General features: G+C 35.3%; 2 protein-coding genes and 1 pseudogene across 2 annotated transcripts; 1 reads left to right on the forward strand and 2 right to left on the reverse strand.

Annotated features, from left to right (window-relative positions):
- Positions 1-12,575: 12,575 nt before the first annotated feature.
- On the reverse strand, positions 12,576-52,106 carry LOC123670425 (kinesin-related protein 4-like). Its single transcript, XM_045603920.1, has 17 exons — positions 51,956-52,106; positions 51,599-51,833; positions 51,368-51,524; positions 49,609-49,814; positions 48,662-48,787; positions 40,463-40,598; positions 39,704-39,906; positions 36,692-36,834; positions 24,376-24,435; positions 23,492-23,604; positions 23,046-23,213; positions 22,144-22,297; positions 16,731-19,651; positions 14,149-16,655; positions 13,855-14,029; positions 13,123-13,252; positions 12,576-12,691 (listed from the first exon to the last, which is right to left on the reverse strand). The coding sequence occupies exons 1-17, from the start codon at positions 52,104-52,106 to the stop codon at positions 12,576-12,578; spliced, it is 7,701 nt and encodes a 2,566-aa protein (XP_045459876.1).
- Positions 52,107-53,667: 1,561 nt separating this feature from the next.
- LOC123669944 (protein MAK16 homolog) lies at positions 53,668-58,028 on the forward strand. Its single transcript, XM_045603455.1, has 8 exons — positions 53,668-53,779; positions 53,852-53,898; positions 53,982-54,125; positions 54,747-54,929; positions 55,270-55,399; positions 55,862-56,062; positions 56,610-56,681; positions 57,918-58,028. Exons 1-8 carry the CDS (start codon positions 53,765-53,767, stop codon positions 58,017-58,019), a joined length of 894 nt encoding a protein of 297 aa, XP_045459411.1. The 5' UTR covers positions 53,668-53,764; the 3' UTR covers positions 58,020-58,028.
- A 12,703-nt stretch (positions 58,029-70,731) lies between these two features.
- On the reverse strand, positions 70,732-70,851 carry LOC123653355 (annotated as a pseudogene).
- Between the last annotated feature and the right edge of the window lie 1,238 nt (positions 70,852-72,089).

The following is a 72,089-nucleotide window of genomic DNA, read 5'->3' on the forward strand; positions in this document are numbered from 1 at the left end:
TGATTTAACACAAATCAAAAAACCAATAAAGCCTGTTTTTCTTTGCGAGGTTATCACAGTTTGGCCTTGTGGAAACTTGAGTGATTTTATGTATTTTTCAAAATCTCTTAATTTTGAGTCTATAATAGAAAAATTTTGCATTGATATTGGTTTTTTAAAGCCACAGGCGCTCAATCTGCGACTGTTCAAAATATCAAATACATCGTTAAAATACTTAATAAATTCGATGGTTGCACCAGACTCCGAAAATTCGTCTATATGAAGATCGTCTTTGCAATATTCTAGCGCCACAGCGACTGATCTGCTAAGCGTTTGTGCTGCGAGACGGACGTTCATGATCTGTTTTTTGAAATGTATATGTCCACTTGTTATTTTATTGGCCAAACGCAATCCTTCATAATCTTGGTAATGATTTAATTTTTCAAGAAAGTTCCAGGAGATTAATTTATTATCGGCATTGATAATTTCTTTTTTGTCGGCAAGTGTATTTCTTACTAGCTTGAGCATATGGCACGCATCTGGACATATCACGATATTGTGGCCATTAACGTTGATTTTAGGTTCGATGTGGTCAACTTTGTCAAACTTCGCACCTAAATTTTTCACCATAGCGAAGTTAGAGGGGCAGCCATCGAATGTAACCGATACTATTTTTAATCCACATTCATTTAATAAATGCACGCAATTCTGCAATAGACCGCTACGCTGCTCACCACTGACACTATTTGTAAGAAAATAACCTACAGGTATTTTCCAACTGCCGTTTAAGCATGTCACCATAAATACTAAAGCGTCTTTCGCTACTGGTATATTATCCGAGTCTAAATTTTGCCCAATATTTACATATCCAACGGTTTCTTTGCCATTCCACTGAAGATGTTGGCGGATAGACATTTCATCTAGACTAATACAGCAAAATATTTTTTCAGTAGATTTACCAACTAATAGTTTTAGCGCATCAAAAGACTCGCTTGTAAACCCTGGTTCGCAGTCAATGCAAGTGTACCATTTGTACAATGTCTTAGGGTGGGGCAAGCAAGTGTCAAATTGTTTGCGTACAAACACATAAGCCTTAGGACTTATAAAGTGCAGACAAATCGCAAATTTTCTTAAAGATGGCGAATATTTTCTTGGGCGGTTTTCTTTATCTAAATATCTTCTAAGAAAATCCGCATTTTCGGTATCTATATTTGATAAAAAGTCAAGTTCCTCATAGCTTGCTAGCATCTTGCACTTTAATGCCGCTACAATATTTTCCAAACGAGCTGTTTTCTTTTGTAGCCTTCTTTTACTTTCACGCACAGCACGTAGTTTTTTGAGCCGACCAGCTGACTTTTTTTTTTCTTTTTCCAACATTTGTTCCAAATGTATTTCATTATTGGGAGTTGGTACTTGTTGCAGAGGACAGTTATAAACGTTATCTTGTTTATTAGACTCCTGAAAATAATTTGAAGAATGAGCATGTTTCTTAATTTGAATGTTTTGCACTTGTTGCAAAACATTATTTCTCCGTTTGGTTCCAGATTTTTGCAGATGATCTTGATTGGCACTAGTAGACAGCTGTACAAGAAAAAATATCCATGTTTAATAATAATACCTTAAGACAATGTATTAAATTTATAAAACGATAACTTACATGTACGTGTTGTACTGGCACTGAATTTGGTTTTAAAAAGACATTCCTCTTTTTATAATCAAATGCATTCACTTCAAAGTGAATTGAGCAAATTTTAGAATACGTCGTTGGTAGCCAGTTTTGGCGTCCAGTAGCGTTCACCCATTGCGTCTTCATTTCATTGTTAGAAGGAAACCTAGAATGTGAATAATTTAATTTATAATGTAAAATGTAGTTTCATATAATTTTTATATTATTACGCTAATTAAATAACTGCATCTGAATTTAGGGTCAATAAAATTCTTATCATGGCAACACTACACCTCGAACAATTTAAGGTTATGTTTTAAATAATTGCAAAAATTCTAGATTTAATCGATATTTAATGAGTTACAACGAGTTGAATTTACATAAGGACACGATATTATAATCAATATATAACTACATAATTATATTTTAACATCATTAAACAACTTACGAGTGAAATGTTAATCCATCAATTTTTTGTTCACTGCGGCTTTTACATCCTAAAATACTGCAACCAACCATTGCACAATCACTCAAGTCAAATAAATCACAATAAATCACTGTTTAAAGGTGTGTAAAACTTTTAGAATCTCCGAAAAACTGAAATACAAGTATTTGTTTGTCAAGATCAACAGTTTGCCAAACAAACTATATCAGCCATTGTGACAGAGACAAAAAAAAAGTCTCCTGTCTCTGTTTCTTACACTAAAATTATAACTTGTAGTCTCACTCTAACTCGTGTCACCTAAAATATGACTACGTCTATAGGTTTCTTTGTCTAAGCTTGGGTGTATTCAGATAATGTCAGTTGTCAATTATTAGCTGTTAGAGTAGTGGGGTGATCGACGCGCCGCCTTTAAAATAGCGAGAACGAGCGATGAGACACATTTCTCGTTTGCGTGGCATACAGAAAGGTTGTGCTGACATATCATCTGACTTCACCACGTTGCAAGTATGGAGGAAGACCTACCGAGTCAGGACTGCCCACACACCTCTTCGACATATATATATATATACTATACTTTTTGATTAAATATCAATAACCCGGAGAGGACATTTGCTCAATTTCATTATAATTATGTTAATTTCTGTCAGTGACGTAAAAACTCGATTCGATTCGAACGATATTCGCACACCCACGGACAACTACAGAAGTATCGGACTGACCCGAGCGCGCCGCGCCGCCGCGCCGCAGGTCGTGCGCGCCCTGGCGCCGCCGCCGCGCCTCCGAGCTCTGCGACAGAACATGAGGAACTACAGCTAGGGCGGCGGTAAACAATTTGATAGCTATGAATTTATGTGGGTATCCTGAAGAATAAGTCCGGGGGGGGGGGGGGAATACATTTTTCGGTACCTAAAATTTTCTAGATTATTTAAGTTCTAAATTCTTGATGTGAAACATCTATAGACGAAGGTAATCCTGATTGTTGGCGTGGCGATACAGGCCGAGGCGACGCATCGCCACGCAATATAATGGAATATATGTATTATACCATACTATATAATAATTGAGTTGTCACGATTTAAAAAAAATTGAATTAAAATTTATATAAAATATATAAAGAAAATGAATGTTTATTAAATGTTTCACATCACGGCTCACGGTCACGTGATGGCTGGCAGATGTGTGTGTTTTTTTAATAGAATAGTACTGGGACTGCAAACAAGTTTACGACACCCATCGGTAAACTGTTACCGTGGCCTATAGACGCCTGCAATACCAGAAGCATCGTTGTGTTTCCGATCCCCACCCCCGAACTTTTCAAGAGCTCCTTACTCACCACAGGAACACGACTCTGCTTGACAGCAGTGTTATTTAGTTGTGTTCTTCTGTAAGGTCGAGGGTCTTCCTCAGTCATATAATACAGCAAATAAAAATATAATATAAAAAAATTTTAGCAAGTTTCATCCTATACGAAATCTTTGTATTATAGCACTTAACAATACTTCATAAGATTAGACTGTACTTACAAATGAGCGCTTGAGATATTTTGAATATCAGGTACACAGGTATCTAATATTTACTTCGTTAATGGAAAAGAATGCTCTAAGAAAGCACTGTTAAATTTTAAATATAAAACAATTAATAATTTTCCAGTACGATTGCCATTGTTGACATTTATGGCTACAGTAACTGTATTAAGAGTGTACACTACCTCAAATTGCTTATTTTCCACTCGGCAGGATGTCCATATCTTCGAAACTACTGAATATTTAAGTTTGAAATTTATGTATGGTAAAGTTCAGGACATAAACTATTTTTCATGTGTTTCGAAAACACGATTCCATAAAATTTTCTCGATACAAAAAAATCGCAAAGTTACCTCTATTTTTGTATTAAAAACCTTAATATCTCAGTAAATATAGAAGTTATGGAGTTGAGATTAAGCATGGTAATTGAAATAAGTATGTAGAACATTTTATATGTTGCATTTTTTTAAAAATAACTATTGATAATGTTTGTGGGGAGAAAATACATATAATTCGCGCGATGAACAACCAAGCGCTCTCAATTCTCATGTGTGTCAGTACCGCTTCGGCTTTTGTGGGGGATACCTGTGTCGCTTGCGCTCGAATTGAACGGAGAACGGTACTACTCTATTTACGTGTGTATACTTTCGTGAACATGCTAAATAATAATAAGAAGAACAAAAAGAAAAATATGACGTGGCGTAAGAAAAATGCCCAACATATGAACCGCATGAAAGCTTTGATAAAGTAAGTAAGAATTAGCGAGTGAGTATTTTCCTACCTTTCTACGATCTACCTACCTACCTACCTAGTAAGTAATATCATTATGATTTCGTCATAAATCTGCTTATTTCTTTATGAATAACCTTTCGATATTTTTTTTTTTCTGTATCTAGTCTATTAGAAAATGCAATTATTTACCTAGGTAACTGTCTGCATTTTTAGAAGCCGTCGATTACAAACTGGTCGAAACACAGACGATACTTGTTAGTGTTGCCCAAATGCAAGAACAAGACGAGACTTAGCCAGTCTTGGTCTTGGTCTTGCGCCAATACACCTGGTCTTGGTCTTGGTCTTGGTCTTGCGCTCCCAGTCTTGGTCTTGGTCTTGGTCTTGCAGCAAGAGTCTTGCAAGTCTTGCAAGACTCTTGGTAAGTAATACAAAACTCTTATCGCAGGCTTTTTATTTTATTAGTAGGTAAGTACTTACGCTTTTTATATTATTTTATTAGTTTTGTAGAATTTTTTTACACGTTTCAAGTATATTTAAAAGTGGCTACAATATTTATTAAACGGGTGATATTTGAACACTTTTTGCTATTTTTTCTTGTAAAAACTTAAGAAATATAATGACTAAATGTACAATAATAGTACCTAAGTAATTAGTTTAAAACCATATAAGTAATCAATATTATAATATATACTTACTAGAATGAATTAATATGACATCTACTACCTATCCTTACCATTTTATCCTAATCATAATACTACTTGCGTGATCAGTATAATGTATTCATTTTCATTCTAAGCACTCTGAAACTTATTTATTCTTTGGAACACCTGTAGGTACTCTTAAAATTCGAAATTATTTTGCATGAGTATACCTACGCCCTATGGCGGCAATCAAATAGTGTCAAATGTTATGATTTCGGCGTGGCGGCAACGATTGTTTTAGATTAGATAAAGAAGCCGCCGGCGCGTGTATCATAACCATGTACTTCCGAAAAGCGGCAAATTTCTTTGAGAAGTAAGTACAAAACCTTTGATGCCGCATTATCAAAGTGCCGATGGTTAAAACATAACTATGCATGCACACAGTTTGATTTTAATAGATATTTTTTTATTCGCTATGTTTATGGTATTAGTCGTAATGCGCATAGGTCCAGTTTTTCATATTCTTTGATACAGTTTTTTGCGTCTCATAGAATTCCTAAGCGTACCTACCTATACACCGAACTGTTACACCTAACTACTCAGTGAAATAGCGCTAAGTCCTAGCTGCAAGACGCAAGAGTCTTGCAGGCTATGTCTTGTTCTTGCTCAAGTCTTGCACGGTCAGTCTTGGTCTTGGTCTTGCTAAAAATACGCGGTCTTGTTCTTGGTCTTGGTCTTGCAAAAACGCAAGAACAAGACCAAGACTGCAAGACCAAGACTGAATTTGGGCAACACTAATACTTGTGGCGAAAATGAGATAACCACAGAGACCACAATTACTCCTGAGTCTAGGTAAGATCCTACCTACTAAAATAAAATATAGAAGTGCATATTTGTAGTATTTCTGTGGAAAGTTTTATCTACCTACCACATTAGAGGTGTTTTAGGGTTCCTTATCGTTAGAATATAATAGTGCCGATAAAAACTATTTTTAGTGAAAAAATTCAGCCACAACATCACGTGTTTTTAGGGTTCCTTAGATGAAATATTTTCGGATTTTTTTTTATCAACAGCATTACAGGTTTAGGGTTCCTTATTGTTAGAATATAAAAGTGCCGATGAAAAATATTTTAGAGAAAAATGTTATATACAGCATTATTACAAGTGTTTTTACGATCCCTTGAATGAAATATTTTTGTGAATTTTTTTATCAATAGGATTATTACAGGTGTTTTAGAATTCCTTATCGTTAGAATATATGTGCCGATGAAAAATATTTTTCTGAAATTTTTATACATAGCATTACAAGTGCTTTTAGGGTTCCTTAGGTGAAATATTTTTGAGAAAATTTTGCAAAATGTTACTGTTACAGAACGATAATACCGTCAACTGCTGATCTTGTGACTTCTGAAGCAAATTCAACAAGTTTTCATATTTTACAAAATGTGAATTTGTAAGTACCTTTTTTTAACGCTGCGAAATGCATTAACGCATCCCGCTGCGGAGAAGCAGCGTGTATGTGGGACTCGCTGGCACGCAAAACGTGCCAGAATAGCCGCTAAAACCCAGCCGTACCCTCATCGTCGTAATAGGGCGCCACGGGATCGCTTGCACATGCAATCGTGATGCCCCGACGGTGTGCCCGCCTATGCGAGCCCCCCTTCGCCTATAGAGCGCTCGCGGGCACCGGAAGCGCTCTATTGCCCTGATGGCGAGTGGCAGGATTATAGGTGCCCCTCCCACTTTAATGCGGAGGGTGAAAGAGCGCGTAGCGTCGTCTCCTTCTCACCGGTCGTCTCCTGCGGAGCGGGTCAGCGTTGAAGTCTGCTTCACGATCCCGCTCCGTGGCCTCCTTCAAAGCCATAACCTCCTCGCAAAAGGAGACCATGGCCGACCAGCATCTCTCGCTGCCGAGCATGCAGTAAATCACGCTCGACAACGAGAGGTCTCCGCCTATCACAGCCACCAGGGCATGGCGCTGGGGCCCCCAAGTGGCGCACTCCTCGAGAGTGTGATGCACCGTTTCTATCGGCGCACATCACTGGTGGCAGGCAGGGGTGCTCCAATGCGGTTTGGCAGATATATTCCCTACTATGAGTAACGATCGCTATCAGGTGTACATGATAACAACCGGGACCGACGGCTTAACGTGCTCTCCGAGGCACGGTGGGGAGACCCACTAGGACTGCACTACCTACTCGTGATAGCATTATTTCAAAATTTATGGAGTTCTGTATATTTCTTGAAAGACTTTCTTTTTCAGATTCCAACTAGATGAAGACACAAATTGTTCAAAATCATCAGATTCAGAAAGCCAGACTCCTCAGTTGAACACATCAAATGAAATGCTAAACATATGTGATGATGCGAATGGGTACTTTTTAAACTGATTATTATTGATAAGTAATGTGAATACGAATTTCGAGATTAATTTTTTTTGTTACGCTATTTCAGGTTTGTAGTAAGTAATGCTATAGAAGAAACAAATACAAATTATTCAATAGAAGGGCGACGAATAATTGATTTAAAACATTTTTATACAAAGCTTCAAGAAATTTGCGATCACAATAAGGCATTCGGATGTACATTAAGTAATGTTCACATTGTATCAGAAAATAGAAAAGGGCTTATTTCCAAATACAAATTGAGGTGCGATATGTGTAACCTAACATTTTATCTTGATTCTGAGCCTGAATCAATGTTAGACTTGAATAAGGCTGCAACATCTGGCATTATATCTACAGGAATTGGCTATTCCCAATTTAGCGAATTATGTGCATCTATTGACTGTCCATCTCTCTCAGAAAAAACATACGCTAAAGTCCAAAATGATGTGTACAATGATTGGCAAAAAACAGCTATAAGCGTGATGGAGGCAGCTGCAGCGCGGGAGCGAGATGCTGCAATTGCAGAAGGGAGATTAAGAAACGGTATTCCTTGTATCGATGTAATTGCAGATGGTGCTTGGTCTAAACGATCGTTTAATACAAATTTTTCGGCCCTATCTGGAACTGCTGCTATAATTGGAAAACGATTCGGAGAAGTTTTGTTCATCGGCGTGAAGAACAAGTACTGCTGCTTATGTGCACGATCTGATAACAAAGGTACTCAATCAAGGGAACATGCGTGCTATAAAAACTATAGTGGTTCTTCTACTGGTATGGAGTCAGAAATATTGTTAGAAGGTTTCAAGCAGTCCATCCCTTTGTACAACCTCATCTACGAACGGATGGTCGCTGATGGTGACTCCAGCACCTACAAAAAAATTTTGGAAGGGCGGCCATATCCTGATTGCACAGTAGAAAAAGTGGAATGTAAAAATCACATTTTCAGAAATATGTGTAAAAAGCTGAAAAATATAACCACAGAAACAAAATATCCTTCTAATTTACGAAAAAAAATAACAACACAAAGAATTCTTGCCATCCGAAAAGTCATTTGCTTATCTATAACTGAACACAATGCTAAAGATACAACCTTCGACACAAAAGTAAGTAACTTACACACAGATATATCAAATTTTTACAATCATGCATTCGGAAACCATGAAAACTGCAAACCTTACTACTGCACAAGTGCAAAAAATAGCGAAGATCTGACCTTGACCTTGAAGACGTGTTCTATATGGCACAGAATTAGATTTATAGTGAGCGCTGTTGCAGCTAAATCTAGAAGCCTAATGCACAATAGCGATAGTAATAGAGTAGAGTCCTTCAACAGCATCATTGCTAAATTTGTCGGCGGGAAACGTCTTAACTTTACCTTACGCCGGGGTTATGAATCTCGCTGCAAAGCTGCTGTAGTATCATTCAATACCAAGCGCCCACTTACCACTCTACACAGGGCTATTTTAGGAAAAAGTCCCAGGTCACTTGTTAAAAAGCTCGAAGAGAAAAGGTCAAAACAACGAGAACGGAGAGCTAATTATTCGAGAAAAGGGAAAAAAATACTTTTCAACACCAAAGACAGCGAAAAGGACTATGGTGCAAATTGTCAAAAGCCCGATATGACCACTTCAGAATACAACAGAGTCAAAACAGATTTTTTAAAAGGCTTACCATCTTCAGAAGAAGAAAGAAAAACAATTCAAAGAGCAACCGTTTTGCAGCGAGATTCTAGTGAATGGTTAGAACTAAGAAGAAAACTTCTAACTGCTTCAAATTTTGCAAAAGTTATCAATAGACGTCAGAATACAAAAGTGCAAAATTTTGTAAAAAATATAATTTACCCCAGGAATTTAAGCCATGTACCATCACTGAAACATGGAATAGAAAATGAAGCAGCAGCTACAGACCAACTGGCATCCCAACTCAATTTAAAAATAGAGCCATGCGGTCTTTTTATCGATAGGGAGTTTCCATTTCTTGGTGCGACTCCCGATGGAGTTGTAGGAGAAGACACTATAGTTGAAATTAAGTGCCCCATAACGGCCTTTAAAACAAGTTTGGAAGAAGCTATAGATAAAAAAAAAGATAAAATTTTGGAAAAAAACGGCAAATGGTTGTATTATTAATAAAAAACATCCTTGGTACATCCAAGTCCAAGGACAATTACGGATAGCTGATCGGGAGCAATGCATTTTTGGCGTTTGGTCTGGGTGCAATAATCCTATAAGAGTTGAAATCATAAAAAAAGATCACCAATATTGGAAGGAAATCGAAAATAAATTAATATTATTCTATGAAAAATTCATGTTGCCAGAGATTTGTGATCCTAGACATGCACGAAATATGCCACTTAGAGATATAACAGAATGTCACTAAATATAGTTTAGTTTTTACTTTTATGCCCACCTTCAATTGCGAGCGAAACGGGTTCCGTACAGAGTCCGTTTAACTCGCACGAAGTATCGGCTGCTAGCTTTATCTTTTTTTTTTTTTTTTTTTTTTATGTCACTAGGTCGGCAAACAAGCGTACGGCTCACCTGACGGTAAGCGATTACCGTAGCTTATAGGCCTCTGCAACACCAGAAGCATTGCAAGCACGTTGCTGACCCCATCCCCAATCCCCCCAGGAGCTCTGGTCACCTTACTCACCAACAGGAACACAATACTGCTTGAAAACAGTATTATTTTGCTGTGATCTTCTGTAAGGTCGAGGTACTACCCCAGTCGGGCTGCTCCATATTTTGAGCAGGAAATTCCTGCTGTGCCCTACCTCAGTTATCTTCATCATACCTATTGCCATGGTTTTTTGAATGTTTTTTGAAATGGAAACTCCCTATCGATGAAAAGACCGCATGTTTTAAATAGTGTTTATTCTTTTTAGGGTTCCGTACCCAAAGGGTAAAAACGGGTAAATAGTAGTAAAGTATAGTGTACTAAGACTCCGATGTCCATCCGTCTGTCTGTCTGTCTCCAGGCTGTATCTCATGAACCGTGATTGTTAGACAGTTAATATTTTCACAGATAATGTTGCCACTATAACAAATACTAAAAATAGAATAAAATAAATAATAAAGGGGACCCCCATTTAAGAAACGTGATGTTTTTTTGTTCTTTTTACGGTACGGAACCCTTCGTGCGTGAGTACGACTCGCACTTGGCCAGGTTTATTTTAAGACTTGTATATCTATGAGACGAAGAATATATTTGATGATTGTAAAATCCTTTACGAATTGTTTTCAAAAGTTATGATTTTAATTTTTTTGTTCGCTTTAAAAAAATGTCATCCTTTTTGTTTCACCCTATATTATGTATATTCATCATCCCCACAAGATAAAATAATAATATTATTTATGAAATGCTAGTGTGGGCACAACAAATATAATGTAAAATATTGTGCGGAACCCCCAGCGCAATGATGACTTGTAATTGACTAGTATTTATTCTTATAGCTGTACTGTGTAGCTGTAGTAGTAAATTTTATAAACGAGAATTTCACCTAATTTGTAAATTATTTTTGTTCTATTCATTTTCAGGATAAGGTTAGTATCAAATAGGTACATTTTAGAAAAATCCACATAGGAAATACATAAAGATTCCCAAAGATATTTATTATCGGGCATCAACAGCAATGTTTATTTTATTTTTATCAAATATTTACTATACCACAATTTTACTGCTGTTTGATAATTTTAGGTACTTACCTAAAGATAAATACAGTATAATAATATATAATAATAACCTATACCTAGTACCTACCCGTCCGGCAACGATCGGCATAGTAGTTTATGTGTGTAGTAGGTACAAGCGAGCGAGCGCGCGAGTACTACTACTTCTCTGTGGCATCTAGCCGGCATAATAGCAATGTGTGTACCTACTCGTAGTAAGAGCGAGAGAGCGCGCCGAAAAGCCGCGCGCGCTCCCCGCGAGCGCGTTGCGGTTGAGACGAAGCGGGGGTGAAATCTGAATTCGAGCTGAGGTAGTGTACACCCTTAAGTATCTGTGAGTTATATTTTCAGTAGCCAATAGGCCATAGACCTACTAGTTAAATATTTATCACACACTGTAACACGTGTATAAGTACAAAAATGTAAATTTAAAGTATTAGAAATGGTCCTTACCTGATCATGTTTCGATGGCAGACTGTCCCGTCTGAAATTAAGAAAAAAGTATTTATAATAAGCTTAATTATGAAATAAAAAATAAAATAAAATAGTATGCCGAGACCTTTAATTAGTTTAGAAATATACATATAACATAGCAGAGTCTATTACTATAGCAGATGAAGGTAGAAAAAGTAATATAATAAATAAGACTGATAGTATGACTTAACGTGACAAGAGGGGTCGAGAATGCCGACACTTTAAAATTCCGCTGTGCCGTATCCACACATATACAAACTTTTTAATAATAAAACCTCACTCTCATTTTTTATGTTTTTATATTTACTAAAAAAATATGTTTTGATGGATGTCAAGAATTTGTATGTTGAATTCTTATTTATAATTTGTTTTACAATTATAATATAATAATAATATTTATTTATTTCAAATATTTGGTACATAACAAAAACAATTTGTAACGATAATAACTACATTAGTATAAAACTGTGTCGCAGTCATTAACGCCCTCCTCACAAAGCGTCGTATCACAAAGATGACCAAATGTGACAAAATATAAACGCAAACACAATGATCACCAGGAAAAAAGAAAAGATCAAACAATAATAAAATAACTATGATAAAATAAAGATAGTAAAAAAGGGATGCATGATGTGAAATTTAAAGACGTATGTTGTGTGTAAGTAGGAAATGTTTATGTGCGTGCGTGCGTGCGTGCGCGTGTGCGTGTGCGTGTGTGTGTGTGTGTGTGCGTGCGTGCGTGCGTGGGTGCGTGTGTGAGTGCTGTGCGTGTGTGTGTGAGTGTGACCGATGGCCGTTGGAGCAGACGGGTCCTGGAGTGAGACCGCGTATTGGCAAACGCAGTGTGGGACGTCCTCCGGCCCGTTGGACCGACGATCTACGTAAAATTGTTGGTGTAGGCTGGAACTTCGGGAGACCTATGTCCAGCAGTAGCCTGCGATAGGCTGAACTGACTGACAGAATTATTAATAACTAAATTATTGTTTAATCGCTAAACCTCGTGACGTATTTTATGGGCGGCCCTTAACGGCATATTTAGTGAAGAATTATGTGAATAGCAATGCTACCCTTTGTCTATCCTAAGCGGAGTGCTTCTGTTGGAGCTACTTTCATCGACGTCCATGAAAAATTCCTCTGCTTTTGTTCGAGATTTGAATACAGCTTCCATTATCACGTGCTCTACAATTACAATGGATGAGTTAAATACAATATGTACAAAAAAAAAAACTTAAAAGTGTTTTGGTACAGGAAAGTAATCACAATAAGCTTAATTTTATCATTATAAATAATAGGCATGAAGTATGAAAATTTGCGCTGCAGTCTAAATTACTCGAAAATTGTCTATAGGCTACGGTAATCACTTACCAACCTGATGATGATGATGGGCCATACGCTGATACGTTTGCCGCTTTAGTAATATAAAAAAAAAACGTAGAATTTTTTTTAATACATTTTATATAACACTTCCTCGGAGACCTCTAGCTACCTTACTGAGAGCATATTATTTAGCTGTGTTCTTTCGTAAGGTACTTCCTTAGTAGAACTGTTCCAAATTTAAATAAAAGACGTTTATGAATTTTTAAGCTACGTTGGTTTTTTCTTTCACTCACCATCCACATCGTCCGAGAACATTCGCTTCGAGTCGTGTATACTCTGTCGCCTCTGTCTCGAACTGTCAGCTATATCAATGGAAAGGCGTGTCTTTACAGGGCCAACGGATTCCAATTCCAAAATTCTGGACTATAAATAAAAATAGTATTACAATATAAAGTTTAAAAAGAAGGTAGTTAAAAAGAAGGATTACTTAGAAAAGTTCATGTATAACATATGGTATGATTAGTATTGCCAGTGTTATTTGAACTAATAAAAAATTGTATTTACTCCTATGATGCCTACAAAAATAAGTCATAAATACGAGATCGTATTTTTATGTTTGAATTAAACACATAGTATACAGTTTATTTTTTTTAATATGAAATCTAACAAAAAACAGCTTTCAATTTAAATAGTTTTAAAACTAGCTGACAGACGTTCTGCATTGAGAAAAAAGGATTATTGCAAAAAGAAAACAGATTTTAAGCGGCGTATTAAAATGAAACATGCACCAGTCTTTAAGATAGAACTCCAACAATACAACTGCAAACACTGCATGTAATTTCATTCAGTAGCTTTTGCATGATGCACTGGCAAACAAAGACAAAATATACTAAAAATGGTATTTTTTTTGGCATCTAATGGCCTTATGAAGATATTATTTTCTTCTCTAATATCATGATGAATGTACAAAATATTAAATCAATGTACAGAGAGAAACCAGTTATAGCTTTGTTAGGTTTACATACCTGTAGAAGCTCTCTGCACTTAGTTAACTCGTCATTTGTTTCTTTAGCTGAATGTAGCTCGTTAGCTAATTCTTCATGTCGTGTTTCTAGTGTTTTACACATTTTTTTCAATTCGTCGATTTCATTGTCCTTTTCTAGGCTTATCTTTTCATCTGCTTGTTTCTGTTTTTTAAGCCTAAAATCAGTTTTTAAGCTTTGTTAATTGTAAATTGCCTTTTTAATAAGCAAAATAATACTTTATTTTTTAAATACTGGTTACAGTAAAATTTTAAAAATATAAAAATAAATATTTACCTTGTAATAATCCCACTTTGTATTTCCGCGGTTTTTTCATGTTTCTTTATATTATCCTCCATACGAGAGTATTCTTTACATTTTTCCTGTAATTGGCTTTGTAGTAACAAATTCTCTTCCAACAATCTTTTCGATTCTAATCTCAAATTTTTAGTGACTTCCGAACTCTCTTTTACTGTCTCTTTAAGCGTTAAGATGTCAGATGTTAGTTTCTCGAAATCGATTTTATGTTGTTTGATTAGAGCATTCGCTTTTTCCAATTCTTTAGTATACGTTTCTTTTTCGTTTAGAATGACGTCATTGATAGATTTCAGCCGATCTATTTCTTTTTGTAGACTTTCGGATGAATGAAGGAGCTCTTTTATTTTGTCTTTATCTTCTATGTTACTGTTAACTTCACTCAATTTGCTTTCTAAGGATGTGATTATCACTTCTTTATTTGAAATATCTGTTTTTAATAGAGATACAAATTCACTCAAATTCTTTATCATTCTTAATAAGTTAGAATCGCTTTCTTCTATTTTATTTTTGTACGTTTTTTCTAAATTTTCGTGTACAGTTATTTGTGCGTGCAGTTTGTGCTCTTTTTCTGATATGTCTAAGATCGTTTTCTTGCTTGCTTCAATTTCATTTCGCAAACTCTGTAATTCTCTTTCTTTGACATCTAAAAGCTTTTTAAGTTCATCAACTTCTAAGACGAGTAATTGTTTTTCTTTTTCTAACATCTCGGTATTATTTTTATTACTAGCATTTAAAATATTCTCAAAAATTATTTTTATTATTTCCATCGTAGGCAGTGTCACATCTATATTCTCCTGTATAGCTTTACAACCTACAAGTTTATTGTAGTTTTCGATTACTTGATCCTTTAATTTCTTTTCTTTTTGAACAATATCCAGAGTTACAGCTTTACTTATTTCATGAACTTTTTCTTTTTGTCTTTGCAACAATTCAATTTCATTTTCTTTTTCAAAAAGTTCTAATTTTAGAGCAGATAACTTTTCAATTAGAGATTCAGTTTCTTTTGTCTTTTCTTGTAGAGCTTTATTTATTTCTACATTTTCTAAAATTTTATTTTCTAATTCAATTACATGCGTTTCTTTTACATTTTGTATTGCTAATTCGAAAATTTGTGCACTAGTCAAGCCTAATTCCTTGTCTATTTTCTTTAAAAATTTATCACTAAAATTATTTAAAATGTTATTTGAATCTAGACTTTCAATATAGGCCAGATTATTACGTAAGTGAGATATAACATCACCGAATAATTTAAGATATCTGTCTTTTTCTTTTAATTCTTTAGCTATTTCGTCTTGATCTAAGTTCACCTTGTTTAATTGCATTTGAATTTCCGATTTCGACTCCTCCAAATCTCTTAATTTATTATTTAAATTGTCTATCTCGTTTGAATGTTTATTCTCTAGGTATTCATTTAACATTTTCATGACATCTAATATTTTTATATCACACGTGAGGCTTTCTTTATCTGCGGCAGTCTTTTCGATATAGTAATTAAAGCAAGCTATTTTATCTATTGTATGGCTATCCAAAGAACGTTCTTCTGGAATATCAGGCATACTAAACTTTTCATAATGGGCTTTTACGTTGTCAAAATCTTGATTGAATGAGCACAAATGGGAGTCTCCCATACTCACATCTAAGTCCATTGCATGTGTCATAGACAGATTACTGCGTTCTAAGTGGTTTTTAATAGTAGTTACTTGTTCTTTTAATTCAATGCAATCCTTTTTACCAGCATGTAGCTCATTTTGTAAAGTACAGATTTTATTGTATCTCGATGAACTATCAGAATCACTAAAGCTACGGTCTAATTTTTGATGAGTATTTGGAACTTTGCTATTTAAAGTTTTTATGATCGCATCCTTGACATTACATTCTGTACACTCTTTTTGCTTATCACTTGCATCTCCAGACTTTAAGCGATCAACCTCTTTTTCTAACTGGGAAAATTTATCCGTTAAAGTATTATTTATTTCTTTTAACGAGTCATGCTCCTTTTTCAGGTGGTCTACTTCAGATATACTTTCAAACACTTGATTCGATAAAAGGTCGTATTCTTCTTGTAAAGTTTTAAGTTCTTCGCACTTTTTCATTAAGCAATTATTGAGTTTATGTATTTCATTTTGTTTTTCGCAATTATCTTTTTTCGTCGAAGCAACTTCTAAAGCAAGATTCTGATATTTACCTTCAATATTTACTTTTTGAGCTTGAAGCTCCGCCAACCCTTTTGTCATGACATCAATCTCTTTTTTATAAGTTTCTTCTGTACGTTTACAACTATCGCAAGATTCAAAACTATCATTATTATTACTTTGCAATTTTTCATTACAATTTATTTTAATTGGACTACTTTGAGTATCTTTAAGAGATTTCGATTTTTTATTTCTTGCATATTCGTCAACAACTTCACGTAATTTATCGTTTTCTGTCTTAAGTGATTCCAGCGTTTCTACTATTTTCATCTCGTCAAGCGATTGTACTTTTATCTGAGGATATGACAAATTACATTTAGTAAGTTCGGCGAGATTTGTTTCGCAAGCTACCTCGTTATATGAGCATACCTGAGTTACATCGAAACATGTTTGATCATGAGAGATTAGAGTATTATCACAACTATTTAAAGTGACGTTCGTATCTAGCATTAAAAGATCACCGTCGATAGTAGACTCATTTTTAAATTGTGAATATAACGAAACTGACTCTAGAGCGTTTGGAAGTGAGTAGCGTTTTATACTCTCATTTAGTTTACCTAAATTTTCCGATTTTAATAAAATTAGTAGTTCTTGCAATTGCCTTTTAAAGTCTGGTATGTCTCTTTGGCATACAAGATGAAATCTATTATGATGATGTTGCAAGAACTTAACTTTGGAGGTTAGTGATCTATTTTCAGCATATGTTGTCGCTGTTAATGTGGACAAATTTGTTCGATGATTGAGTACTTTTTTTTGTAATTCGTGTGTATTTTCTAGAAGTAACTGTACCTCTTTTTGTGTTTCCTCGTGATCCTTCAGAAGATTAGCGTTTTCATTTTCTAACTCTTCAATTCTCGTCTTTAACTTATTATTATTAGTTTTCAAAGCATCCAAATCTGACATAAGATCTTTACATTTGCAATGTTGCATAGCGCTAGTGATATTTTTAAGGTCGTTTGTAATGGAAGTTTCAGAACTAATTGTTTTGTCATCATCATTTGACGATATAACATCAATGATACTATCGCAACAAATTTTTAAAAGACTAGGCGGAGAGTACCCCTCTGTATAAAGACTTTGTTTTTTCCAAAGTTCTTTAGTTTTCGCATTATCATGCCGTTGTTTATTTTGTAATTCTAATGCTGAACACTTAGATTTTAGTTCTGAATTTTCGTATTCAAGTAACACAATTTGTTCTTTCATTAAAACTTCAAGATTTTTGAATTTATCTTTCCAATCCATAGTTTTAGTCTCTATATTTTTAATTTCATTGTCTTTCATCAACAAATTGTGTTTTAGCTGATTCAATAAATCATTACTTTCTTGAAGAAGTTTCGCCAAAGTTTGACCATCACTTTGGATTATTTTGATTTCATTTGTCAATGCACTATTACTGCTTCCTAAATTACTAATATCTTGTATCAACTTTATATTTTCTTCTGTCAGTAGTTTTATTTCACGTCTAGCCTCAGATAGTAGGCTTTCAGTATTATCATATTTTGTCTCACGTTCCGTATTCAATATAGATACATGATTAGCTATTTTTTCCAATGTAAGAATAATTTGTTCATACATGTTCTCAGGATTACTGTTAAATTGACATGACATGCTGTTTTCGATGTTACATTCGGATGTTAATCCTGTTGCCTTTTCTAAAATATTTTGTAACAAATTATCCCGTTTGTTAGTTAAGTCGTCAATATGCTGCATACATTGTGTAACTTGATTGGATTCTTTTTCCAATTCTGTACATAAAGTTTTACATTTTGCATCAATGTTTTTTAGTTCTTTCTCTTTATCTTCTACAGTTTGCATTAGATAAGTTTGTGTTGACTTTATTACAGTGAAGAGATTATTTAGTTTATTTTTTAAATTGGCATATGTATTTAATGTATCATTTTCTGATTCAACAGAACATTTAATATTTATTTTATCCTTGTCGACATTTGCTAAGTTTTTGTATTCCTCATAAAAACTATCAATAACTTTATCAAGATCATTAATATGTGATTGAAGAACTCCTAATTCTGTTTCTCGTTGTTCTAATAAAGCAACTACCTGTTTTTTTTGTTCAATAGAATCTGACACAAGGGTCTCCAAAGATGGTAGTTTATCACCTAGCATGTTAAGTGCTGACACTAAATCACTCATCTTTTCTGGGACTTCTAATAAATTTCCAGTAAATAATACCATTATTTTATTAAATTTGTGTATATTTGATTGAACTCTATCTATATATTCTTGAGTTCTATTTTCTGTCTGTTGTAGAGATATAATCATTTCGTCTTTTATTTTAATATCTTCTTCTAACTCTGTTATTTTTTGAGACAAAGTTCTGACTTGACCTTCATTTATATCTATAACAGACTTAATTTCTCCTTCTTTCTCTTTTAAATCTGAAATAAATTTTTTCTTACAGTGTTCGAAGTCCTTTATTTCAGTATTTAGTAGAGCAATTGTTTCATTAAGCGTTTCCTTATCTTTTTCGATATTATTCAATTGAGTTTGAAGTTTCTTTTCCACATGTAATAAGTTAGATTTTTCTTTAAGTAGTTTATCTACAACAATAACATTTTCATTTGACTCTGTTTTAAGGCGTTCAACTTCTTGCATAAGAACAGATACTTCTTTCTTTTTGTTTTCGATTTCTTCTTTCATTTTACTGACTTCGATCATTTTTTCACTATCAAGAGACAATTTTAAATTTTTAATCTCTTCATTTCTTGAATCGAGGGCAGCTTTAAGCGAATGTAGAATATTTTTCATGTTTTCATTATTTGCGATAAACATTTCCTCGTTTGCTATCATAGCTTCTAATTCAACGTCACTTAGATTTACCTTTTCTCTATCCGCTAATTTAATCTGTAATTCTTTGATCACACTGTTGTAAGAGTCGACATCAGCATTAATATTCTCTATTTCCGCTTTTTGTTTTTCAATTGTATTATTTAAATTTTCTATGGTTGATTTGTGTAAAGAATTTTCATTTTCTACGTAAGAAAGTTTTTCTTTATATGTAGTTACCAGTTCTTTTAGTTCACGATTTATGTTTTCTAAGCTTGCTATTTTTAGTTTCTGTGAGTCAAGCGCTGATTTTAGGTCTAAAATGGACTTATTGTTTAGAGACACTTCACTCTCTACGTTATTTTTGAAAGACGGTACTTCGGATACTTGTTTTTCCTCTATATTTATAATACTGTTTTCGTTATCACTACTGACTAAAGATATTTCTCTGGACAGGTCCATGAAGTTCGCTAGTTCTCTATCTATCGCTTTCGATGCTAATTTACCTGTATGATAAATTAACATAATTATAATAATTTTTTATACTCTGCTTACAGTTTCAAAATCATAACAATAGAACTATAGTATTTTAAATTAAAAACTATTGTATATGACATTTATAATAGGCTCTCAAGTTTATTTCTATTTTGATATTGTATAATAATGTATTTTTTTTCTTGGTCAAAAATTGAAATTCACGTAAATTAATCAATGTGTGTGAGTCCGAGTGAGAGTCTCGTCTCCCAGCATAGGCTACTGCTCCTGGACTTAACTCTGAAAGTTCAGAGTTTAAATAAGAGCCCGAAGCCCCCAGTTAGAACGAAATGGTACAGATTGGATGATAGGGAGGTGGCTGCAGAATTCCGGGAAAGAGTGGTTGGTAAAATGATAGAGATGGGAGATATGGTGGGGATGGGAGTAAACGACTGCTGGAGTGAAATGGCAACGTGGGTGCGAAGTGTGGCAAGGGATGTCTTAGGGGAAACGAAAGGGAAAAGGAAGATAGGGAAGGATACATGGTGGTGGAATGAGGAAGTACAAACGATTTTGAAAGAAAAGAAGAATGCTTTCAAAGAATGGAAAAGAGTGGAAGATGGAAATGACAGAGAAAAGAAAATAAAAAGATCAGATTACCAAAACATTAAAAAGAAGGCTAAGAAAGCAGTCGCTATCGCAAGGGCCAAGGCTCAAGATAAGTTGTATCATTTTTTAGAGAGCCCACAAGGTCAAAAAAAAAAAAAAGAAAAAAAAAAAAATCTTTTTAGAATATCAAGAGAGAGAGATGAATGCAAGAGATGTAAACCATATGAAATGTATAAAAGACGAAGCGGGGAAGATTTTGACGGACGATGAGGAAATAAAAGAACGCTGGAAGAGATACTTTAATAACTTGATGAATGAAGAAAATGAATGGAGCGGAGTGTTAGAAAATGTACGAAGTAATGAAGGAATGGTGAAAGAGGTAAGTATAGAGGAAGTGAAGATGGCAGTGCAGAGTATGAAGAATGGAAAAGCAGTTGGGCCAGATGGTATACCAGCGGAAGTATGGAAGTTTTTGAAGGCGGATGGATGGAAGTGGCTGACTTTATTTTTCAATAAGTTGCTGCAAGAAGAGGTCATACCCGAGGAATGGTGCTACAGTTCACTGGTGCCCATTTTTAAAAATAAAGGTGACATACAGGACTGCAGCAGCTATCGAGGAATAAAGCTCATGTCACATAGTATGAAGATATGGGAGAAAGTGATAGCGCGACGAATGAGAGAAGAATGTGAGGTCACACAGAACCAATTTGGATTTATGCCGGGCCGGGGAACTACGGACGCCATATTTGCACTCCGCCAACTCTGCGAAAAATATCGACTCGCACAAAAAGACCTACATATGGTGTTCGTAGATCTGGAAAAGGCATACGATAGAGTCCCCCGTAAGGTTCTGTGGTGGGCTATGAAAGGGAAAGGAGTGCCAGAGAAGTATGTACGACTTGTTCAGGCGATGTATGATAGAGCTAGCACCCACGTCCGGTCCGAAGCCGGGGTAACTGACAAGTTCAGTGTGGCTGTAGGTTTGCACCAGGGGTCGGCTTTAAGTCCGTATCTATTCCTCCTGGTAATGGATGTTCTAACATCAGACATACAGGAGGAAGCACCCTGGTGTATGCTGTTTGCTGACGACGTTGTTCTTGTCGGAGATAATGTCCTTGAGGTACAGAGCAGACTGGGAAAATGGCAGGAAAGACTGGAGGGCGCGGGATTGAGGATAAGTAGGTCTAAAACCGAGCACTTGTTCTGCGATTTCAGCGGTTCGTTCGGTTTTTCCCATATTGCCTTGGATGGTGTATCCCTACCAGTCTGCTCCGACTTCCGCTACCTTGGGTCATTAATACAAAATGACGGCAACATAGACCGTGACGTGAAAAATAGAATAAATGCGGGATGGATGAAATGGCGACAGGTCTCTGGAACAGCTTGTGATCCACGAATGCCCCTTAAACTTAAGGGGAAAATCTATAAAACGATCATAAGACCTGTCGTAATGTATGGATCGGAATGTTGGGCAACAAAAGTGACGGATGAAAGAAGAGTGCACGCAGCCGAGATGAGAATGCTAAGATGGATGTGTGGAGTAACGAGGAAAGATCGGATTAGAAATGAGTATATAAGGGGAAGTTTGAAAGTAGCACCCGTGACAGAGAAAATGAGGAGCAATAGGTTAGCGTGGTATGGGCATGTAATGAGAAGGGATGACCGCTATGTCGGTAAAAGAATGTTAGGGATGAATGTCGAAGGACGAAGAGCGATCGGCAGACCGAAAAAGCGATGGATGGATTGTGTGAGTGAGGATATGAGAAAGAAAGGAGTAAGCACTGAAGTGACGAATAATAGAGAGGAATGGAAGAGGAAAACATGTTGTGCCGACCCTACATAAGTGGGATAAGGGCAGGAAGATGATGATGATGTAAATTAATCAATGTATTTTGTAAAAATATAAAATTCATACCAATATTTTTATGTTTCGTTTTTGTTTCATGTTCTTGTAATAGAGAAAGTAGTTCCTCTTCCCTACTCTTGGCCTTTTTCTTTAATGTTTCATAACTAAACTCCCAATCCGTCAGCTTAGTGTTGTAGTCCTTACAAGCTGTTTCTAGATCAGCCTAAAATAATAATAAGCTTCTATTACAAAAAATATAACACTAACAATAAGATTTATTGAAAATTTTATAGTTATACTTCATCACAGCAGCCTTTCGCAGTCCACTAGTGGACATAGGCCTCCACAAGTTCGCGCCTAAAATGGCGTGAACTCATCTTTTTGCCCATAGTCACCACACTGGGCAGGTGGGTAGTTATACTTGGTATTAATATAATATGAAACACCTATTTACATGATAATTCTTATCAGAAAATATGAAATATTATCTCTAAGAATTTCGACAATGCAGTGTTATTTTATATCTATTTAATAACTATTCTAATTAATTCTTAAAATTTAAATTGTAAATTTAATGTATAAATAAATAAAATTACATTATCCAGCAACAATAAACTGCTTTATACATACATAAATACGAAAAGAAATTACAATATTGTGATTCTGAACTTAATAAAGTACATATTATGTGAATAAATAATAAAAAAGCGCGTGTCAGCTCCAGTCTGACACTTGACTGGATTTTATTCTATAAAAACAATTACTCTGACATTTAAAATATTTTCATCTCTTTCTCGCTTGAGATGATGACTGAAGATATTAGAAAGTCAGAGAGAGCTCTGTCAAATCTCAACGTTACTGCTTCAGCATTATTGTTTCAATCAGTTTCCATATTTTTTTTCATACCATAGACTTTATATCGATTATTAGAGAGTAAAAAACCAATAATAATATTTTAAGTGAGACAGTACCTTAGCTGAAGTGATGTTCTTTATTTCGTCTTCTAATTTATTTACATTACTCCTAAGCCTTTCCATTTCTAAATCCTTTTCATTACTAAGTCTACCAAGTTTGTTGAGATCGTCTTCCAATTTTTCTATTATTGATGATTTAGTTTCTAATTTCTCCATTAATTCAACCTAAAAAAATTATTTTTGATAATTGAATAATAATTAGGTACTTTAATTGCTGATTTTGTCAATACTTGAATTTGGGCCAGCTGGTAAGCATTTAATTATTTTTTTATATTTTTAGTATCAGTATTTAATTATTCAGGATCAACATGAAAAAAAAAAATTATGAAGTCTAATCTGTTTGTAAAATTAAATAAAAAAACAGTAAAAAAATGAAAAAATTGGAACATTTAAAAAATATAGCGATTACCATTTACAACCACAACAAACTGAAATGGACTTACTATATTGGGTGTGTATATCTTTTCTCTTTCAGTCAATTCAACAATGTCCTTTAAATTTTTCTCTGCTTGCTTTGCATTCTTTCTAAGAATACAAGGCGGGGTTTTCGATGACTCTGAAATATTTTATAAATTTTAAAGAAGCTTAATTTTATCTATTAAAGTATATCACTAGATGAACACAAAACACATTTTTCCACAAAGTGTAACAAACAAGTATACAGTACGTCTGATGAAAATTGCATTGTCGTAACTTTTGAACACTGGCAACAGTACAAATTGCAAGCGAGTTGCTGACCCTATCAGGAACCATAGGAACACAATATGAATGGAGCTGTACTGTAGCTGTACTTGCCTAATCGGGTATTTCTTTTCGATCAATGGCCAATAAATTTTTAAAAGAATGTGAGTCATCAGACTGTTGGTGCCAACCAAGTTCGTCAAGAGAATAAAATTTAAGGTTACCATAACATAACAAAATTTCGGACAATTAGCTTGTAACTAGCATTGTAATTTACATTATTTTATTTGCTGTTAACATACAAAAGTTATCATAATATTTTAATGCACCCTATAATTTATTTATGTAAAGATAATACGAAATTATTGAAAATAGATTTGCCCTGTCTCCGGACTTTAATCCACTTTCAGCACTTGTCACTGGCAAAATCATCAGCGAAAAGCTGATGGAGCCATTGCCTTTAAAGAAAAAGAAGAAGAAGAAAATACATTGTTTACAATAATGTGTATTTAAGAACATGGTGATAATGAATATATATAATGAAAAATAATGATTACTTAACTAAAACCTTTATTTTTCCATCTAATTTACTAAAAAGCATAATTTAATAAAACTATATTTAACATTTACATCGAAGTATACTTACGGTAACATTTGTGGTATGGTGAACAAGTCTGTAGATCTGATGTGTTGTCATCGTCACTGTCTAAATATTAAATAAACTTACTTTTAATCAACCATTCTAAATGCTACATACTATAATATAAGACAAAATCTCTCATTACATATTTGTAAAGCTATTAAGTTAAAAAATAATAATATTTATTTCTGGTTTGGCATACACAAGGTTAAAAACAAAACAAATAAAATAATGTTTTTTAAATTTAGTGCACGTTTCAGCTTGCAGCTGTAGTCTGTACTAATATAAAAAAATAGCAGTCTTATATAATTTTATTTTAATACTAGCTAACCCCGCAAACGTTGTTTTGCCATATTAGTATGTTATTCTGCCGTCCTTTAACTAGAACCTCGTTAACCCTCAAATGGTCGATTTTGAGTTTTGAATGCAAAGTATTACAGTTTAAAATTCTCTATCTTTCTGTCTAAGAACCATAGCTCTATGACTTATAGTTTTAGATATATTAAAACACGATATACCGTTAAATGGCAAAATATACTACAAATTCTTGACTAAAAAGTGACTATACCACACTTCTTAGCTTGATGTACGTTTAAGTACCTTAGTTTCCAAATTCGCCTAATATTTTTTTAACGTTTTATTAGCTTAAACTACGTTGTTTGATTATTCTTGACTACAAATACGCTAAGGGCGTATAACGTGTTTATAGTTTAGGATCAATTTTTATAAAACACAATAAAACAACGCTATAAACTATTTATGACGAAAAACTTACCTTAATTCTAGTTAGCCCACCATAACGGTATATTAGTCAAGTATTCAATACTGCGATTTTCTCAAAACAATTCATTAAAAAAGCGTTATTTACTTCTAACATGTAATTTGTTCAAAAAAATATTAGTCATTCTTAACTTAGTACCCGCTAACCCACGCTGCCTAACTAGAAACACGTTTTTCGTTGCTCGCGCTTCGTTCATTCCGGGAGTGTGCGGGGATGCGATATGCGCGCGGGGAGCCTGCCACTCCGTTCGGAGCGCTCATAAGGTGTGAGCGTGCGTCTTCGTAACGTGTACCCGCCAAAACTCAAATATGTCGGGGAGCATTACGAGGTGAGAGTTTTTAATTTTTGTGTAGCAATTAATATATTCCCCTTTTTATATTCCATAATATATTTGAAATACCGCGGACTGACTAATTACATATTTTTAGCAAACCAGATACTTAAATTATTTACCTATTTCAGACGACACGGTGTGTCTCAAAGAATTCAAAGTATGATAGATCTAGCCAATCATGCAAACGAGCAGACGAACAATAAAACCAGCACCCTAAAAAAGAAAAATTGCAGTGAACACACCTTTGTTGATAGTCTCTACAGCATAAACCAGGAATATTCTATGACATCCGAAGTTTTCCAAAATTTCTGCGAAACGCAAATTACAGGTACCTCGCATCATTTTCATAACATAAGTAATATAATTAATACTTTAAAAATGTCTAATAGTTACCAACCAGAATATGTTTCTAGTCAAGAAAATATAAACTTAATGTGTGATGAATCGATGCTAACAAGTCCGGCTCAGAGTTGCAGTTGTGATTATGATTCTGATGATTCAGTCAAAGATAAAGACTACATACCCACTGATAAAGATGACACAAACAGTGACGATACAGACGATGATTTTGTTAAAACACAAAATCCTCAAATCCTTAGAAGGCCTTCTGTAAATAATCTTGCTACCAAATTGGCTTCTATAGGACCAGTAAAACCTTTTCGACGGCATTCAATGAAAGCAAGGACGTTACGGCCTTGTGTTGATATTGCGCCATTACAAAAACCTCGTATGACCATCGATGCGTCTTTTTTAAAAGGATTGGAAACGACCACCCAAGAATCAACTAAAGCGCAACCGAAGCGGCGAAAGTATAGTACGAGTTTAAAAGAAAGAAAATTAGAAAAGCAGAGACGAAAATTAAATCAACATAAAGTAAAAATTGGTTGTGACAATAAGTGTAGAAAAAAAATGTTCATCAGTCTTTACAACTGATGAACGTGAAGAAATAAACAGAAAATTTTGGCTAATGACACATACAGAGACTAGAATTTTTGTAAGATCTAATTATGTGGTGGCCATTCCTAAAAGGAAGTATACTAATGAACCAAAGCGTAATCCGAGAAGGTCTTTTACGTTGCCGAAAGGCGATGGGACTCTCGTTTCTGTATGTAAAATATTTTTCTTAACAACTTTAGGATTTGAAAAACACAATGACTACATTTTATCCAACTGCCTTGATACAAGTAACGATACTGACAAACGTGGTAAACATACTAAAACACCAAAATTTGACCGACAAATTATTACAGAACATATTGAAACATTCAATCCATCAGCGCCGCATTACCGTCGTGAACATGCTCCAAATCGTCGCTATTTGACAAGTGAAGTTAACGTTAATTACATGTACAAAGACTTTTGTTCAAAGCATCCCGACATAAAAATTGGATACGAACTGTACAGAACACACTTGAAAAGCATGTATATATCGTTTGCCAAACTTGGGAATGAGGAATGCGAGCTTTGCGAGACTTATAAGTTACATACTCGCGATACACGACATGATGTTCGCAAAGAAATAATAACCAATTGTGACCAATGTGCAACATGGGCTACTCATCACAAGAAATATAAGTACGCTAGACAATTATATGATTCACATAAATCTTTGAAACAAAATACTGACGAAATATATTTCAGCAGTGACTTGGAGAAGGTCATAATGTTACCAAGGCTTGACTCATTTAAATCCGTCATATTTTGTCCAAGATTAACAGCATTAAGATTATAACAGCAGCAAGATTTAACAGCAGCAAGATTTAACAGCATTTAATCAAACTTTCGCTCCAGTTGGAAAAATCACGAAAGATTCAAAGCCATTTGCAGCTATTTGGCACGACGCTATCGCCGGGAGAAAGCAAGAAGACATTATGAGTGCCTATTACAACTTTTTTTTACGTTTTCGTGATGTCAAAAAAATAAATATTTGGATGGATAATTGCACGGCTCAAAACAAAAACTGGCTTTTTTTTCTCTGTTAGCTGATCTTATTAACCTTTAAGTATGGACGTCATTTTTTCTTAACACTACTGTGGACGTGTAGTCTCACAGGCTCCTATATGCACACAATTTTTTTTTGCGGAATTGTATATAAGATCGCTTTAAAACTAATTACATATTAAAGTTATGTTGTTTAGCAATTAAATAACGTGCTTATATAATCACATTTTATTTAAAAAATTATAGAAATATGAAAAATCCAAAATTATGGCTCTTTTCAGTCGAAATCTACTTAGGTTACATGTTTAGGTAATAAAAGCAGCCAAACTTATTCCTATAACAAAATAAGTCTTTTTTCTCAAAATATAATGTATAACAAACCAAAAACATAAATGAACTACTTCATATAACAAATATAAAAAATTTTGACAACAGTCAAATAACGTAAATTTATTGGCAGTCAGTGCACAAAGGTCTAGAACATTGGAGACACACAAGTTTGTTGCACCCAATACAAACATGGATAATTATCCTATGTTTATTCGTGGAACAGATTTTATATGCTCTTCTGGTTTCTTGACTGGTTTCTTGATTCTAGACATCTTCTGTAACCATATAATTACCTAAAACTAGAGTCATGGTCGACCTCAGCTCTCCTGGCAGTCGTGTATTTATAAAACGTCTTTGCACATAAGGCACCACGAGCACATGTACAAATTTTTTAAATCTCTTTCTGCAGTTTTTTTTTTTTTTGGTGCATCTTATATAAAATGTACGCATTCATGGTACTTAAGTCTAAGACACGAGACAGCAACACCATAGGCTATCTCTATAACTACAAGATTCTTCTCCTATGTCTTGGTCTTGGTCCTGGTCATCATCACTGTCACTTTCATGGTTTTGTATCAGTTTGGACTCCAATATAAAAAAAATCTTCAGTACTTTCTTCATTGTCAAACTGATCCGAAGCTAATAACAACTAACTCACTTCACCACAAAAGTGGATCTCCTGCACAAATTTTTTTCTCACAGGGCCCCGAACAGAACTCGTAGATGGTCGTTTTGATTTAGAACTACCGGCTTTATTTTGATTTTTGACATTTTGTACTTCAAAATCTGATACAAAAGTAATCGCTCTTGTAAAATATATCATAGGGCAAAAATGGACGTGTAGCCTGACAGGCTCCGGTCAATATTCTGATGGTTATTATTTAGGTGATATTCATTGGAAGACGCAACCCCCTCTCTCGTTGGTAGTTTTACAACTAAAACAAAAGCTACTGAGCCGCTCAGCCGCTGGGAGTTAGGGCAAATAGGTGAAACTAGGAAAACGAAAACATCGAGTAGCCTGTGAGACTCCACGTCCATACTTAAAGGTTAATAGTGATGTGATTGCTACCGAACAAATAACATTATACTATTTTGAACCGGGATATACATTTATGAGTTGTGACCAATTCCATCATCAAGTGGAGCTCTCTATGAAAAAAAAGGGCAGGATTTATGATTTTACTGATTTCGAAGAAGCTGTAGGGTCAGATAATAATGGTAAAGTAATCTTAAAATCTCTATAGCCTCAAGACTTTATTGACTATACAAATAATATATCAGACAGACGTATCCAAAATGCCAACCCTAGGGTTTATCTCAAAAATATATCTCAAATTCGTTTCATTAGATCAAGCTTTGATCTACACTACAAAAATGATTTTGCTGAAAACTACAAAACGATGAAATTTTTGAATGACAAGTTTTTAAAAAACCCGCAGCTAGGAATAAGATTTCGTTCACTACCCAAAGGAATAGAGAGAGATCGGAAACAAAATATTATTGATAAACTATCACCTATCATACCAAAGCATAAACTATTTTTTTGGCAAAATTTACCAACTTGTGGCGATAGCGAAAGTCTTGAAACACAAAAAAAGAAAACAAGAATCACTAATTAATAAGATATACCTAACAGCCATTTATAATTATTGAGACTGATTATACTTAAAATATGTTCTAGTGAATGCCATATAATCTTTGTTTAAATAACTTACTTACTAGTACTATTTGTAAGATATAAAGCACAAAGTTCCTTAAAGCAATCTGTGATTTAAACGAATGTCTTTTTGATAATATTAATGAGTAGTGTTACGTGATTGAAATTTTTATTATTGTCAAAACGCAAATATTGCCGCTATGGAAATAGTGCCTTAAAATAACTTTCTCATTTATTGATTGTTTAGTAAGTTAAGAAAATTAATCAAGGCTGTGCTAGTGGTAATTTTGAAATCCTATAATACTGTTGATTTTTAAGTGTTAAGGTGAAATAATAATTAATAATATGTTATTCATAATTAATAAAAGAAGAACTGTTAATTTATTTTTGAGATAACTTTTTTTTTGTTGCTGTTTTTACAAATTGCTGCAGTTTATGTTTAATGATAAGTGAAGGAACCTTTTATAGTTATAATTTTTTAATAAAATTTGATTTAATTTTCATACTGCATTTTATTTAATCTTCCAGTTTTTTAATATAAGATGCTTAGCTATAAAGATGTTAGTAACAATCGAAGTAAGAGTTGCCTTTTCTTAGCTTAGTAAGCAAGTATATGTTTTTACAGAAGTTATTTTATTTTTCGGTAACACTTAGCTTAAAAGAGTCTTAGGTGCTTTAGCCTCTTTATATATAAAATTAAGAAAAATCTTAGCTACAAAACAGTTAATTGACTTAACGATTTTATAGTTAAGCATTTCAGGATAAATCTATCAAACATTACTAACCTTACATATTTAAAGAAAATGCTTAACTAAAGAGTCTCTAAGTGTAGGTTAGAGACATTTTAGTGCGGCAATCAATGTCAAAAAATATGTGTATTGCTTAGCTAAACCAAAATTCCTTGTTTTATAAATAATTCAAAGTATATTTCTGCGCAGAAAATATCCTAAATGATGCAGGAAAGTATTTGTTTAAATTATATCCAACAATCACTGATCTATGTATAATAGTTTTCTAGAAACAACGATTCCCGCGTTTTTTGCGTTTTTCTCTAAAATCACTTTTTGGGGTTAACGTGGTTTTAGTTAAAGGACGGCAGTATTAACCCCTTAATCCCGAGGTATGAAAAACAGATATTGGCCGATTCTCAGACCTACTCGATATGCATACAAAATTTCATAAAAATTAGTCCATCCGTTTTGGAGGAGTATTTTAACTAACATTGTGTGACACGAAAATTTTATATATAAGATTAGCCAAAAAACAAATTGTTTTGTAAATTTGAACTTTATAGCTTTACAAAAATAATAAAACTATTTTGTGATCCTAAAGCAAACAGTCTACATTTATAATTCTATTTAATAATAGAAAATATATTACAAAGAACACTTATTTACATATGAAGAAGTAAGTTAGTGAGTGATTGGCATAATTTCAAGAATTATGTAACGAAATTTCAAACTAAATAATGTTAGACAACATTTTTTTCCTTAAAGTTTTTTGACTAACTTCTATTCATATATTTTTGGTTTGAGGGTAGGTGAGAGTCAACACGTGCTAGTGTATCTTTCCTATTATTTGGTGGAAATTTTTGTGTTTATTGTTGAATTTTGTATACTGTGCCGGTTTGTTTTGAATAGTAGTGCTGTTTTTATTTTATGTAATAAGTGGTAGTCCCTAATATGGAGTGGGACGCTTCACCTCCTCCTGATGGGGGAGGTGGCGGCGTTGGCGGCAATAAAAGGCACTTGTCAATGGATCCTGATCCTGAAAGTGTAAAGAAAGCCTCTCCTCCGTCTGCCTCTGTGCAAGACACTTATACTGATCCAGATTTCACAGGTAATAAAGTTGCTTATAATCAGGATGATAAAGGTCCCTTTTCTGTTCATATTTCTAAATTGGAATCTGTGCAAAAATCTGGTCCATCCATTCGCCTTCTCAATTTCGCACAGTTCCTTCATAAGAACTCCATAAATGGAATTGTTAACGGAGGCATTAAAAACCTAGGCAGAAATAGGATTTCTGTAGATTTTTTGTCGGCTGATCTAGCAAATTTATTTGTCCATAATCCTATTCTATCCGCAAATAACTACGAGGCTTCTATCCCACAATATCAAGTCACGAGGACTGGCGTGGTCCGCTCTGTCCCCATTGAATGGTCTTTATCAGATATGGTTGAGGGAATGGAATACCCTCATAACTGCGGTAAAGTCATCAAAGCTCGTCGCCTAAATAAAAAAAGAATTACCGATGGAAAACCTGAATGGATACCTACTACTACAGTTGCCCTAACCTTTCTTGGACAGAATTTACCTGAGAGAGTTTTTTGTTTTCACGCATCCCTTCCTGTTTCTTTGTACCAATTACCGATCATCCAATGCTTTGCTTGTTGCCGTTTCGGTCACACTAAGGGCCAGTGCCGTTCCACCCCCCGATGCTACAAATGTGCTCAACCTCACTCTGGCGAAACCTGCTCTGTCTCAGATGAAAATGTCTCTTGTCTTTTCTGCAGAGGCAATCATAAGGCTACAGAATCTTCAAAATGTCCGGAGCATGAAAGGCAAAAGCAAATTAAACTAATTATGACCAAAGAGAGTATTGGTTACACAGAGGCTTCATCACGTGTCCCTCATCTGCCCCGGCTATCCTATGCTGCAGCTTCTCAAGCGTCGCCTAGGCTAGAGCCCTCTCCTCAAGTCACTTACCGATCCCAAAGCTCTCCTACAGATCCTTCTCCTCAAATCACTCACCAATCCCAAAGCTCTCCTACCATTCCCTCTACCTCCTACCGTAAAACGGTGTTCAGTACTCCTCGTCCTAGTACCCCTTTGCGCCCCTCTTATGATGTTTATGCTCATTCCTCCCTCACCAACTCTCCTAAATCTACCATGCCTAACGGTTGTGCTTTTCCTAATCCCCAAATGATTGAGCCGACCCCAAATTTAACTCCTAACGATAATTTAATTGAGATTTTGGTCTGCGCTCTTGTCAACATGATCTCTAAGTTTGGAGAGGCTTTACCGAACAATGTCCTAAGTTTATTGCAAACTTTTATATCTACTTTAGTTAATAAAAATGCTGGGTCGCACGATCATTCAATGGAATTGTAGAAGTATTCGAAATAAAAAACATGAACTGATTTATTTAATCAATAAATATAAACCTGCAATATTTGCTCTTTCAGAATCTAGGCTTCAGCCTCGTTCTATATTTAGAGTACCTGGCTACTTGTGCTTACGTGATGACAAAGATGATGGCTACGGAGGGTCCGCTCTTCTGATTGACCTTCTCGCAAATTCATATCCCTTACCATGGTCCTGGTTTTCAAATAATTGGTGCTAAAATATTTAATGTATTATTTTTTTCAATCTATTTACCACACCTAGGGTGTGGCATGTTCAGCATTAATTTCAGAATTAAACAATATCTTATCCACATTTTCGTCTCCTCTTGTCATCTTAGGAGATTTTAATGTTCATCACACACTCTGGGGTTGCGGTAAATGTGACTCAAATTCCTCATCACTGTTGTCATTTTTTGATAATCTCAATTTATGTGTCTTAAATGATGGTACTCCGACAAGAAGAGGTGCCCCGAGTGAAAAACCTAGTGCAGTTGACCTCTCCGCGTCATCTCCGAGTTTAGTAATGTCCTTCGTGTGGATGGTCTTACCGAACTCATTCGGTAGTGATCACTTTCCCATATTAATAAATTTTGATTCCGCTCCTAATAAATCGGCTCCTCTCCCTCCTCTCTTAAAATACCGAACTCAGAAAGCTGATTGGCGTAAATTCTCATATTTTCTTGATTCTAAAATTGCTACCCTTCCTCCGGTCTCTGACAATAATTTTTTACTGTGTTATGATCTGTTTATTTTGTGTCTAACCTCTGCAGCTGATGAATCAATTCCACTTAAAAATTCTTTTCTAGATAAAATACCTTCGCCCCCATGGTGGGACTCTGAATGCACAGATAGTATTCGGAAACGCAAGGCTGCTGAGGTTACCTATCTTTCTGATTTATCGATGATTAATTACCTAAATTTACAGAAAACAACTGCTAAGACTAAGCGCTTACTCTCAAAGAAAAAGACTAGTGGGTGGCGTAACTTCTGCGAGTCTTTGTCACCGCGAGCTCCTGCCTCGCTTGTGTGGAGAAAAATAAAATCTTTCAGACAAATTTTTCAGGATGATCGTATCGTCTCTTCTAACGATTCCTCTTACTGGTTACCTAACTTTGTTAATAATCTAGCTCCTCCCTATGTTCCTTCTGAAAACATTTTTTTATGTCCTCCCTCTTGCATGGCTTCCGAAAGATTCAACGATTCCTTCTCTTTAAATGAACTACTTTCTGCCCTTGATGGACTTAAGGATTCTTCGCCTGGGATCGATGGTATCCCATACTCCTTTATTATGAAATCCCCCACTTCTGTTAAACTATATCTGCTTGATATCTTTAATTTAATCTATAGCTCCGGAATTGTCCCTGATTCGTGGAAAACTCATATTATCATTCCTATCCTAAAACCTAATAAAGACCCCAGGAATCCTTCTTCATATAGACCAATTGCTCTTTCATCTGTTATGACTAAAATTATGGAACACCTTATTAAAAATAGATTAGAGTGGCTTATAGAGAGTCGAGGCCTATTGTCTAAATACCAATTTGGCTTTAGGAAGGGCATGGGCTCTTTAGATAGCCTCAGCATCTTTACCACCGATGTTTGGCGTGCCTTTAGCTCTGGGAAACATGTTATTGGTGCCTTCCTTGATATCTCATCTGCATACGATAACGTTGAGCTCCATATTCTCCGTCAGAAAATGTTTAACTTAAACTTGCCGATGAAAACGATCAATATTGTTTTTAATCTTTACTCTGCCCGATACATCACGGTTCGCGTCCAAGGTTTATTACTTCCAAAAAGAATAGTCTGGAAAGGGCTTCCTCAGGGCTCCGTTCTGAGCCCCCTTTTGTACAATTTGTATACTTACGACCTTGACAAATCGGTCCTCTGTTTTTGCAATATTCTACAATATGCTGATGACATTGCTCTTTATTCTTGTTCTTCAACTTTTTCCGAGGCCACTTCTAGACTTAATTCTGCCCTGTACTACTTAAATAATTGGTTAAATGATCATGGTCTTACCTTGTCTGTCCCAAAATGCTCTGGCATCGTTTTCACTCGAAAACGCTCTGTCCCAGATAGCGTGTCTCTTCACATCAATAGTCAACCTATTGCCATTCAGAATCACGTAAAATTTTTGGGAGTCATACTGGACTCCAAAATGTCGGGCGTTCAACATCTAAATTATATTTCTAACAAATGTGAAAAAAATATTAATATTCTAAGATCTCTCTCGGGCGTTAGATGGGGATCGCACCCTTATTCTCAGAAGTTGTTGTACAATGCGATTATACGTAGCCATTTTGACTATGCAAGTTTCGTTTTGGAACCATGTAATAGGGTTGCTCTCTCATATTGGACTAGATTACAAGCGAAATGCCTACGAATTATAGCTGGAGCAATGAAAATGTCTCCTACTAATGCCCTTCAAGTGGAATTGGTTGATCCTCCTTTACATCTCCGCAGACAGTTCTTATGTGACAGGTTCCTTATTAATGCCGTACAAAACTTTTCTCACCCTTTAATTAATAAGCTCCATGATCTCAATCAGCTTATTAATAATTCAAATTTTTGGACCTATAAAGATAAACCCCCCCTTACTAAATCTTTTCTTAAAATCAACATCAATGGTATATATCAGTTTGACAAAAATCCACTATTCACGTATAGCTACGATTCCTTGATATATCATCCTAGAATTATCCTGAACCTAGGAATTACTAAAGAATCACCTGGCGCCGCACTTGAGTTTAATAGAATAATCGATTCGGACTGGTCAGAATGGTTACATTTCTTCACTGACTCATCTAAAATTAACCCCGAGATAAACTTTGGTTCTGCTGTCTGGATTCCTAAATACAATATTATCTTGAATTACAAACTGCCTCCTCTCTCCTCAACTTTCTCAGGTGAATGTATTGCCATTTTGGAAGCTGTCTTGTATATTGAATCTCATGGTCTTAATAAATCTGTAGTATTCACTGACTCTCGAAGCTGCCTCCAGGATTTATTGAAAAGTCCATTTCATGCTAAAAATAATCTTCCCATTACTCTAAAGATAAAAGAAACACTGTTCAAATGTCATCAGTCGAATATTGAAGTAGCGCTTGCTTGGATACCGAGTCACAGCGGTATAACAGGTAATGAGATGGCAGACATATGTGCAAAAGACGCCATTCACCTAGGCTGCGATAAATATAATAAATGCTTTACCCGAGACTTTAGAAGTTTGGCTAAACAATGCCTGGATAAATCTTGGGATAGATTATGGCAATCTTCAAGACTAGTTACAGGTAAATATTATGGCAATATCCAGCCGTGTATCCCTGTCAAGCCATGGTTTTTTAAATACTCCGACCTAGGTAAAATAACTACGTCGATAATTATCCGTATACGATTGGGTTTCTCCTGCACACCTGTGTTCTTAGCTAAGTTACGCATTCGTGATAGTTCCTTATGTGAATGTGGCTTGGAGGAAGGATCTCTCGATCATTTATTTTTTAATTGTCTGAGATTAACTGTATCACTATATGATATGCTTCCCAAAAACAATCCGCGGCCGGTCAATGTTTGTTTTCTTCTAACTTTAGTGCCATCTTCTTTTTGTGTTGTCTTAGCTAAGTTTATTAGAATCAATGATATAAAATTATAATTTACCAATAAATTAAAGTTAAATAGTCATGTCAAATATTTTCAACTAACTGCAGTTTAAGCGGCTTATCCCACTATTGTACTGTCAAAAACGGACCGTTTCCGGACTTATACACTTTCAGTAGGTACTTGTCATTGGCAAAATCATCGGCGAAAAGCTGATGGAGCCATAGTCTTTAAAAAAGAAGAAGAAGAAGAAGAAGACAACCTTTTTTTTTCCTTTAAGTCTTTTGACTAACTTGGAATGGAAATATGTAATATGTAATGCAAGACAATACAGAATTCTTAATTCCGTTGCTTAAACAATAATTTCAAACGTATTTCCTATCAAAAAAATCCCACACACTTTCGTGATATCGATTATTATCTCACATACATATTACTAGAGAATATAATACAGATAATTAGATAAACTATAAAACCTACAATAAGATTTAGCATGCAATTCTTATAAGTTCCACATTTTTTACAAAAACTAAATAGTATTTGTAAGTATATAAATACCTAAATCGATAATTTCATCACCGCAGTCACCTATCTTGTCACTAGGTGGTGGAGTGACAAGGCATACTTCTTCTGAGACACTGGATAGATTCGACGAGGACTGAATTGGAACAAAATCTGACTCCCTCTCCAATGACAAAGGACTGAAAGAAAATATAATCTATATTAATTACATCTACAATAATTATAATTGTAGTGTGTGTATTGTGTATTAATAGCTTTGAATATAGAATTAATGTTATGCATGTAGTTTTTATAACTGATTATTTTAATTTAAGGCAGATAAAAAAAAAAATTATAATTAAAAAAAAACAACCAATAGAAATCAACAAGTAATTCAACATTGGTAGTTGATAATATAACGAACTACATATGTATTATTAGAGCTCATTTAAAAACTAACTTTCCAATCTCTATCAAATTTAAATGCTGCTACTTATACAGGGTGTCCCAAAAAGTAGTGATAAGCGGAATTCCTAAGATAGGGCACCCCTTGGGGTATCCGAATCACCCCTATGTATGTTCAGCGATTTTGCATAGTTTTCGAGTTATGAATTTTTTTATATGTTTTTGAGAATTTTCCACCTGAACAACTTTAAAAATTTCTAAAAAAAAATTTGAAGACTTTTTAGAATTATTGTTTTTGTATCTAAATAGTCATGATCTGTAACTTCCCGCTTAAAAGATTCAGCTTCTTAACTTTGATGGAAATCGTGAAAATCTAAGTGTAAAGTGAAAATTTTACGTTTTGAGAACTATGACTTCAATTTTTAACATAGAATTAAAAATCTAAACAGGCGATTTTATGGTTTCTAATTAGGCTTAAAAACTTCTCCAGAGTCTCAGCTTTCATAATCACACATAAAAAGTTGTACTTAATGGGGCTACTTTTGCTAAAATTTGCCTTCAAAGACATCAAGGTGGAAAATTCTTAAAATTACCAATTTGAATAAAAAATTTTTTTTGTTCAATTTATTATTCCTTTAAGGTTAAATAGTTTTGTCGGCGCTCTAGCTGGGTCATACGTATAGGATTCGTGCGGAGGAAAATGATAAATCCGGAGATTGAGTGATATGGTTCCAAAACGATGGTGCTCCATGCCACTTTGCAAGAATAGTCAGACAACATTTAACAGAAAGATTTAGAGACAGATGGATCGGCCGTGGAGGGCCCATTGCATGGCCGCGCGGTCCCCAGACTTGAATCCAATCGAATTCTTTGTCTGGGGATATTATAAAGAAATAGTTTACGCTAAAAACATTAGCAACGTAGCGGAGTTAAGACAAAAATTGAAACAGGCAGAAGAAACAATTAAAAACAATAGAACAGCATTCGTAAGACTCAAAGAAAACTTTTTAAGACGATGTAGAACATGTATCGAGCACGAAGGTCGACATATTGAAAACTTTTTATAATAAATAATTTTAAGACGATTACTTTTCGTTTTATTAATTAAACCTAAATAACCTCCAAATGTTTATTAAATCTTCGATCTTAGTTTTCTTACAATCTTTTGGTTGGTAACAGACTAATTAACTCTTACGAATGCTATTCTGTTGTTTTTAATTGTTTCTTCTGCCTGTCTCAATTTTTGTCTCTTTTTATGTGTGATTATGAAAGCTGAGACTCTGGAGAAGTTTTTAAGCCTAATTAGAAACCATAAAATCGCCTGTTTAGATTTTTAATTCTATGTTAAAAATTGAAGTCATAGTTCTCAAAACGTAAAATTTTCACTTTACACTTAGATTTTCACAATTTCCATCAAAGTTAAGAAGCTGAATCTTTTAAGCGGGAAGCTACAGCTCATGAGTATTTAGATACAAAAACAAAAATTCTAAAAAGTCTTCAATATTTTTTTTTAGAAATTTTTAAAGTTGTTCAGGTGGAAAATTCTCAAAAACATATAAAAAAATTCATAACTCGAAAACTATGCAAAATCGCTGAACATACATAGGGGTGATTCGGATACCCCAAGGGGTGCCCTATCTCTGGAATTCCGCTTATCACTACTTTTTGGGATACCCTGTATATTATAGAAGAAACTAACTAAACCACAAGAAATGTACCGGCTTTCGAGAAAGAAAAAAAATTAAAATTAATACACCCAATAACAAGTTATGAATTATGTAACCCACTTAAAAATTCAGTTGAATTGAGAACCTCGTCTATTTTTTGAAGTCCATTAAAAATACTTTTTTTTGGATGTCTTGAGATGGACTGGTAAATAAAGATTTGCGATCAAAATATTTTGTAGTTGTACACAACTTATTACAATAAAGTCAAATAATCTAATCTAAGCTTGCAACTTTGTCGACGTACAATTCCAGTTTCCTATAAATCCGATGTCATATATAAGTTATTAAATATGGGTATTTGAAATTATATTTATTATTTACTATACACAAAATCACACCTATAAATCAAATGTATCAAATATCTATAATTTTATATGCTATGTAATATTCATAGATACTATCAAATTGATAAAATGTTTGCACTGACAAATGACATTTTTTTATGACAGAATTTTAGACAGACTTAACTTTAATAGAAGGGTTAATGAAAAAGTTTTTATATAAAATTTGTATATAAAAAAACCTAATGGAATGTGAGATACATGTAGATGACGAGCCCGTTGGCGCAGTTTGTAGTGGAGTAGGTTTCAATCCCACCTGAGTCTGGGTGTGATATGTGTATTTATATATTTATATACTTATTATTTCTCTGTATAAAAAAAAGCTATATCAGTCGGCTGTTATCTATAACACAAGTATTAAGCTTACCATAAGAACAGACGACCATATGTGTTTGTTATAAGATATATATTCATACCTTTTTTCTGACATTTTTTGATTTTAAAACTTTTTGATTACGCGTTTACGTGAGTTATTGGTCGGTAGCAGTAACAGTGTCGACTAAAACCTCAACACATATCAACCTCCATTAAAGCGGTTAAAAACATCATGCGTATATGAGTGACCCCTTATATGTAAAATAACTAAAGTAACATACTTATATTTTAAGCTTGGTGTGCAAAACTTCGGTATCGCTGGTACTGTATCTTCTTGTATGGGATGTAACGTTGATATTGTAACTCGTCTCGGCTGGAGTAACTTCCGCCTTGTTCCCGTTAAATCTGTAGTCCGTTGAGCGAAACCATTTAAAATCAACCTCTGGAGTGCTCCTATTTGCTTTTGTAGTTTGTGGTTGTCTTGCTGTAATTTTATGTTTAAAAATAATAATTTTCAGTAATCATTTTAATTACATAAGTCATTATCATGTATGTAAATGAAAAAAAAAATCGTATTATTTATTTTTATGTTACCCACACATTAGGGGATTCTAAACATTTTTAATATCATATCATAATATTTAATATCGAAGATTTTGCGGTCGCCGAATACAAAATCGAATATAAAATCATCATATCAAAAATTACGATCTAGGGGTTCATTGTTCCATACTTTAACTGGCTAAAGCACTGACACGGTTAGTTGGAGATGTAGGTTCGATCACCGCTGGAACGGTTGATTTTTGATACGATATTAAAAAGATAAAAAAAAAAAAAAAAATAATAATCCTTATATTATGTATAAAATATTTCATTATTTGTTATGTAAATAGCCAAAATACTTTACTGTGTAACTATGTGAAATATCTTTTTAAAATATATGCTTCAGGTAGTTAAGGATTAAAATGTTTTTAAAACCTAAGCTTATGAATCGAAAAAGTATATATAAATATAGAAACTAATTAAATCAATAAACCGACCTCAACATGTTTTTTACTTTCAAGTTGAGTCTTGAGAGACGATAACTGCTTGGTTAGTGTTTGAATCATCGTCACATCTGTGGCTACAGCGTTTACTGCCGGGCTGTTCTTTATAGATTTAGCACGATTTGCGAATCTGAAATAGAAAGAAAACAAAAAACAAAGATATAATATAAACTCACTTTGTGTCCACGGTGAAGCATAGTTGATTCCACCAATATCACATATAATGCAGAAGACACAACGGAGCTTTATCAATGTAACTGAAGTAACAGTGTGAACTTAATTTGGAAAACAGGCATATAATGTACTTTTACTGTTAAGATAAAATCAATATTTTTTAAGTATATGACACCCGCTGATCTAAAGTTTAAATAAAGAAATGATAAGAAAGCTATGACCTTGTTTATTTAGATATACTGATCTTCTAAATAATTACTAGATTGTTTAAACACCTTTTGCTTTCTTTCGTAAATATTATTCATAAGATTGTTTGTTGTTTCTTCATTGGATAGGTAGGAGATTAATACTCCTACCTAGTAAATCGTACTTTCTTCATTGTGGCTTCATCATGGTTATAGCTCCAATGAATTCAAAATTACTTCAGGTGTTCCACAAGGATAGCTTTTGGGACCTATCTTGTTTAATATTTTTATTAATGACCTTCCAGATTGCTTCCTTTATTCTACTCCACATTTATTCGTTAATGACTTTAAAATAACTCGCGTAATTAAGTCATATACTGGTGCACTGTTACTTCAGAGCGAAATTGAAAGACTTTCTGAATGGTGCAGAAATAACAATATGTAACTAAATGTTAAAAAATGCTCTCAAATAACTTTTACCCGTAAACGGTATAAGAAACAGTATATTTATAATATTAACGACGTCACATAGACACTAAGAGATCTGGGTGTAATGCTTATCTCCAACTTTTGTTGCTAATATTGATACTGTTATAAAAAAAAGCATCTAAAATGTTAAAATTTCTTATTAGAAATGTCATATCATTGCGCTCTTCTAAGACTAAAATTGTACTTTATAATAGTATCGTAGGAATTATACTTGATTGCGTTGTAGCTTGGCAGCTTCATTATGCAACACATAGCCTACAAATAGAGTGATTGAATTCTGAAGCGTTTTGTATATCATCTAGCCTAGTCTACCGGTGTTACTAAAAACAACCTAGCTATTGTAAACGTCTCAAAAAATTTAAAATGGATTGGACACGCGAATTGAACATTGGAACATTGGAGACGCGCAGGAACTCATATGAACTATTATTTTTGTTTAAATTTAGTTCAGGTTTCAAGGCTAAAATATACAGCAAATAGATCATATATATATATATATATATATATATATATATATATATTTGGCACAACATATCAACATTTTAGGAACCAATTCCATAAACTTGCTATAAATTTAGTGTCTGCTCTTGGCTGTGCTTTTTGGAGATGTTCTTTTTGTAAGTTCTGTAGCATTTGATTAGTCAATGCTTTGGATAATTAATTTAATGTTTATCTATTAAATTCTATTAAATACTATGCATGTGGTGTTTATAAACATGAGTTCTGCACTTCGATTAAGCATATGTTCCGTTTTGTAATTAAGGTTTAGTGTAATAAATGCTGGTAAAGTAATAAATAAATATTGTTTCTTGAGAAAGGTAAAATGATGAAAGAAAAGAAAAAAGAAAAAAAAAAAAAAAAAAAAAAAAAAAAAAGAGATTTCTTGAGAAAGGTAAAATGATGGGGTGTAGGGCAGGGAGTGAGTAGGCTTAAGGGTGCGGCGATAAGCTGGCTTGCCCCTGTCAAGTCTGTCATACGCGTCCACGTCGCCCTCAGCTCGCCGACGTACGGGCTTGGGGGCGAACCCATTCCTGGGGCGTCAGCTCCTCTGGAGTGGGTCGCACACCCTGGAAATGCAGCAGTCATAACGGGCGCCGCAACTACCATCTACCCCGGACTGCTGTAGCCAAGTATGACAGGCCATCTGCCGGGTATAGTAGGTGACCCGGTAGATCAACTACAATTGCCTACCTGCGTGTGTCCTGCGCAGTTGATCGCCGTACGCAGGGATGAAGGAGTCCTGGGGGGCTGAGTCGAACGGGGTCTGGGTTAGTTACCGCGGGAGACAACACGCCCTCTTTGGTCCGGATTTCAGGCTAAACGGTAGCCCCGTAGCTAGCCACTGCGGGGAAATGGACATGCGTAACTGCACGGATGAGCCGGGTGCTTTACGCTGGCGAGATGGGGTGGGGTCCTCTGGGAGGACGCGGAGACCGGCCATGCTGACGGGGCAAGGGTGTTCGGAACCACTGGGGGCCGTGGGATCGCGGTCACCAGCCGAGCATCTGTAGCTCCCGATGTCGCGTTTGGAATCCAACCTACCACATCTATATCTACTGCGTAGCCCCGGTGTCGATACGGCATCCCCAACGTTGCGGGCTCCATGGAGGGTAGGGAGCGCAGTGGATGAAATTTCTTTCTTATCAAACATGGACAACAATAGATCCAAACCCTCACAGGGACCTGAAGGGAAACCGGATGGTACCTTACTGGTGGCGGGTACCGCGAATGCGGGGCCGTCTACCAAACACCCATTACGGGTACAACAAACACAACAGGGGTGCGGCACCATGAAGTTGGGACAGCCCTCTTTCACTAGCGGAGGCAAGGCAGCGAAGTCGACCTTGACCTCAGCAAATACACACACACACGGGGGTGGTGCCGCCAAGGCGGCGCCACCACACACAAAGCGCAGGTCCGTGGGTGGCCGAGGGGAAACCGGGAAACCGGAGGAACCGAGGCCGTCCACGTCGACGGCGCCTTCAACAGGCGCTATCCTCGACGCCGACAGGGCACTGGGGCAACCCGGAGCCCGGTCGGCAGGAGAGGTGGCTGCCCTAAAACGCTTTGACGAGGCGTGGACCCTGGTCGACCGCCGACAAGCCAAGGGGAAACCCGGCAAGTCGGCGGGACGCGCAGGGGGTACAGGGTCCTCCCAACCAGGGAGTGCACCTAAGCCCCGGCGCATGAACAGGAAGCTACGCCAACGTCAGAGGAGGCGTGCATCGGAGGCGGGAGCCCCCAAGCGCGATACAACAACCCAAGCCGAGGAACCCAAAACCGAGGGGTCCGTCAAGTTCGCGAAGGGGGCGGCAGGTGGCCAGGGTAACCAGGCAACCGGTCGCGCCCAACGCGGCAAGGCGCAGGCGAAGGGTAAAGCGGGCAATGGAGGTGCATCCCAGGGACCGGCTAAAAGGGCTCGCCTCGACGACTCTCAGTCGCCGAGGGGTGGTCCCAAAAAGCCGAGGCTGGCTGATGGTACCCATGTCCCCTACTCAGCGGCAGTGCAGTCGGACTTACTGGTTGCGGTGACAACTGTGACCGGAGAGCACCTGACTGCACAGGCCGCACAGGAAGTACAGGTCCTTCTACAAGAGCGCCTTCTCAAGGACCTTGTAGAAGCGACCGATGATGAACCGGTGAACCCTGTTTTTCAGGGTAAACCGATATACGCCGACGGAGCTCTGAAGCTGTGGTGTGAGAACCGCGAAACCGTGGGGTACCTCACACGTATAGTTTCGGAGCTCGCCCTGCCCACGGGCACCAAATTAATGGTCAAACGGCAGTGCGACCTTGCCAGGCTGGTCCGCTGCGGGGTCCTCCTTCCGGGTGAACAACCGGACATCTGGAAGGTGGGACGCGCGCTGCGGCTCCAGAATGTGTGGGCCAAGGTAGACAGCTGGATCCTCCATAAGGTTGACAGACAGGACGGTAACACGTTCCTGATCTTCAGCGCTCCTGAGGACGTGGTGCAGACCCTGGTGGAACGTGAGCGCCGACTCTGCTATTTGCTGGGGTCGGTGTACGTGAAGTTCCAGGGTCCGAAAGGTAAATTTACCGAGCACCTGCCAACGGAGCATGACGACCCCATGGAGGATCAAAACAACGGAGAACAGGCGAAGGGGGAAGGGTCGGGAGCAATCCCGGCTATCCCCGAGCCACCCCCTGTGAGGCGGTCGAGCCCCAAACCCCAGACCGAAGAGGCAGTGGTCGTGGAGGAGCTGCTTCTGGAGTCGGAGGAGGGGGCTTGTCTGGCAAGCCTGGACAACCTGGCCATAGGGGAGACAGTGATGGAGGAGGCAGGGATGCTGTCTGACGATGGCTTACCCAGCTCACCCATCCTGTAAAGTCCTCCAAGCAAACCTCCACCATAGCATGACAGCAACGGCTCAAATGCGTAAATGGTTGGAGGTTAACACAACAGCCATTGCACTGATCCAGGAGCCGTGGGTCAGGAATGGCACTGTATGCGGACTCCGGAACTCTGGAGGTAAGCTAATTACACATACAGGCTCGGAAAACAGCAGGGCCTGTATTTACATCACCAACAATATACAGGCGCAAACATTAACGAGATTCTGTTCTAGAGATGTGTGCGCCATACAGCTGCATAGTACGCAAGACCACAGCCTGCCGGAGATGGTGATCGCGTCGGCCTACATGCCGGAGGCTGATGCGCCACCGCCGCACGACATGGCACGGCTGATAACATACTGCGAAGAGGCCAGGCTGCAACTAATTATAGGCACTGACTCCAACGCACATCACACCCTATGGGGAATGAAAACAACAAACGAAAGAGGTAAGCTCTTAGTTGAATATCTGATGACGACAAACCTACAGATCATGAATGTGGGCTCTGAGCCCACTTTCGTGAACAGACGTAGCAGGACAATCATCGACCTAACTCTTGCCACAGAAGCGGCCTCCGAGACCATCTCCAACTGGCACGTATCCGATGAGGCATCGTGCTCAGATCACAGATGGATACGCTTCGATGTGCAGGTAAATACAGTTCCAGCAACCCCTAGGCGTAACCCACGCAAAACTGACCGCGTGCACTACGCTGAGAGACTGGAGCAGCTGCTCAGTGAGCAGGCATGCCCAGACCGGCTTGTGGGAACAGAACATATAGAACAGCAGGTAGATACGTTGACTAGCAACATTATAGACTCCTACCAAACTGCATGTCCCTTATCATTGCCACCGGAGAACAAAGTAATCTGGTGGGGGCCTGAACTGGAAAGACTCAGGAAAAAGGTGAGGCGACTTTTAAACAGAGCAATGAATACATGCGCCGATCTGGACTGGGACAGGTATAAGAAAGCCAAGTCCAGATACAAAAAACGACTAAGGTACAGAAGCACCGACTCGTGGCGCAAATTCTGCAGCAGCGTGGAAACCTGCGAACAGGCCAATAGGGTAAGGAAGGTCTTAGCAAACCAATCCAGCCAGCTGAAGGGCTCCCTAAGAAAGCCTGACAACACCTTCACGAGCACGCCGGAAGAAGCAGAGTGCATCCTGGTTGAGACACATTTCCCAGGGTGCCACATCATGCAGTCGGTGGACTGGCCCGAGGAGGACGTAGCCCCAACAGAGGAGCATTGGGAATATGCACTCAAGGTAGTAAGCCCATCAAAAGTCAGATGGGCTATCAACAGCTTTGACTCCTTCAAATCCCCAGGGTTGGACGGGGTCTTCCCGGCACTTCTAAAGTGGGGAAGTAACCGACTGATCCAGAGGCATACCACTGTTTTGGCGGCCTGTTTAGCTCACAGCTACGTGCCGAGGCAGTGGAGGGAGGTAAAGGTAATCTTCATCCCCAAACCGGGAAAAAGTGACTACTCTGAACCCAAATCCCACAGACCTATAAGTCTTACATCTTTTCTACTGAAGACTCTGGAAAGGCTGTGCGAACGGGATCTGAGAGAAAACGCCCTAGCTACAGTACGCCTACATCCAAACCAACACGCGTACAGCCAAGGTAAATCAACAGAGTCAGCTCTACATGCAGTGGTCAGTAAAATAGAAGAGGCCATTGACAACAAGGCTATGTGTCTTGGCACCTTCATCGACATAGAAGGAGCCTTTGACAAGACTAACTTCAACAGCATCTCGTCGGCCCTAGTTAAGCACGGGGTACACCCGATGATGATTGACTGGATAGGTAACATGTTCAGAAAAAGAGTCATTAAATTTACATCAACTGAGGCACAACATGCACTGGTAGCCAGAGGATGTCCACAAGGAGGGGTGCTTTCCCCACTACTGTGGAACCTAGTGGTAAACAACCTTATAACCAGACTGAACCAGCACAACTACTTCACGATCGGGTACGCTGATGATATCGCCATTCTAATCAGCGGCAGAGTCAGCAGTACCGTGTGCAGTGTCACACAGCAGGCGCTACGAATTGTGGAGAGATGGTGCATAGATAACGAACTCACCGTCAATCCAGGAAAGACGGAACAGGTAATGTTCACTAACAAACGGCAATTGGGGAGCTACAAACCCCCTAGACTGTTCGGTACGGAGCTACAGTTCAGCTCGGAGGTAAAGTATCTAGGAATTATTCTAGATAGCAAACTGAACTGGAGCAAGCATCTCAACAGCAAAATTGACAAGGCTACAATAGCCTTCTGGCAGTGCCGCAGAATGATAGGTAAGAAATGGGGTCTATCCCCAAAAGTCACTCTGTGGCTGTACCAGTCCGTCATCAGGCCAATTATCAGCTACGGTGCTGTGGTTTGGTGGCCGAGAACCAGACTAATCACCGGTGAAGCAAAACTACAACGACTTCAAAGGCTAGCTTGCATGGCGACTACGGGCTGCATGAGGACTACTCCGACAGCCGCCCTGGAAGCCCTACTGAACCTGCCGCCGCTGCACCTGTTTATCCAACAGGAGGCGGGAGCGGCTGCGGTAAGACTCAGGAAGCTAAACCTTTGGAGGAACGTAAAGGCAGCACATACAGGAATACTTGGCGAACTGGCAAACAGGGAACCGCTCGTCGAAGCGGTTACCGACAGGATACCCAAACAGTACGTATTCGACAAAAGATACAGAATACAATTACACGAAGACCCAGGTGAAGGCCTCAACCCTAGGGAGTTAAGAATCTTCACAGACGGGTCGAAAACATCAACAGGTACAGGTTCTGGGGTCTACTCAGAAGACCTGAATATCCACATCTCATCGCCATTAGGAATCCACAACACCGTCTTCCAGGCGGAATGTATGGGAATCATAATGGCAGCAACAGCGATCAAGTCTAGAGAGGTACAGGGTTTTCCAATCCGTATACTTTCCGACAGCAGATCGGTCCTGCAAGCCCTACAGAGCGACATTATGACATCAGGGCTAATATACGAGTGCCATCGAGCTCTGACGAAGGTAAGTGAAACAAACACCATTACCCTTCAATGGATAAAGGGACACAGTGGATCGCGAGGCAATGACGCGGCCGACCGACTGGCGAGGAATGGATCGGAGATGAGGGTCCACGGACCCGAACCCATTCTGCCTCTGCCATTCGGATGGCTGCGCAGCCAGCTGCGACACAACACCAAGGTAATGCACCAAGAATATTGGACAAACCTAACTACCTGCAGGCAGACCAAGGAAGCTCTTCCGACGATCAACCCAGGATTGTCCCGCAAACTTCGCGGTTACGGAAGAGCCCAGCTCCGACTACTGGTCGGGGCGCTTACGGGACATGCCTTGCTTAACAAGCACTTACACAATCTAGGTGTTACAGACAGACCCCTGTGCAGAGCGTGCCTGGAGGCAGAGGAAACGGCCTCACATATCCTGCTGGAATGCGGTGGTGTGGCGAACTACAGGGCACTACACCTTGGGACACCGAGGTTGCTCCAGGAAGTCGTCGGCAACGTGAAGGGTCTGCTAGGCTTCCTCAAGGAGCTTGGCTGGCACGAATAGTGCCCACCAGCCGATCACGCAAAAAAGGCGCATCAAGACGTCGAGTTGCGGAAAATAGCCCGTGTACAACAAACAAACAAACAAACAAAAGGTAAAATGATAAAGTTATAAACGTATATAGGATTTACAAGAAAATCTCTTATTATAATACTAGCTGTGACTGCAACTTCGTCCTCGTGGAATTAAAAAAAAAATGTTTAGTTCACAGAGTTACAAAATAAATACATTTCTAAAATAAAAGAAGCGTAAGTTACGCCTTATTACATCAGCTATCTGCAAGTGAAAGTCAAGTCAAAATCGGTCCAACCGTTTCACAGATTAGTTGGAACAGACAGAGAGACAGAAAGACAGACAGAAATAACTTCTATGTGTGATTTTTATAAATTTAACTTAGCATATAACTCACTGTAACGTAGATATTGTTTCTTCCACAGCGGCGGGTGTTACTGCACAAATTATACTCGTTTTAGCATTACCCCCGAGCGAGTTTTGAAGCATCCGTGTCAATTTACTATCACGATAATTAACGTGCCTGAAAAAAAATATATAATAAAAATTTAAAATTACTATCTAATATATAAAATTCTCGTGTCGCGGTGTTTGTAGTTAAACTCCACAACTAACTAAATAGACCACACGACTGAAGTAAAACTTCTTTAGCTCCTACAGCAATATACGCGACGATACGAAACACAACTCTCTCTCTTTTTCTGTCTTTACTAACTTATATCTCCCACTCAACTTCCGTTTGCTTCGCCCGATCACACTTCGACAAGCTCTCGTCACGCATCCACCAGCTTGCTCGCTAAGTCAAGCAAGCATAAAGTTTTACTTCAAAAACGACAAATTCTACACAAAGATTTGTCATGAGTGGGAATATGTTCCACAGTTTTTACTAGGTTTGACTGAACATAAAAAGATGTTTGAATATCTGTTATTTACATAACAAGAGTACATTAAATAATAAAGAATAAAGTTGCAATTGCAACATACAACTATTTAGATATGTAATACGAGAAGAAAAATAATTTTCGGACCAGCTATACTTTTATCTGAATCTATGTCGAAGAGGTGTGTAGTCCTGACTCGGTAGGTCTTCCTCTATACTTGGATCGTGGTGAAGTCAGATGATATGTTAGCACAACCTTTCTGTATGCCACGCAAACGAGAAGTGTGTCGCATCGCTCGTCCTCGCTATTTAAGGGCGGCGCGTCGATCACCCCACTACTCTAACGGCTGATAAATGGCAACTGACATTATCTGAATACACCCAAGTCAAACACTTGACGTTCCGTATTCATACTCTGCGACATATATAATGAACTAAATTAATTTTTAAATATTTCTACTTACTTATTAGGGTCATCAGACAATTGCTTAATAACTAAAGCTAACGAAGATAGAGACTTGTTGATATGCGTTCCTTCCTTGAAACGTAGCCCCGTTGCTCCGGTTTGTCCGGAACGTTCCGAGCCCGCTAGGTCGACTAGATTCAACTGTGACACATTCACTGAACCCACTTCCTCTTCACCTTCAATGTGTTCACGAGATTCAATAGTCTAAAACAAATTAATATAAGTCTCATTTTTCTTATATATTGAAAATTTATTTATATATTATTAAGCTTTAATGCATCTTTTTGCATGTGGTGTTCACATTAAGAAATTATAACATTTAGTTAATTCTAGTTTAATTTTACTTCATTCTATAATGAGGCTTAACAAATGCTGGTAATCCTGAATAAATAAATAATTAAAAAAAAAAAGATAATGTTGATAATTTTTTGATAATTTAGGTATAATCATTATATACATACATATAAAGTTTTTTTTGTATGATAACAATAGTAAAGTGATATGCATTGTATCTACAGCTCCAATGCAGTTATCAAATAATATATATAATCAAATAAATTTTCGACACAGTTTTTGTTTATGTTTTGTTTGTAAATTTAGTTGTATGTGTTTAGTTTTAACTGTTGGTTCCTTACAATAAAAATAAATAAATATATATATATATATATATATTATTGTGTAATATTTATATTGATTATATATTTGTGGTTTTGGTTTCTAGGAGTCATCATTTATTTGATCTAATGGTTTGATCGTATGCGCTTTTGTTTGATGAAAATATGATCATATTTCTTTAAAATATTTTCATATAAAAATGTGTTATTACTTACAATTTGAAAAATGGAGTGTGACCTACTGCTCTCTTCATTCATATTTGTGGCGCCTGTTTGCCTGTTAGCTTTGCCCTTGAAATTAAATAAAGTTATTTAACATACATTTGTATTTTGATTGAATTAGCCTGCAACATCCTACTGCCGGGCAAAAGGGGGTCTTTATTCGTTATAAGGTAATGACTATACGCATTTAACGAAAAAAAAAAAAAAAAAAAAAAAAAACTCAAAATTGCTTCAATTTAACATTTGGTACATTGCAAAGTTAGGTACTTAAGATTATTGAAAGTGTTATACAATAATCCTGAGTAAATAACAAGATATAGCATCGCACTCAGCCTGTACTATCCCAATGTGGATTTAGGTTACTGTTTATCACATAAATTGTATCTTTTTTTCTTCTGTAAATAAATAAATAAATAAATAAAAATAAATAAGGTCTCTTTCTCTATGTAGGAAAAGGATTGTAGCTTAATTCACCACGCTGCTCCACTGCCCGTTGGCAGATATATTCACTACTATAAGTAATAATTGCTACCAGGTAATTATGATAACAACCGGAACCGACGGCTTAACATGCTCTCCGTGGCACGGTGAGGAGATCCTCAAGGACAGACCTCCACACCGGAAATAAATATTTGTACAGATATAAATATCCATCCCAAGACATTAATTGAATCCACAATCACTAGTGATTAGGTACCTACGTACACCTGAGCACCTGTATACTGAAAAAATTCAAACTTAAAGGTGAAGAAAAGAAATTTGAATAATTTAACTGTATCATGAGAAATCTTATGACACTATACTAAATGAGAAAGTTAAGTTCTTAACATCACTTAAAATAAGATTCTCATACTACGATAAATCCTCTTTTATATTTAATCTAGAAAAAAATATGAATTTATAGGTAAACATATTTTTTACCTCATTCATAATTTCTAATACTTCTTCTGGTGAAGTGGTCAGTCTTTCAGTAGCATCAACTTTGACTCCACTGTGATATGTTTCAGTTATTTTAATATTCTTCTTAAGGTTTAACAAGTCTATTAAATTTTCATTGTATATCTCAACGTACGATACCCTGAAAAATACACATTTTATTATCATAATATTAGGATTGTTAATTTAAATCTGTTTATCAATAAAGAATAGTACCTTACTAAGAAGTCTCTATCTGGAATACTTTTAATAATATCAAATAGGTTTTCAACAGCCAGTGGTATTATACCGGGAGCCTCTTTCGTGCCTGTCATAGTATACGTTTTTCCTGAGGATGTCTGCCCATAGGCGAAAATAGTGCCGTTGAAACCAGCGGTCGCAGCTTCGACAATTGGCTTCGCAATATCATTATATACATCACGAGTATTTGTGTCTTTATTATAAACTTTGTCTGAAATTAGAAATGCAAATTAAGTGACCTTCAGCTTGATGTAAAATAGGTATATATATGTTCAAGGCATTGCAAATGCTAACACATTCTACTGGTTTGCTACTCGATTAGCTTATACGTACCGAAAGTATAACACGGTCCAACATCTCTTCCATTTTGATCTATTTGATAGAGCGTGTTATTGTTTACGCGCCATTGGTAGCCAAGCTGGTCATCAATTTCGCGAGGAATAAGCGGCCGGACTTTGACAACAACTTTAATATTATCACTCATTTTAGAAGACTAATTTACTCGTTATTAATAATATTTCCTAAACAGTAACTTCTTTAAATGAATGAATCAAGATAAAGTAACGTTAACATTTTCGTATTAGTTTGCAGTTAAAATGTTGAATACGAATTACGAAGTTCCCCTGACAGACCGTCACCAAAATAACCAACGGATAATTTCAATTTTACTTTTTACTGACAATAGACAATCTTTATTTTTTTTTAGCAAAGAAAAATGATAAGATATTACCTATATTTATACCGTCCACTGCCCAGTCTTTTCCCCTGTATTTTTTATACTTTATTTATTTAAATTGTAAGCTATTAAATTAAGTTAAGCGTGCTATAAATTATAAACCCAGATATATTCTACCTTGTGGGTTGTAATACCTATAGAAAATTAAAAATAATGATTTAAATGATATTTATACTATATGTAAATATTTTAATCATAAATAAATAAAATGTAATTTATAAAAATTTGTAATATGTAATTAGTAAAGGTACGTCTAATAACTGATATCACACTTTACAATAAATAAGCAAATCAAAGATTCAAAGCTATATTTTTTAACATTGTCTTTGAATTTAGTGAAAAGCTATCTTCAAATCGATGTCAAGTGTCAACTCCAAAATTTCAAATCACCATTCTTTTTTATTTATTTATTGAGAGCTGGATACAAGATCTTCGCTAGTTCGCTCCATAAGTAGAATGAATAAATATTGAAAGGTTCGCTCCATGGATCGAGTGAACATACTTCATCCTAGGGTTCGCTCTAATCACCATTCTCCAATGACCAAAGAGTATATAAAGGTACCAGTGACACTGTTGCCAACTTGGGGATTTCCCTCTAAGTTTAAGGATATTTTACAAGTAGCGGGAAAGTTTTAGGGGGTAAACCTTTTGGGGTTTTTTTTTTTGGGAATTATTAATTCCTTGACATTTAAACGTTGAAATGTTTTAGTTTATTAAAGAATAGAAGATAAGAATAATATATAGATAATAATAATATATAGATAAGAATAATATATAGATAAGAATAATAATAAGAATCAAGTTTAAATCAAGTTTTAATCAAGGTTAAATTTTCATATCACGAGATTACGAACAGTGAACCTCATTTGTGACCATTAAAGAAATGCTTAACAGATTTACGGTACCCATGTATGATTTTAAAAACGACTCTGGAAAAGTAAGTGATGTAGAGTTTCAATAACTGATTATTATAACAAATGCAATATAGTTAATTTAAATATATGATTTTATATAATAAAAAAAGATTTTTATTTGTTAATTTATTATTAAAAATACAAGCAAAGTAAATATATTTACTTATATGATATAAATACTAAAAAGGAAGTTTAAAAAAAAGAAACAAATAAAATTATTTTCTATTTTAAAACCCTTTGAAAGATAAATAGTAAAAAAAATATATCTGACTGTTTTTAAATAATATCAATTTTAGGTTTTGGGGATTTAGCTTTTAATTTAGGGACTTTTATTAAGAGATTTAGAAAAAAAAAATTTCAAGAGTTGGCAGCACTGTCCAGTGATTAATGTCATTGTCAATTTTGTCACATACTGCCCATGTGTGTTGTGTAGTCTCTTTAAAAGTTTATGTTTTTGAATGCATATAAAGTGATATTAATTTAAAAGTTAAAATGCAGCACGATGATGTAAGTATTATAAATTTCAAGGATAGAAAAAAAGTTAATAGTTGTACATATTAATGTATTTCATTTTTTTAGGTTGTGTGGTCTATAATAAACAAGACCCATTGCTCACATAAAGTAATGTAAGTATAGTTTTACTATAAAAGATTATTGTGTACACAATTATTGTTATGTAAAAAAAAAATACATGTACTTTTAATTATAGGACTAAAACCCAACAATTTTGCCGGAATGAATATAACCTAACAGGTTTGTGTAGTCGTTCGTCTTGTCCACTCGCAAACAGTAAATATGCTACCATCAGAGAAGAGAATGGTATTATATATTTGTACATGAGAACTGCTGAGAGGTAAGGACTAGTCACACATTTACTTGTCAATATATATATATTATGCATGTTCGGGAATAACTCCGTCGTTTATGAACCGATTTTGATAATTCTTTTTTGTTGGAAAGAAGATATCCCTAGTTTGGTACCATGATAAGGAAACCAGGATCTGATGATGGGATCCCAGAGAAATAGAGGGAAACTCGAAAATCCACATAACTTTTTACATTATTTTTTTTTCAATGATTTTTAATTTTATTGAAAGCCGATGTTAGTCATGTGGTCACATTTAAATTTCATCGAGATCTGATTACAACTTTTGGAGTAGTCTTTGATAATGCATTTGACTATTTTTTCATCTACCTATGGTGTATTATAGGTCAATGTAATTGAAGTCGGTTTTTTTTCGTTTGCCAGCAAACGCAATTATTTATATTTATAAATGTTTGTAATTGATAACTTAAAAGCTAGTGTACCCGTTTTAAAAATTATTCAATCAGTAGAGTGCTATGTTATCATTGACCAACATAGGTTATATTTTAATGGGACAAAATGGAACAGTCAAAATTGTGAAGCTTAAAAAGTGTACAGCAGAAAAAGATTAAGAGATATCAGGGATTGATTTTTTTGTATATTTTTCAGGATAATGTTTCCATCACAACAATGGGAGAAAGTAAAGCTTTCAAGAAATTTTGAAAAAGCTATTTATCAGATAAATGAAAATTTGCTTTACTGGCCTGCATTTATAAAAGCAAAATGCAAGCAGAGATTTGTAAAAATAACTCAATATTTAATAAGAATGAGGAAACTTAAATTGAGGAGAGTGTAAGTAAAATTTAACTCATTGATGCTACTTAAGTTTAACTATGAAAAAAATAAATAAAGTGTAAAATATTTGTGTTTATACAAATATTATAAAAGAGTTTGATTGCCTATATAGAAATTATTTTTAAAATGTGTATAATGAAATTTTGAAGTTATTATTGGTTAACAGTCCCTTTTATCTCATGTAAAACTCCTGTGATTGAGTGCTGCAAAGATGCAAAGATCCACCACAGTTAATTTTTTTTCTTTATATGTGATAAAGTAACCAGTATCTGCCTTTCTATATCACACAAACTTACATTTATAATGTTCTTATATATTATTAATCATTATCTTTTAGAAAAGAGTTGGTTCCGATTCAGCGTAAAATAGAAAGACGTGAACGACGAAGGGAAGAGAAAGCACTTGTGGCTGCTAGAATAGACAATGCTATAGAGAAACAATTGTTAGATAGATTAAAGAAAGGAACTGTGAGTATTTTCATACTTTTTTACATAAAATGTAGCATTTTGTGCAATAAATGAGTAGTCTGCAATCAGATGTAGGTGTTCTGCATAGATCTTTGACACTTGCAATCTTGGGTTACCAGACACTGTTCTCTCTTACCTATATTGCATTGAAACAAAATAAACGAGCCACAACTACATAGTGTGCAGAGACAGCCAAATGGTTAAATCACGTCAACTCCGCAACGGATAGTTTTCTAATAATCTCTGAACAGATATTTGAGTAGAAAATTTTATGGTTATTTTTAAAGTATGTTTTTTTTATTGTTGTCATATTGAGTATACAGTTTATTTAAATGGTATAAGAGTTAATATGATCTAATAATGTTTAATCGTAATTATTTTATTTATATTAATATTGGCTTTATTGCCAATCATTTTGTTGTCAAACACTAGAAAAAATTAAATATTAATTTAAATTTACAGTACAATGATATCTACAACTTCCCACAAATGGCTTTCGACGCAGCTCTTAAAGCTGAGGAAGTTTCCGGTGAAAGTGAGAGTGAGAAATCTGATGATGAAGAAGAAGAAAGGGAGATGGAACCAGAATTAGAAAAAGAGTTAGAGACTAACATTGAAGAAGTAGATGAATTTGTTGAAGCTGATAGCGATATGAGTGATGTGGTATGTTCTTACATATGCCTTTTTTGGACACAAGTCACAGAAAAAATTATTCATCATTTTCTTTATTATATAGATTTATTTATTATATTTTAATATATACTAATATAATACATAAATAACAACAGTTGGTATGTTTGTTTCCTCTTCTATGTTTGTATCTTGAAATCTTTTGCCACATTGCCATATATTTATATTATAATCAAATATTTTTTTAATCAAAGAAGTAGTCTAAAATAAAACACACTAACACCCATAGTATCTGAGTAAGTACGGCAATAAGTTTGCCTAGAGTTAGCCACTAGGGCACTTGAGATTGGAGAGAAATATTCAATACTTCTATCTAATTATTATTTTTGAGGAATTATTGAGGATTTCATACAAGTTCTATGAAAAAATTCTTCTTTAAATATCCTTTTATGTATAAATATCCAAATAACAAAAAAAGTGTGAGTTTTATCTTTAATAATAAAACAATACCAAATTTCAGTTATTTTTTAAACTCTTTTATTAATATTGCAACATTTCATTATTTGTAATTTTAATACAGGAAAGTGATTCTGGTAGAAAAGAAAATGCAGATGTTGGAAGTGACTTTGAATCGGAGACATCAGATATTGAGGTAAACAGACTTTCTTTAAAACAATTTACTCTTTTACAAACAACAATAAAATAATATTTGATTACTATAAATTAACTTTAGTTAAATTTAGGTACAAAAATAACTTCAAGGATATAATTATGTGATGGTTTTACAAATAATATTAGGGATAATACTGTGTTAATAAAGTTACAATATTGTGTCACAAGTATTTTTGGTTAAATAATCGAAATGTATAAGAAAGAAAAATCTCAATATTAGTATTGGTAAAAATCTTATCATACAATTGTATATCTTTTATAATTGTATACAAAAAAAGTAATTTCTACATACAATAAAACTGCAAATAAGATATATTTCATTATGTTTTTAAGGCAATTATTTTTGAGATTATTGCATTTTTGATGGATTGTTTAATGATATAGAAATCTCCAAAATTGCTGTGGTGTTTTAAAAAGCTAAAGAGTTTGTATGTTTGTCTGAATGCACTAACCTCAAGAACTAATTTTAGGTTAGAATTAAAAATTTATTTTGTGATGATGGTCTATTCACCTAGGAAGGCTATGTAATATTTTAATATTATACGCCTCCAAGAAGGCTGTGCTATATTTATACAAAATCAATTGTATAGAATCGCTTACTCTATAAATGCTACAAATTACACACTCTTATACAGAATACATGTCGTTTGGTGTCGGCCGAGTAGAATAGCACCACTCCCTTTCTTCCCGTGGGGGTCGTAAAAGGCGATCGTGAGATAAACCTGGCTTAAAATCATCAGGGTCCTGGAGAAGGAAAACTTCATTTGAAACCCGTAATGGGGTAACCCGCCTGCCCAGCGTGGTGACTATGGGCAAAACACATGAGTTCACGCCATTTTTGCGGCCTATGTCCACTAGTGGACTGCGAAAGGCTGCTGTGATGAGACGGACTAAGGCCAATTATGATGATGATGATACAGAATACACATCAAACTATAAATGAAATATTAGTTGATGTTTTTGAATACTATTATAGTCAAAATAATCGACTAAATACCTAAATACTTATTATGTTGAATGTCACCTGTTTGGATGGATGTATGATAGCAAAATAACGCGAGAACCACTTGACGATATAAGTCTTGTCAATATGAAGGCTGAAAAATTCTTAATTTTTTTACTATAAACTAAAATATATTTTTTTTTCCAATTAAAATCTGTCATTGCTGCCATTATTTTTGCTGCCATTATTTATATATTGTATCATTTTTTACAGGATATGTCTGTTAACGTACCAGCGAGGAAGAAACCTCGCGTGGAAATTGAATATGAAACGGAGCCAGCAGTCAGTATTTCCAAAAAGAAAATAAAACATTGATAAATGTAATGTTTTGTTTCATTGAAAAATAATTGTGTTTGCTCGCAAGCGAAAAAAACCGACTTCAATTACATCGACACGTAATAATTACCTATAATAATATTAGTTAATTTTATTAATAATTATCTTATTTAATGTATTTTAGATATATAGACAATGAAATGCGTACGAAACTATTAAAATTTAGTTCTATAATAAATCAGTGACAATAGTAGGTATGTATAAAGAAACAGCTATGTGCTAGACGCACGTGAAAACAATATTTTTAGTGAAAGCTTCGCGCGTTATTAATGTAAATAACCTTTAACAGTTAAATCTAATTCTAGAGTAATTGTGTTTGCGAGCAAACGAAAAAAACCGAGTTCAATTACATCGACAAGTACAACGGAAGTAGACGAAACAAAACAAACGCATTAGTCGTCACTACGATTTTCGAGGGTGTTCCTTGATTTCTCTGGGATTCCATCATCAGATTCTAGTTTCCTTATCATGGTACCACACTAGGTATATCTCTTTTCCAACAAAAAAAGAATTATGAAAATCGGTTCATAAACGACGAAGTTATCCCCGAACATACATAAAAAAAATATAGGTTATTTCTTCTAAAGATTTATTATAAACTAGCTGTGCACGCGACTTCGTTCGCGAGGAATTTAACAAAATAATTATTGTTCAGTTGGCAGAGTTATAAAAAAAAAAAAAAAAAAAACTAAAATAAAAGTAGCCTAAGTTACTCCTTATTATATCAGCTATCTGCCAGTGAAAGTCCCGTCAAAATCGGTCAAATCGTTTCAGAGATTAGTCTGAACAAACAGACAGACAGACAGGCAGACAAAAATTAAAAATAATAATAATTTGGTATATGTATATTGTACCGTGTATTTAATATTAAAAACAGACACTCCGATTTTATTTATTTGTATAGATTTTTTTCCAATTGACATTGTTTGAATAAGATAATTCTTATATTACTTTTATTCTGTATGTACGTACTTGTGATTTCTTCTACATACTATATATTTTATAAAACGTATCAGACTCTCCAGCCCATAGTAGGCTGAGAAGAAAATACGAGAAGAAACGCCAATATTTGTAGTTACACAAAATTATTGTAATTGTGTATCAGTCAGAGTTGCCTGATCACTGTGCCAACGCCTTGTTAAATTTAAAGTTAACATATCGCTTGTAATACCATATAAAAATCTCATTATTCTTATAAAAACACCGACAAATACAGGCCAAGGCCTCATACCGATTAATGAGACACCTTATACATTATTTCTATCACTTGTACAAAAAAAAAATTGAATATAGTTTGCTATTTATAGAGGATAAAGGAACTTTGTTAAAAAGTATAAAAGAAGTTCCTTTATTAATATTAAAAACAATAACGATACAGTTTTATTTTGTATAAAAATCTGTTTAGAGTCATTGGACTATTTTTCCCCATTCTGTAGTTTCGGGTTAAGCCAGTTAACCCATTTACAGCTTCACACCCACTTGCGGAACTCATCCGGTACGTTAATTAGACCCTTGAAGGTAAAATAATTTAGAATACGAGAACAAAGCAGACGAAGCTACGAGACAATTAGACAAACCTGCTAATGTAAGTTTTTAAGTTTTTACGGTCACTGTCAACACACACCTACTTAAGGGACTTTCTACGATTGAGCCGTCTGCGACCACGGCATCTGCAATGTCGCCGAAATTTTTGGGGTTTCAAAATGACAATTGCGGTAAGTCCAGTATGATATAGTAACATTACTAAATTCAATTTGTTAATACCTATATATATATATATATATATATATATATATATATATATTGTTAAACATGTGTTTTAAAACGGTTCGAGTTCAAATGTATTTTTATTGTTACCACAAGACGCATTTAAATCCAGCATTTGTTTGTTACACGGGAACATAAAGCATTCTGAATCGGTGTGTGGTCCTCCAGGGAGACATTAGTGAACGAAACGTATACGTGAACGTAATGTATAATTATATTTGTTTTTGCTACAGCAGCGAAGCTAAAAAGAATAGTAGGTAAGTACCTATAATATGCGACCTGATGGTAAGCGATTACCGTAGCTTATAGACGACTGCAACACCAGAAGCATCGCAAGCGCGTTGCCGATCAATCCCCCCCCCCCTCGAGGAGCTCTGGTCACCTTACTCACCAGCAGGAACACAATACTGTTTGAAAACAGTATTATTTAGCTGTGGTCTTCTGTAAGGTCGACGTAATATCCCTGTTATGTGTTTATTAAATTAAACATCCTCAGTGTCTTCAAGAGATTTATTAGTTTTAATTAAACTTACATTAGGTACAAGCTTAATCCTACAGTCAGTGCTCACTCTGTAGTTCTACCGAAGTCTCTAGATTAATGTCATACCATAAACTATAAACTGTAGACAATATTTAACCATCGACTAACACGTATATAACAATCCCAGTCGGGCTGCTCCATATTTTGAGCAGGAAATTCCTGCTGTGCCCTACCTCAGTTAAATTTGCCGTAACATAATCTATTATATAAAATAAAAGTCATCATTTATTTTTATAGAAATTTTTTTATACCACAAAAAATCCGCGCCATACCTGCGAACACCATTTTTTAACCGATTTCAAAAAAAGGAGGAGGTTACTCAATTCGATCGTATATATATATTAATGTATGTTCGGGCATAACTCCGTCGTTTATGAACCGATTTTGATAATTCTTTTTTTGTCGGAAAGGAGATATCCCTAGTTTGGTACCATGATAAGGAAACCAGGACCTGATGATGGAATCCCAGAGGAATCTAGGAAAACTCTCGAAAATCCGCATTGATTTTTACAGGGAGTACGGATTTTAATGATTTAATCTTTGATAATGCGTATTTACTTGACTTTTTTTTCGTCTACACCTACGCTGTATTACTTGTTGATATAATTGAAGTCGGTTTTTCTTGCCTGCAAACAATTATTATATAATAAATTTCGAACGATAAAAAAAACTCCTTCGTTATCTTTGAGCTGTACAAAGAGTTTCGAGTCCATTATTTATTACACATAACTTACTTTTATTTAAAACTGAGGTAAACAACAACAATAACAACATTAATTTGCCTTTCCTTATTTCGTCTAACTTAGGAATAGACGATCCTATGTGTAGGTATGTTAAAAATATTTTTTATTACTTTAACAATATTTCTTCGTCAATTTCTGTGTAAAAATTTTTGTTTCTTGACAGTTATTAAAAACAAATAACTAAATCAGGCCGAGCACGATAAATACCGAATATTAACCTCATTCATTTCTATCCTACTTTAAATATATCACTTTCATAAATCACAGATACAAAGTTTCTATGAATGCAGCTGTAAGTTTCAACTTTATTATTTAACAGTTTCCAAATAAAATTATCTACTTAAAAGTGGAAACTTTAAAGCGTCGACAAGAAGAAAACATGAATTAAAACTCTACTAAAGATATCTAAGATTTTATTTTTGTGTTACCCACATTAGGAATTCTAAACATTTTTGAATATCATATCAAAAATTGACCGCTCCAGCGGGGTTCGAACCCGCGTCTCCGACGTACCGTGTCGGCGCTCTAGCCAATTAAGCTATGGAACGATACACCCGCTTGAGCGAAATTTTCGATATGATAATTTTAAATTACGGTTTAAGCGAACCGTGGCGCCGTCTATAGTGAGCTCTTTACAGAAACCCGTAACTATTCAAAGTTTCATATTACAATGAAAATCTTTGACAGGAGACGACACCGTGCTATTTTTAATATCTAAGATTTTATTTTTGTGTTACCCACATTAGGAATTCTAAACATTTTTGAATATCATATCAAAAATTGACCGCTCCAGCGGGGTTCGAACCCGCGTCTCCGACGTACCGTGTCGGCGCTCTAGCCAATTAAGCTATGGAACGATACACCCGCTCGAGCGAATTTTCGATATGATAATTTTAAATTACGGTTTAAGCGAACCGTGGCGCCGTCTATAGTGAGCTCTTTACAGAAACCCGTAACTATTCAAAGTTTCATATTACAATGAAAATCTTTGACAGGAGACGACACCGTGCTATTTTTAATATCTAAGATTTTATTTTTGTGTTACCCACATTAGGAATTCTCCAGCGCTCAGGCGCCGGAGCGGACAATTTTTGATATGATATTCAAAAATGTTTAGAATTCCTAATTGTGGGTAACACAAAAATAAAAATCGTACATATTAAAAATAGCATGGTGTCGTCTCCTGTCAAAGATTTTCATTGTAATATGAAACTTTGAATAGTTACGAGTCTCTGTAAAGAACTCACTATAGACGGCGCCACGGTTCGCTTAAACCGAAAGTAAAAATCATCATATCAAAAGTTTCGCTCTAGCGAGTATATCGTTCCATAGCTTAATTGGCTAGAGCGTCGACACGGTATGTCGAAGACGCGGGTTCGAATCCCGCTGGAGCGGTCAATTTTTGATATGATATTCAAAAATGTTTAGAATTCCTAATTGTGGGTAACACAAAAATAAAAATCGTACATATTAAAAATAGCATGGTGTCGTCTCCTGTCAAAGATTTTCATTGTAATATGAAACTTTGAATAGTTACGAGTCTCTGTAAAGAACTCACTATAGACGGCGCCACGGTTCGCTTAAACCGAAAGTAAAAATCATCATATCAAAAGTTTCGCTCTAGCGAGTATATCGTTCCATAGCTTAATTGGCTAGAGCGTCGACACGGTATGTCGAAGACGCGGGTTCGAATCCCGCTGGAGCGGTCAATTTTTGATATGATATTCAAAAAAAAAAAAAAAAATATGAAATGAATCAACTTTTTTGGATTTTATCGCTGTTTATTAAGTTTTTTAAATGCCCGACGTTTCGAATACTTTACAGCAACCATGGTCACGGGAGGACTGAGGTGTCAGAGACTCAGACGTCCTAACGTTGCAACGTTATTCGAAACTACTGTAATTTTTGTAAAGGATTATTTACTACACGGGATAAGAACTTGATTCATACGCTTAATAGAAAATTTGTAAATATATCAATGATATTTCCGAGACAAAAAAATCTATATTTTAATAAAAGAAAGTACTTTTTTAATCTGATTTCTTATTTTAAGATTATAGTTTGTGTGACCTATATTAAGCTGGGAAGTAGTTTTTTTTGCAAATATTTACAAGCTAAAGCGGAGTTCTTAATACTATCATTAGTAAACCTACTTTGTAGTCAACGATTAAGAAGTCGACTAAACTGACGTCGATGCTGAGCAAAAGATCTAAAAATTATAAATACTGAGATTGCAGAACTACTGTCACATTTTATTAATACAACTGTCAAACAAGGTATTTATCCTCATTAACTAAAAACTGGAATAGTAAGGCCCATACATAAAAAAGGAAGCCAGGGTATCTATGACAACCATCGCCCAATTACTATACTTTCTACAATAGATAAAAATACTTGAAAAAGTTGTTTCAAAACAAATTCACTTCTTCTATAAAAATAACAATATAAAAACAAATAAACAATTTGGATTTCAATCAGGTAAGAGCTCAACCAACTCTTACTCTCAAATTTTACGGATAATATTTATAAATACCTCAATACTAAAAAACACGCTCTGGTAGTGTTTATTGACTATAGTAAAGCCTTTGACACGCTATAATATGATATTCTTATCGAGAAACTAATGACTGTGGTATACAGGGCTACTTAAACAATTGGTGTCAAGACTAAGAAGACTGAAGATTGGCAATACCACCAGTAAAAACGTACGAGTGTTAGACGGAACAGCGCAGGGCTCCGTACTTGGCCCCTTGCATTATATAGCCTATATAAATTATGTTGTCAAGCTAATACCAAACAGTGACATTTACTACTTTGCTGAGGACACCTGTCTTACAGCAGCAAATAACGATCTAGATGCAGCTCTGAGAGACATACAAACAGATTTTTACCCTGTTGATAAAATGGTCTCATGATGTAGGACTTGTTCTAAATCCCGATAAAATGAAACTAATGTACATCAGTTTTACCCAAAATAGGAAATCACATAATAATTTAAAACCAATAGCACACAGTCACCAATATCTACATGCTAATCTTCACAACTCTTCTTGTCATCACTCATCACTTCAGCCTATGGCAGTCCACTGCCGGACATAGGCCTCCCCAAGTTCGAGCCAGACATCCCGGTTTTCCGCAATCCTCATGCAGCCTACACCGGCAATCATACGTAGATTGTCGGTCCAACGGGCCGGAGGACGTACCACACTGCGTTTGCCAAGACGCGGCCTCCACTCCAGGACCCGTCTACTCCAACGGCCATCGGTCCTGCGACACGGGTGACCAGCCCACTGCCGCTTCAACTTGCTAATTCTGTGAGCTATGTCGGTTACTTTCGTTCTCTCGCGGATAGTCTCATTTCTAATCCTATCTTTGAGAGAAACCCCAAGCATAGCCCGTTCCATTGCACGTTGTGCGACTTTAAACTTGTGGACCAGTCCCTTCGTCAGTGTCCACGTCTCCGCTCCGTATGTTAACACAGACAGGACGCATTGCTCGAAGACTTTTGTCTTCAAGCATTGCGGAATCTTCGAACTGTTCTTGTAAGACGGTTGAAATAGTCAATAAACAAAAATATCTAGGACTTATATTTGACGGTCGAATAAAATGGACAACATATTAATAACGTATGTGCGTATACTACGTGTGCTTACTATAGGTACTGACTAAAACAACTATAATTAAAAGAAAAAAATCCATATAAAATTCTATTAAACCTATACATATAAAGCTTTAGGCGAAACAACTATATTTTACGGTCTGAGTAGCTATTGTAACATGTAGTGTATCAACAGCAACAAACATGTAATGTAATATGTAAATCAAACCTTAATATAAAATACAAACAAATAAATATATATATATATATATATATAATATATATATATATACACACACACATATTTCTTATCATTAATTAAAAAAAAAAACATTAAATAATATGGTTCAATGTAAATCACCCGTGTACATCCACAAGCTATCCACTGCGACTGCATTATTTTGTGATTGATTGATTTTTAAAACTTGGAGGGTAGTTGTGCACAAATGTTGGTCGTATTGTTACTGTTAGGTTGTTATAATATTATATGCTATTGACTTATTTTTGATATTGTGAGCGTCCGATGTCGAATGTCGGTGTAGAACGTATAAATCAACAATGATTTTTGTCACACCGTTGAATGCAAATGTTTTTAGTTAAGATTCTTCGTATTTTAAATAATCAAATAAAATAATGCATTGTCTGTGGAATCTCTAAAAAATGCAAGCATCAACAAGGCGTATAAAAATAAACTGATTTTTAAATAAGAATTTAACACAAGTTTTTACATACGTATATTTTAAACAAAAATAATTGTAAAAACGTACGTTTTTTTCGTACCGTACCCAAATCGTTGGCAGGTAATATTCATCATTAGAGAAGTACGGCGAGAAAATGTTTAATTACAATGTGAGATCGCTGATATTTCACTTAATTTCTTCTTACAATCGTTCCTGATTTTTGTTACAGAAACGTTCGCCCCTGCTCAAAGACATTAACATTATGTGGCGCATTAGCCTTATTCTACATTGCTAATACGGCGCTATCCCTGAATTGTTACATCCTTCGTATTTTAGATTTTATTTGTAAAAAGTTATAAAAGTATAACTTTTTATTAGCTACTGGTATTTATTTATTTTTATGAAATCACATATGACAGAACCCTTCATTAAAATACTACACGCTCAAACTTACAAAGGAACAAATAATTATCTCTATCATATTCATAATATTAATAGACGCTTCAAGGTAAACGTATAGAAATTAAGCAAATTAATGAAATAAAAGGTATTTTTTTCATCGTAAAAGAAACACGCTTATGATAATACATCAAGTCCTGACAGTGTGTCCAAAGGAAACGCCGACGTCGCCATCGGAAATTACACTTTTAATCTGCCAGTCCCCGACACATGTTACAGCTCTTATAAATTAAGCTTAGTGAGAAAAATTCGCTGCCATTAGACGATATTGCTACGATTTGTTTGCTTTTATTTTATTAAATTTACCTAACTTAAAATGGTTCATATTTATTAAGCAGAAGTAGAAATACTAAATAAATATCATTAAATTAAACGTCATTAACAAATGCAGGTTCTTGTGTTATAGGTAGCAAGTGGAAATTTGTGGTATAGAGAGCCGCTGACTGATTGATACACATCATATTTTTTTCATCACAGCAGCCTTTCGCAGTCCACTACTGGACATAGGCCTCCACAATTTCACACCAAAAATGGCATGAACTCATGTGTTTTGCGCATAGTCACCACGCTGGGCAGGCGGGTTGGTGACCGCAGGGCTGGCTTTATAGCACCGAAGACGCTGCTGCCCGTCTTCAGCTTGAGTATTACAAAGCCAGCAGTTGGATGGTTATCCCGTTATCGGTCGGCTTTTTAAGTTACAAGGTAGTAGTGGAGTTGTGTTATCCCTTAGTCGCCTCTTACGACACCCACGTGAAGAGAGGGGTGGCTATATTCTTTGATGGTGTAACCACACAGCATATATATATATATATATATATATATATATATATATATATATATATATATATAAATACAATAAATAACAAATACATATTTTATACTTAGACTCAGGGCGGGAACCCTAAACCTATAGACCAGTAATGCGGGTCATAACAAATTGCGTCAACGGGCTAGTTAATTGCAGCTTTAATTAAAAAATTACAGGTGTTTTAAAGTTCTAATTTTATTGTCACAAGGCCTTTTAGTCACTTACGACGTTATTAGTTCAGATTCTGTTCGTTCTGAAAAACTTTTAGCGCATTGTATTGTTAATTTATTGAGGAAATATTAAAAGATTTTAGAATAAGAGACCACGAAAAAGTTTATGATTTTGGTAAATTGTAAGAAACAACTTTTATTTGTTAAGAAACATATTTTATCGCGGATTATTAAGTTTTTTAAATGCCCGACGTTTCGGATATTTTTCAGCAACCATCGCCACGGATCCTCCCAAATTATGTTATATGTTAAAATTGTAAGAATAAAGAACAGACACAGGTGATACGAGAACACATGATTTTGACAAGAGTTGACCCGCGAAGACGAACTGGTTTCATGATAAAGTATTAAATTTACTTCTGCAACAAAATGCATGTACTTATTATGTATCAGCTAATGGTCCGCAACTTCTCCCGCGTAGGTTAGCTGCACATTTTGCCTGGTCCGTTTTCGCCACTTAAAATAAAGCCTATTTTACTCAGTGATAACGTAAAAATCCGGTGAATGAGTTTTTTAAAATAGGTCCTGTAGTTTTCCACAAATTCCAGTATGAAAAAAAAAATCAAATCTTTCCTTTTTATAATATTACTATTGATTATAAGTGTAGAATTCTCGCATCAAGGCAGTGGATGCTATATTTTATTTAGTAACACTGTATAACATTCTATTCGTATGAATCTGAATTAAAATATAGTGTATTACGAGCGAGAATCGTTCCTCAGAGACACATGCGAGCAGCGTGATAACGGCCGCATTAAGGTCGGAATAGCGTAAATCAATGGCTTATATTAATCTTAAGTTAGGTAGCTACTGACGCTCAATTCTAAGTTAGTATAAAAATATTTAAGGATTTGTGTACATTATGAAGTAGGTGGTTATAATTTTAATAAGTTCGGAATAAAAACATTCAAATCTTTCTATGTTCTGAAAGCGTCCCGTCATCCACTAGCTTACTCTAGTCTAGACATTTCAAAATTAAATCAAAACATACCGAACTGATTTTCATGAAGCTTCTATCAATATAATATATTTATGAGGATTGGTTAGGTATTTGTGGTTAAATCTATATATTAATACGCGGAGCAAAGACTTTGTACCCCTTTTAACGAAAATTGCGCGGACGAAGGAGTATTAAATTTCGCACCCTCATAGTTTATATAAAGGAGTGCAAAATGCTAATACTTTTGTTTAAATTATGAATAAAAAATATATAAAATCAATAAATAAACATTACACACACTACTATGTATTTGACACACATACGCATATATACTCTTTCTTTTATTATTATAGAAGCAGTCTTTGACAACAGAACCTTATTAATGTTCAAACTTATAATTTAAATTAATTAGGACGAAAATTTGAAATACGACAATAAATTTTAATATTTTTCAGCAATAATAGCTAGCTATAAGAAAACAATGTACGGTGGAGTTATTTCTCTTTTATATTTATATTATAAGCTGTAAAAATCAAAATTTACATTGAATAAAATGCTTTCAGTTCATCATCCTAAACTTAATCGAGTTTATTCTTTACATAAAACTTATTGAAACCAAAACCAAACACAATATTCATTCTAATTGAAAATGAATACCCAATCAAATATTTATTCAGAAAATATTTCTACGTACGAAACTTATTTAAAGCGTCAAACTTAATTTGTTATATTACGGACAAAATTTTTCTTGGAGAGTTTTGAATATTTCAATTTGTAATTAGGCGAGCTTGTAAGTTTTGTACGAAACATATATATAAAAAAAATAGTTCAATGTTTTAATAATTGTTTGACTTCTATTGTGGAGAAACAATAATAGTTAAAAATTATATTTAATATCTAATTTTTATTACACAAACATTTTTACAAAATAATGTATCACGAGTTTTGGTTCATGTTGTCTAGAAACGTAAAAGTAAATACAATAAGTTCTAACTTTAGTTAGATTAACGAGGTTTATTTAATTATTTGCGATTAAATTTTTTTTTGTCGGCTTAATTTTACGACTTAAGAGTGAAAACTTATTTAATAAAGGCGTTTTCCTGTCCAGAATTATCTTGTTTAATCCAAGAATTTTCTTGGTTTCTTTACTTTAAGCTAATAAGATTATCTTTACCACAAGGTTTGTCATTTTTTTTTAATTTGATAAGCTCGAAAAAAACTTTAATAGCGGAAAAAATGGATTCAGTAGCAAAGGAAATTCAGGAAGAATGTGTAATTTTGACGAATTAGGTTGCTTAAAATGTTAAAGAAAAAGTTAAGACATTGTACAACTAGTTTGGTTCTTCACTCCGATATGACAATTCATTTGTAATAAGAAACTCTAGAAGTTCCCATCTCATCTATAACAAAGCTAAAGTAAAATAAAAATCCCGATAGGTTTTATGAAGTCAGCATTATAAAAAACATATAAAACAAAGACGATAAATAAATACACATACTCGTACAATACATCGTATCTCATTCGCTGGAGTAACAAGAAACTGTAGTGGAGCATTGACAGTGCTGGATTAATGAGGTTGTCACCTGCAGGCGTTTCAACGAAGTGTAGGCGAACTCGCGTGTCTTTTGTTTTGTTCTTCTGTCGCTTTCAATACCCTCTGTTTGTGTTAAAATTACGTTTAATACCATTGGATCGTTTTAAAAAATAATAATAGTAATAAAGCTACATATATATTGTATGCATACAACAGTAAATATAATATTATAGGTTGAATTAAACGTTTACTAAAAAAAATAGCTTACGTAGTAGGTAGTTATTGAAGACGAAATAAAATTGTAGTTAAAAGGTCCGACTAATATAATTACAATTTTTCAAGATATGGCAAGTAGGCTTTTTCAGACATTCATATTCTGGCTACTTCGATTGCAAAAATGTTCGTTTGCCGCCTGAGTCTGCGTGTAATATTTGTATTTATATATGTATTATTTCCGTGTATCCTTATAAATAAAAAAAAAATATTAGCTATATCAGTCGGCTGTTACCTATAACACAAGCATTAAGTTGCTTAACTTAAGAACAGACGACTATTTGTATGAATATTATAAGATATTTATTTATTACACTTTCCAAAATTGATTAATAAGAATTTCCAAAAACTCAGTTCTTATTAGACGCAGTGACCTATTTGATGAATGTATCTAAGTGGTGGCTTTTAGTTTTGTTTTACTTGTGAAAATTTTAGCACTGCTACTCTAAGGTCCAAGTGTTTCGACTGCAAACGGCACAAAGGTGTAATTTGAAATTAGTGACGTAAATTTGTGCCGTTTAGTCGTTTCAGCTGTTTTGCAGCGGCTTCCGTCTTAAGGCTGTTTCCCTGAAATGAGACGGAGCAAGTGTGTGCTGATACGCATTATTAACAAAGGTTCTATGTTGCTTTTTATATTCATCGATGATATGTATACAAGAAAACTAAAATTTTTGGATATTGGAGACAAAGTTTGAGCAAGGTGTGACTAATACATATTTTTTAATATTTATGTTGACACTATCTAGTTGGAGCAGTGGCTGAAGTTTAACTAGCACATATCACGTCATCTCCATAATAAAGTGATGCTCTGATCTCAGGTGGCGTTATTTACCATCCTGAACCTCTGTAAGGGCCTCGTAAAGCGTGCGTGAACTAGCTAATGAGTAATGCGAGAGGTATATTATTTACCTCGTATGTGGGACAGGATAGTGAGCTAGCGAGGATTTTAGGAGCTAAATATTTCATCGAATAATGTTAGATTTTTATTCCGTTGAAGTTTAGTGTAACATTCACTTACGTAGGAAAAATTGGGTGCGTACAAAGTACACATGTCAGAAGTGAAACTTCTTTGACAAACTAATTGAAAAAGAAACAAATAAAAACATAAAAAACAAAAAGCCAACGCCACGCGGTGTTCCCAGGCGGTCACCCATCCAAGTATTGACCGCGCCCGACGTTGCTTAACTTCGATGATCGGATGTAGAACCAGTGTATTCAACGTGGTATGGACGTTTAAAAATTCGTGACTCGTAAAGCCGTGACGCGTTTGATACGTAAAAATTTTACCTCTCATGTACTTAAAGAAGTGTCAATTCAAAACCTTTTTGTTTATATGATAAGTATAATGAACGAGGTTTATATATAAGGATCCTGATTTGATTAATCTTTTGTACGATTTTTATTGTTGTGCTACCGACACATTAGGAAATTCTAAACATTTCTTAATATCATATCAGAAATCGAAATTTTTGATATGATGATTTTATATTCGGTCTAAGCGACCGTGGGTGAAAATTTCGATCTAGCGGATACATCGTTCCATAGCTTAATTAGCTAGAGCACCGACACGGTCAGTCGGGGATGCAGAAACGGTCGATTTTTGATATGCTATGATTAATCTTTATTATTTTGATATTTGAATTAAATTTTTAAATTTTTATAATATCTATATTGTAACACAATTATATACGATTTTAGGACCACAAACTCATAGGTATTATTTTACTATGATTATAATACAAATGATGAATTTATTTACAATACTATGAAAAAAACCAAGAGAAAAGAAAATACGATTAAAATTTGTTAAATTGCAAATAAACTTCGTAATGATCTGTAGGCGAGGAGATTTAAAGTTACGAACTGGTTAGGAACATTGGACTGGTGGATGAGGGTCGATGGGTCGTCTCAGTCGTCTGCTATCAATTACGACTCGTACAAACACGGCTTGTCCCTGAATATTTGTTTTCCATTACATTAAATTAATGTAGCGGCCCACGATTGATGAAGTAGATTTATTCGAAGTGATTCGGAAGGGCTGCCTGTTAACGCTTCTGTCTGACTAAGATAAATAAAAGGAAGAACGTTCTAACAGTAGCGTTGAAACGACGATCTAAATTTAATTTTAAGTTATTTAGACTATTCATTTAGGCTTGCAGGTGTTTGTGTTGCGTGTGATGATAGTGATATTGTAACGGTTGATAATGCTTCGTATAGTCTGTTATATCGGTTATTATTAATAACTAAATATTAAAATAATAATTGCTCTGTGGTTACGGCATTAAGAATATAACCACCCCCTCTGTTTCCGTGGGTATCATAAGAGGCGACTAAGGGATGACACAGTTCCGCTACCACCTTGGAAATAAAAAAGCCGAGCGATGGCGGGATAACCATCCAAATGCTGGCTTTGTAATATTCAGGCTGAAGACGGGCAGCAGCGTCTTCGGTGCGACAAAGCCAGCCCTGCGGTTA

Source organism: Melitaea cinxia, chromosome 4 (assembly GCF_905220565.1).
Source record: "Melitaea cinxia chromosome 4, ilMelCinx1.1, whole genome shotgun sequence".
In the NCBI taxonomy this organism is placed as follows: domain Eukaryota; kingdom Metazoa; phylum Arthropoda; class Insecta; order Lepidoptera; family Nymphalidae; genus Melitaea; species Melitaea cinxia.

Bases quoted from the DNA above. Each gene is read 5' to 3' on its own strand.
- LOC123670425 (XM_045603920.1), bottom strand. From the start codon at position 52,106: ATGAGTGATAATATTAAAGTTGTTGTCAAAGTCCGGCCGCTTATTCCT. The intron at 39,907-40,462 runs GTCGGTTTATTG...ATAAAATTACAG, and splicing joins AAAGTAAAAAACATGTTGAG to CAAGACAACCACAAACTACA. The intron at 23,605-24,375 runs GTAAGTATACTT...AAAATATTTCAG, and splicing joins ACCATACCACAAATGTTACC to AGTCATCGAAAACCCCGCCT.
- LOC123669944 (XM_045603455.1), top strand. The intron at 54,126-54,746 runs GTAAGGACTAGT...TATATTTTTCAG, and splicing joins TACATGAGAACTGCTGAGAG to GATAATGTTTCCATCACAAC. The intron at 54,930-55,269 runs GTAAGTAAAATT...ATTATCTTTTAG, and splicing joins AAACTTAAATTGAGGAGAGT to AAAAGAGTTGGTTCCGATTC.